Source organism: Saccopteryx bilineata, chromosome X (assembly GCF_036850765.1).
Source record: "Saccopteryx bilineata isolate mSacBil1 chromosome X, mSacBil1_pri_phased_curated, whole genome shotgun sequence".
Taxonomy (NCBI): Eukaryota; Metazoa; Chordata; class Mammalia; order Chiroptera; family Emballonuridae; genus Saccopteryx; species Saccopteryx bilineata.
Genome location: NC_089502.1, coordinates 58754645 through 58826733, shown reverse-complemented (window position 1 = coordinate 58826733; position 72089 = coordinate 58754645). Strand labels below are relative to the sequence as shown.

Sequence of the window (72089 nt, the reverse complement as noted above, 5' to 3'; positions counted from 1 at the left end):
TTTAACTGGATAGTTTACTCTATATACATTTAATTTTGGATATGGATTAACTTAATTCACTTTTTCTATTTGTTTTTTATATGTCATACCTTTTTAATTTTACCTCTGCTTTGCCATTACTTCCTTCCTTTGTTATAAACAGGTATTTTCTAGTGTGCCATTTTAATTACCTTGTTATTTCTTTTACCATATATCTTTCAAATTAATTTTTTTAGTGGTAGACCTTGGGATTACAATTATCATGTTAAAACAATCTAGTTCAGATTAATTTCAATACTATTCAGAATATTTGCTCCAATATAAGTCAATTCCTTCTCCATTCCTTTGAGCTATTATTGTCATAGAAATTATTTCTTTATACATTTTAATCCACTAGCACAGCTTTATAATTATTTCTTTATGCAACTGTATTTCAAAGTTGGAGAGAACAAAAGTAAAAAAAGAACATTTATACTATCTTTTATATTTACTACACAATTACATTTATTAATGTTCTTTATTCCTTTGTATAGGTTTGAGTTACTGTCTAGTCCTTTCCTTTCAGACTGAGGAACTCCCTTTAGTATTTCTTGTATGTCATATCTGCTAGTAAAAATATTTTCAGTTTCTATTCATCTGAAAAAGTCATAATTTTTCCTTCATTTTTGAGGAATAGTTTTGTCAAATATAGAGTATTTGGTTAACAATATTTTATTTTTAATACTTTGAGTATGCAATCCTTCTGCATTCTGGCTTCCATGGTTTCTGATGATAAGTCCACTGTTAACCTTATTGAAGTTCCCTTGTACATGATGGGCCACTTTCCTCTTGCTGCTTTCAAAAATCTTTTTTTGTCTGTCTTTCAACAGTTTGACTATGATGTGTGTCTGGATAATATATCTTCTCAGGTTTGTATTACCAGGAGTTTGTTGAGCTTTTTAGATGGATAGATTAAAGTTTTTAATAAAATTTAGGAATGTTTTAGGGCATTAGAGCATTATTTCTTCAAATATTATTTCTTCCCCCTTCTCTGCTCCCCCTCTCCTTCTGGAACTACCATTTTGTGTATAGTGGTATAGTGGTATGCTTAACAGTGTCTCACAGGTCTATGAGGCTCTGTTCAATTGTTTTTATTCTTTTTTACTCTCTGTTACTCAAAATAATTAATCATAACTGACCTATCTTTTGGTTTTCTGAATCTTTCTCCTGTCAGTTCAAATCTGCTGTTCAACCTTTCTAGTGAAGTTTTTATTTTAATTATTGAACTTTTCAACTACAGAATTTCTATTTGGATCTTTTAAAAATATTTCTCTTTTTGTTGATATCCTCTATTTGTTGAGGCACCATTGTCATACTTTTTTTCTTTAATTCTTTAGACATTTCCATGGTTCTTTGAACATATTTAACGAAGCTCTTCTGAAATCTTTGTCTTATAAGTCCAGTGTCTGAGTTTCCTTAGGGGCAATTTCTATTGATTCTTTTTTCCCACATATAGTATATGAGCCATATTTCCCTATTTCTCTATGAGTCTTTCATGGAAAACTGGACACTTTCAATAATATAATTTGGCAACTTTGGATCACATCCTTCCCCTCTCTAGGGGTGGTGGTTGTTGATATTTCATTAGAGTTTTTTTTTTTGTTGTTGTTGTTGTTTCTTTGTTTGTTTGCTATTATTTAGGGACTTTTCTGAACTAATTCTATTGTAGTGACTGTAGTTTATGGCCATGTAAATCTACTCACTTTAATGATTAGATAGTGATTTATCAGTTATCTCTTTAAATGTGTCAAGTCAAAAATTATATCCTTTGCCTAGGAGGGCAGGATAGGGGTGGGGCTTTGTGCTGTTTGGGACATACCTTCAACACTCAAGGCAGGCAGCTTACAACTCTGCCTTAGCTTTTACTTCTTTCTGGCTTGTATAGAGCCTTAAGGTAAGCCACATATAAGACATTGGTGTTTTCTCAGATATTTCTTGGGCATGTACACAGTCATGCACATTAATGCAGCTTACTAGATCCCCAAAAATATCAGAGCTCTTTAAAAAAAATATAGATATCTAATTCCCTAGGTCTTTCTTTTATGTTTTTGGCTAAGCTCTTGATTGTCCTACTGGTAGAGGTACCTCAGGCAGTTGTGTTAAACAATTGCTGCCAATTGCTTTCAAGGAATGATCTGAAGATACAGCTTTTCTTGTGGAGCAAGCACTGAGTCAGGTGAAATAATAAAAACACCATGAATGGGGCTTTCCAGAGAGCTATGAACCAGGCTAAATATCTGAGGATTAGATTAAAAAAAATTTTTTTTTTTTTTTTTTTTTTTTTGTATTTTTCTGAAGCTGGAAACCGGGAGAGACAGTCAGACAGACTCCCGCTTGCGCCCCGACCGGCATCCAACCAGCACGCCCACCAGGGGCGATGCTCTGCCCCTCCGGGGCGTAGCTCTGTTGAGACCAGAGACACTCTAGCGCCTGGGGCAGAGGCCAAGGAGCCATCCCCAGCGCCCGCCCGGGACATCCTTGCTCCAATGGAGCCCCGCTGCGGGAGGGGAAGAGAGAATCAGAGAGGAAGGAGAGGGGGAGGAGTGGAGAAGCAGATGGGCATTTCTCCTGTGTGCCCTGGCCGGGAATCGAACCAGGGACTTCTGCACGCCAGGCCGACGCTCTACCACTGAACCAATCGGCCAGGGCCAAAATTTTTTTTTCAATTACAGTTGACACACAATATTATATTAGTGTCAGGTGTATATCACAATGATTTGACAGTTATATAACTTGCAAAGTAATCACTCTGATAAATCTAGTACCAATTTGACACCATACATAGTTGGTATAATATTATTAATTATATTTCTTATGCTACACTTTACATCCTCATGACTTATTTATAACTGCCAATTTGTACTTATTAATTCCCTTCATATTTTTTCACAGGATGGGAGTTTTTGAAGAGTTCCAAACTCAGTCTGCTCCAGAATGTGTATACCAGTCATAATTTTCTGTTTCTTTATGAATCTGCTTCCTCTGGTGGCTGTAATGTCGCTCCTGCCACTGCTATTGTTGTTTTCTTTACAAACTATTAATACTTTGTTTGGGAGTCTGCTTATTTCCAAGGCTACTGTGGAACTGGGGAGAGAGACATGGGAGGAAGCCAACTTAAAAATGTCCTAAAGTGTTCTTAGAGAGGTTAAACAGTTTTACTTGATCAAATGTTCCCTAGATTGCTTTAGGACTCTGATTAACTTACAGATAGCTGAACAAGTTTATTTTAATATTTTGCCAGCATTTTTCTAGATTTTATGAAAGAATGGATGTACAGACGTCTTCACTCTGCCATTACAGAAACCCCATCTGGTTAAGTATCATTTGATTATAAAAGCTGCTTCCCAGCTTGCTATTTTTTTCTCATTTAACAATGAGTCTTGTAGATTTTTTTTTTTATAACAGGTCATGCAGATCTTCTGTATTGTTTGCAGAGTAGAAATGTGATACAATTTATTTAACCAGGTCTTATCATTGAACCATTTAATTTCTTCCCAGCACAATCAATGCAATGCATACTCTTCTGATTTGTTTTATTTATTTATTTATTCATTTATTTATATCCAAGTTAAAAAGTTATATCTTTAAGTTAAACTCTCAATTGTGGAATAGTCAGAGCACGTGTGGTTTTAATTTTGTTTCATATTGTCGTACTGCCTTCAAAATAACTGCACTAATTACACTCTCATTATTATTATATCTAAATGACTTTTTCTACATATACCTGCCAACACTGAGAATCTTCTTAACTTTTAGTAATTCAATAGTTCAGAAAATGGTGCCTCATTCCACTAATTCACTTGTTTATTTTTTCCTTAGTTTTAGTACCATAAATATGATCAGGCAGCTTAGTATAAGGCTGACTCTGTTTACCTCACACACACATACGTACAAGTTGAAAGGTCTGTTGGACCTAAGCTTTGTTACAATAAGCAAGAGGAGGAAAAAAAGCAGATGCTGATGTGGGAGCATTACAGAACATGCCTTATTGCCAAAGTGGTTTTTCCTATCGTTTGCAAAAGCAACTGAGAATAGAGCCATCATTCAAAACTTGCTATTGCCATTGTTTCATGAATTTGGATAACTTCACAAGATTAAGAATCATGGGAATTGTTGGAAAAATGGAGTCCTACACCCTAGAATTTGGCATGATGCCTCAGGATAATAAATGCAGCTCCCTCTCACAAATTGCCCTGGAGAACTGGTAAGCTCTAACTAAAACTTTTAGTTGCTCACAAACATTTTGGCTAGATACTAGTGACCTTTTTCTTTCGCAGTTGCAACTAGAAAGGATCACATATGCTTTGGGCTAACCAATTGTTTGAAAAAGGCATGAGAATAATATTATGTCCAGGCTGCCTTAAAAGTATTTTATGTGGGTGGTATAGAGAAGTGTGAATGAAAATGTGGTCCCATACGAAACTTGACAAACTCAAGGGAGGTGTGAATGGGAGGTGTTAAAGTAACTACACAGGATGGTCTGAACATTAAAATTCTTAACTAAAAGTGGGTCATGGTGGGTAGTCACATCCTAGACTGGTATATTCCTTGACAAAGGTCAGTCTTTACCTTAAGTGAGCCTGTCTATTGTCTTTTCGCGTTTAAGATAACATACCTTTGCAATGTCAGAGTAGTTTTCTTTTCCAGGCCCTTCAGGGCATCCTCACCATAACAGAACCCAAGATCACAGAACCCCTCATTGTCAGCTTGTTCCCCAAATACCATCTCTATGTGCTATAAATGTTATAAGCTATCCTGTATCTTCAAATGTAAAAAAAAAAAAAGTGTGTGTCTCTTCATTTTACTTTTTCTCCAAGCTCAGAGGTTTCCTTGCTTTACTTTTTCCCCACTCCTTAATCTGCCACCAATGGATTTCATCCTTACATCTTCTTTGAGTCTAATGTCTGAGATAACTGCAGAACTGCCATTTTCTGGAGCATTTTCTCAATTAGTTGAGATTTTGCTTCCTGGCAATTGTCATCAATTTGGTTGAAATAAACATAAAAATTCTTTACAGATTTGGTTATTTCTTATGTTAACAGAAGGAAATATTGATGTTTAAAGTGAGTTTAAGAAAGTTGGGAAAATCTGAGGTCTGCAATTGAAGACCTGATATACCTGAATGCCAAGTAAAGTTCAATGAGAGAAAGAGAGAGATTATGACTACTGTAAAGAAAACACCTCCCTTGTGTAGGCAGATGTCTTTAATTTTGTTAGTTGTCTTTTGAGCACTATCATGGTCTTTAAAAGCCATACCAGATTTGGACTTTGTGCTTAATACACAGCTTGTCTTTTTTTTTCTTAAGACTTTATTTATTCAATTATCAGAGAAGAGAGGGAGAGAGAGAGAAGGGGGAGGAGCAGAAAGCATATAAACTCCCATATGTGTTTTGACCAGGCAAGCCCAGGGTTTCGAACTGGCAACCTCAGTGTTCCAGGTTGACGCTTTATCCCACTGCGGGACCACAGGTCAGGACACAGCTTGTCCTTTTATATCCTCCATGCATGGCCATTCCCAAGCTATGGCTATTGTGCTGCTTAAATCAGGTCAGTATGTAAAGAAATCGAGTGAAGAGCGTGTAGTAATTAGGGGTGCAGAGAACAGAGCAGATCTTACTAAGGTGCACCATCATCTTTGTGAAGACCTTGGAAAATTTGCTTAATGTCTATTTTCACATTCCTTAAGTGAGGCAATGAATTAGCAGGGACCATGCAAAGCACTGTAAAAACAGAGTGGATATTACCGTGATCACATACTATTCAGAGAAATTGAACTTGATCTAGTAAAGCTCTGATAAAGGGCTATACTTTAAATCTTTTTTTTTCTCCTCACAGTAATTTTGTACTTTTGCCCCCTAGTGAGTAAAATAAAAGTAATATAATTGTAAAGAAAAAAAAGCTAGTACTTTCCCTTTTAAAAGGGATATAACATAGTGGTTAAATCCATGGGTTTTGGAGCCAGACTGCCTGCTTTCATATCCTGGCTCTTTCACTTACAGGGTATTTTGACCTTGGACAATGTCTCAGTTTCTTCATTTGTAAGACAAAAACAATAATAGTTTCTATGTCATCCATAAGATTAATAAGAAGATTAAATTAGTTAATAAAAGAAAAAGTCTTAGTACTGGACCAATAGAAAACAATGTTAACTAGTATTGTTGTTATTATTAATTAAAAATGTGCTCCTTTGTCCAGTCACCTAACAGAAGCCAATAAAACAGGTAGAGGCAGAAAGTAGGTACGTATTTATATAAAAGCCAGGAAACCAGAGGCTTTCCTCTAATCCCACCAAGGTGATCTTCATTCTGACGGCGCAGCTGACATACAATTCAGTCATTACTCTGACCATGTTGTAAGGGCGTTTATTTAAAAAAGTATTTATTTATTTTAGAGAAGGAAGAATAAGATAGAGCTAGAGTGAGAGAGAAGGGAAAGAGAAGTGGGAAGCATCAACTTCCATATGTGCCTTGACAAGGTAAGTCCAGGGTTTTGAACCAGCAACTTCAGTGTTCAAGGTTGATACTTTATCCACTGCGCCACCATAGGTCAGGCCTATAAGGGTGTTTTTAAAAAATTTATTTTTTTAAAGAATATGTCAATGTTATTTAAAATGTAATTCTTGAGCTACTCGCATTGAATCACCAGAGGAGGGGAGAATTAAAATCCAGGTTTCAGGGCTTCATCCTAAACCTACAGAATCAGATTTTTGGGGGCCTCAGATCTAAGACTCTACATTTAAAAAAAAAATTAACTTAGACAATTTTAACAGGGTGAAATTGATCAATTAGAGTACATAGATTCAGGGAAACATCTACAGGTCATTTTGACATTTGATTATGTTGTATACCCACCACCCAAAGTCAAATTGTCTTCCGTCACCTTCTATTTGGTTTTCTTTATGCCCCTCCCCTTCCTCACCCCTCCCTCTCTTCCCTTTCCCTCCCCCAGGTAACCACCATATTCTTGTCCATGTCCATGAGTCTCTACTTTGTTAAGACTGTACATTTTTAACAGGCACTCCAGGACCTTCTGATGCAGACTAAAGTATAAAAACTACTGAATCAAGCTATGTTCAGATATGGTTTGGTCAGAACATAGTAAGCAGCTAGTAGTACTGGCAATAATGTCAAATGGTCTAGTATATGAATCCATATTCAGCTTGACCCAGGAGCTGCTCTGATTTCATTTGCTTCTGCTTTCAGGCTAATGAGTACTTTTTTCTTGTAATATTTGAACTCAGTTTGCAAGATATTCTGTTCCTGGGCATAGTAAACAAAATTTTAATTCCTAGTTCTGTAAGGCTTTTGTCAAATAAAGTTTTAATACTAGCTGTAGCTCTTGATTTTACCAGTAGGGTGCACAGTCAGTCTATTGATATTAAGCTTTATATAACCAAGAAATCTGAAATGGTTTCTTCTCTATTTTAGTATGGAAATAGTTTCCTGGGGGTTGGATAATAAGAGACAAGAGCCACTTCTATGTGGGGTAGGAATGCGACCCTCAGGTGAGATTGCTCATTTTTCAAAGATGACACAGAATAAAAGTTTTAAATCTAAAACTTCTATATCTGAAAAATATGTTCTCATAGGTAAGCATGTCACTGTATAAAATGAAATAAAGGCCTTCTTTCATAAGTAACATGCTTTCTAATGATGTGAAATGTACAGAAACATATAAGAAAAATTATGAGATGTTGACTTATTCTATTTTTTAAAACAAAGCACTTTAACATGTAGACTTGAACCCCTGGAGAGAAACACTGGAATGTTTGAAGAATTATAAATTTCAATTTTCTGTGGTTTGAAGTGTTTTGCCCAGTTTCTATAGACCATTTAATTATCATCTAAATAAAATGGAAGGGTGGAGGTTTAGGGGGCTTTTTGGAAAAGCTAAAATATAGATAAACTTGCCCTCCTCTTCTCCCAACCCTCAAAGTCAAAATACTTGAGACCATGATAGCAATGCCTTCAAATGACAACCTTCCTCAGTGTTTTCTGTACAACTTTTCATAAACTCAAAGGAAAAATTAGTTTATTAATAAAATGTAGACACTAGAAACACAGAATTTAGAAAAAAATATTGGACTGAATATCAAGACAAGTAGAATTTCTGTAAAGAATTCTCTCAATAGTTGCAGTGGGCTTCATTTTTAAGATGCCTAAATATAACACTGGTCACAACACTGGGGAATATTGGCTAATATTTATTGAATGCTCACAATGAGTGTGCTGTAGGGAACAGTTTGTGTTGGTTGGCCTGAAGATTGTGAATATCTTTCAAACTAATAAATTTTTTCTTTATTTTTTTCTCTAGTGGCCTAAATAGTCATCGTTGTTTCTCTTTATATAAAAGCTCCTGGGACTGGTTTATAAATTGGTTACAGACTTTTATATAGCCAAAGACATATTCATTGGCATGATGGATGTGATCCATTGATGGTGCAAAAAAAATTTAAAGATTTAGAAAAATAAATGTGGCTTATGGCTACTTGAAAGAAAAGGGAAATTCCCTGAGTAACACTAAAATAGAACTTGTTTTTTTCTGACCTTGAATTTTCACATCTGCTGTGCGTATGGTGTGTTATAAAATATACACTGCTCTAGTAGACACATTTTTATTCCTCATAATGTAGAAGATGAACTTTCTCTAGTCAATTTAATTCTTTCAAAACTAAACCTCTTGATGAATAACATTCATTTTATAAAGGTCTTACTCCAAACACTGATGAGGATTTTTGACAACACAAACCTGTCCCATACTTTTCTTCAAAATGATGCTCTCTTTTGATTCCAAATTAAGAACAATATGTAGTTATTTGAATTTTTTTTAAATCTTCTCCCACACCTTTGTTGGTAAAAATTTAAAACAAATAAAAATTTTGAAAAATATAATAATAAATGGAATTATTTGCTTTGTGACATACTGTCTTTGGGTATAATCTACACTCTGTAGCAATTGTTACATCATTGTATCACCCTAGATATGTGGGGCTAGTCCTTAGTAAAATTGTGAAGTAAGCAAAATCATTTTTTAAAAATTTGTATTTAGGAAAATTAAATTTAACAGGGTGACATTGATCAATAAGAGTATGTAGGTTTCAGTAAACATTTCTATAGCATTTGGAGTGTTGGTTATGTTGTGTACCCATCACCCAAAGTCAGATCATTTTCTGGCACCATGTATTTGTCCATTTTTACTCTCCTTCCCCTCACCCCCTCCCTCACAACTCCCTCCTACTGGTAATCACTTCATTGTTATCTATGTCCATGAGTCTCAGTTTTATATCCCACTTATGTGTGAAGTCATACAGTTCTTAGCTTTTAATGACAAAATTGGTTTTGATTCTCTCCCCACTTTCAGTGTTTTGACCTATAGTGCCTTGACTTTACAGAATCCTGTGGATGCTTTCCTTTAGCATATTATTTCTTTCTTTCCCCATTAGTGTTATTGCTCCCTTTACTAAGGCAACGTTCTTCAGAGAAAAAGTTAATTTCCTAGACTGGTTTGTGATCATATGAGAATGGGTATTAATTTGTTTTACCACTATCCAAGTAATATATTTGCATTTAGCAGAGATTTTGAAAAGCAGCAACTTAATACAAGTGGGATGACTTTAATAAGAAGGATTCTAGAGTCTACAATAAAGTTTTTCCCCACTTTCTTTTATTTATAATTCATGGAAAAAATAAGGCATAGGGGGGTAAAGTGACATGTTCAAGTCATGCAAGAAATTAGTGGTAGATCCAAGGAAGGACTCTAGGCTCCTTGACCCCCCAAACACCCTGTGTTTAGCACCAAATACCACTCCCTGTCCAAACATGGCCAGACAAACCTCACAAAAATAAGAACTACAGATTTAAATAACTCTCTCTTTTGGGTTTCACCAATTTTCATCTGCTTTTAGTTTAGTATTATGTGCACTGAATTTAAGTATTGCAATTCAGTCTCTTAGTTGATACCTCAAAGAACAGCTAAAGGAAGATCTTTCAAAAATAATGAGCTGACATATAAAAAAATTGCCCACAATTAATTTAAATCATGGACAATGGGCAGAAATACTAAACTGTGTGTGGCCAATACGGGCAGTTGCCTCCCCCAGCATGACTTCTTGCTTTCTTCTTCAGTAATAGAATCCTGATTTCATCTGGTATAATAATACACCCAGAACAAAGACTATTACGAGTCTCCTTTGAAGCTACATTTGGCCATTTATCTAAGTTCAAGCTTATAAAATGTAAGCAAAAAATCTTTAAAGATAGAAAGTGCCCTTTTCCTGCCCAGCATTTTTTGTGTGATGACAATCTGGAATGTAACCATGATGACTAGAATTGGAATTAGCTTAGATCATGAGGTGACCTTGAGAATGGAAACCATATAGTGAGGATAGTGGAGCAGAAAGATAGATGTGTGGGTCATTTGAATGGACTCCCTGTATTACTTACTTCTACCTTGTTTAAGTCATGTTATTTGGGAAGTTTCTGGTATAAGCAGATGAACTTAATCCCAAGGAGACAGAAGAGACATACTTTTTGGAAATCAGGGCTTTGTGATATTTCTCATCAAAACTGATAAGTTAATTCTGAGAAAAGCATCACTGTTAACTTTTGAAAGAGAAGTTCTCCATCTCTGAGACCATATGGAAAATTCTTGATCTCTTGAATCCTTCTGAAAAAAATTCAGTCTCATACTTTCTTAATTGTTTAGATGGCATAGGTCTTATCATGTCAAATATATAGCAAATGACCAGATAACAAAGAAGATAAATGTTTTCTATTTGCCACAGTGTCTAGCAGAGTGGAATGCTGGGTTCTTCATATCTTGTTGATCATTAGTGTAATAGTTACCCTAGATTGACATGCTCTGGTAGGAAGATACTCTCAAAGAGAGAAATAGTTTGGAGTAATAGGAAATGTAAAAGGTCAACTACAAACAATTTTGATTTGAGTGTGATCTGATGTAGCATAACCAAAACATCAAAAGCTATTATTGGGAGCATGGGGGATTTATATCACAGTGGTGTACCAGATAGATACACATAGCTAGAGCAATACTGTTGTGAAGAAACAACCCCCAACCCAAGAAATGGATTTCAGTAGACACAGTGAGTTTGTGAGTGGCATACCCCATACAAAACAAACAAGCTCAAATTTGTTCTATTTGTAGCTAATCACACTACCATTTTTTTAAAAAAAAAAATCTGTTTCAGCAATTCAACCACAGCTGGGGCTTATATCTTAAATCCCTAACCTTTGGCAAGTGTTTTGTTCTTGGCTCACTGATGGTTAATACTGGGTGATTGATATGGGTATAAGCCTGAATTGAATTTTAGTAGCCAACATCTCTGTACATAGGCCCAGCATAAATACTGCTGTCAGTGGAAAATTCAGAATGACATATGATAGCATCAGTGGGGAAGGATAAATATAAGCAATATATTCATATCACTATCAGAGATCATCTCAACACTATGAAGCTGCTGAATTCTACTTTTATGTTTTGGTAGAGAGATTTATTGTTGGTTGGTCTGTTTCTCTTGCTTTAATTTGCATCTCTCTTTCTGAGCCCTTTTAGCAAAACCATAGGCCTGAATGTCCAATAAAGAAACCCAAATATCGAAGCAATAAGTATACAAATGACTAATTCACTCAATAGGCTATAAATACCAGAGGTGACTATTTATCTAAATTAATTATCAATGCAGTCCTTGAGTAAGTAGCTTTCATGAGAATTAATTAAAAATACTGGAGGAGACTAAGGAGCAGGACTATTTCTTGTGTGTACACTCACATGTGATTTTTAATACAAAGCCACTTTACTTTCTTGTTAGGGAACTTCATGTTGTCAGCAGAACTACGCCGTAAAGTGAAGCTTCTTCAAAAAAGGAAAACCAAAATGAAATAATTTTAAAGGTATAGATAAAATACCTATAGATCCATGCATTTCCTGACAGCTTGAATGAGAAAGTCCATATTTATCTCAGTAAGCTTTCAGTGTTAGACTTTAGAAGCCAAAGTGACAGTTTTGGGCTCAACCAGACAGTGAGCCTTAGATATAAAGACTCAAAATAGATTTCCTTTGCTCCTAGTCCTGCCAAAGAATCATTTTAGGTGTGCAGGAAAGGCACTGAGCACACTAATGCATAGTGTCCTTTTGCTGAGTGGAAACAATGGATGACTTTGCCCTGACTGACTTTTCTTGATTAGAATTTAGATTACCCAAAGAATCTGGAAGGTAATATATTTCTTATGATTTCACATAGATATGCTTTTTGCCTTTTTATACATAGAGTCATTGAAAATTGAGAAGAAAATGCAAAAAGTCTGCATTTGTATAATGAAAATAGATAATCAAGTTGTGGTCAATAATCTCTACTTTTGTTCATTCTGGAATTAGAGGAATTCTTCATACTTGTAAAAATGGACTGTGTCAAAAGATAAGGAATACCAAAATGGATTTAAATAAGATAGGAATTTTATCCCAAATTTCAACAGAACTCAAGGTAAACTTTTTTAATATTTTGAAAAGCCTTATGGCTGTGCTTTTATAACCACTTCTTTTTCCTCTACTTTCTTTCCTCTCTTCTTTCTTATTGTCTTTAATCAAAATAAATTAAGGGACACTTATACACATACTTTCAATACTGTGCTATGTTCTGGACAGAGCAAAATGAGAGTGTGTATGAGCTCTTTTATTATTTTTTAGAACTTGCAAGTAAACTCATTTAAATTGTTAAGTGCATTGAGTGATCTATTAACTCATATGGGCATATAATGAAGTAGAGAGGATTTAGGTGTCCTATTGGGTAAGAGAAAAATTGGATTTTTTAATCTCTTCAAATTAGTGAGAAGAAAACTCTGCACAAATAGAGTGTGAAGCTAACCCCTGAGATAAGCAAAGTGGGTGGGTAGGGTAATAAGAGGAGAGAAGGGATGTGAGATATTGTTAAAAGTGGTTTGAGAAAGTACTATTTGAATGCAGGTTAGGCCTGATCCTTAATAGAGCAAGTAGTTATAACAGACTTTCAGGAAAGGAGGTGACATCTATATAATCTCTGAGTAAAAAAATAAACTTTATGTAAAAACACTCTTTCTATTTTCAGTCTACAGTCTGAGAACTTCAGCAGTGAGAAGATTGTGAAAGCTGTGCTAAAAAATAACCTGTAGCCTGGACCATAAGAGTAGTTGAATGGTGGCCTAGGAGAACAAGTTGGAAGTATTTGGCATAAGACAAGTGGAGGACAGAGATACATTAAAATTACTATAAGGTCTCTGGCTTGGGATGTCAAAGTTACCTCAGTGTCACTCCTTGTGGTGAGGAAGCTTGATTTAGGGAAGGGTGGTGGAAGTAAGAGAGGAAGTTGTAGCTTCAGTGGGGGAGGCCTGAGGGAAATGCAAGGCATGATGTAAGGAGTCTGCACCGAACACCAAAGAGAGTAAAAAATTTACTACAGGAGAATAATATCAGACTTTTTCCAACTTGGCCTGGGCTTATATGAAGTCACAGACTACTGTGTTCAGGTTTGTTTGCTGTTTGAGGTGATTAGAAAGCTTTTTTTTTGTGACAAAGACAGAGAGAGTCAGAGAGAGAGACAGATAGGGATAGACAGACAGGAATGGAGAGAGATGAGAAGCATCAATTCTTTGTTTTGGCACCTTAGTTGTTCATTGATTGCTTTCTCATATGTGCCTTGACCGGAGGGCTACAGTAGACCGTATGACTTCTTGCTCAAGCCAGCGACCTTGGGCTCAAGTTGGTGAGCTTTGCTCAAACCAGATGAATCCGCGCTCAAGCTGGCGACCTTGGGGTCTTGAAACTGGGTCCTTCGCGTCCCAGTCCAACGGTCTATCCACTGCACCACTGCCTGGTCAAGCTGAAAGCTTTCAAAAGCATATTCTTGAATAGTATTTTCTTTAGAACTCTTGATCTGCCTCATTAGGGAGATCATACTTTCCCAATGCGAAATTATGTGATGACTGAGGAATCTCATTAGAACAAGTACTTCCTGAATTAAAATAATGTTACTAGGAACTCTTACCTAAAGTGTGACATGGAAACTTCTATAACCATGTGTATTTGTATACATATATAGCATTCCAACTAACTATAGTTAGTTGTTGTGTATAACTTTCTTCACTTGGGCTTATATAATTTGGGTGTTTTAATTTTTCTTTGGAAATAAGTGGTATACTTTCTGTTTCAATTTGTATCCCTCAAAGAACATATTATATATGGTATAATGTGGACTGCATAAAATTGAGCATCTCAGGAATTTAAAACTTTTGGATGATTTTAGAAACCAATGTTAAAATAAATAATTTATTAAAAAACAATGATAGAAAAACATAAATTCCATACAACCTCAAATTAATTTTACATTTTTCTATTTCAACTATAATCCATACTTTTTATGATCACTAAAGTACTCCAAAATTCTCAGATACCTTCTAAATCATTAATAAAAAATATTTTTGATGATATTGTATTATAAGGTATGTTTTATTGTATTCTCAGTCTGTGAAAATTGGTAATCCAACTATAGCATGTATGCTAGTTATTAATTCATGGTTGGCTAATTTTAACTCATTTTTGGGCAAATCTGGTTCTATTTGCTTTTTCTTATTTATATTATATTTTTTATAATAATATAATATAATATAATATAATATAATATAATATAATATAATATAATATAATATAATATAATATAATATTAGTTCTTCTAACTAAATAGGGAAAAATTACTCCTAGCCCAGAGGCACCTTGGTGAAGATTTTACTCTTTGAAAATGCTTTTCTTATAGAAATTGCCGGACAGATACTTTCATAACACAGTAACTTTGAAGTTGAGTGATGAAGCAGTTAACTTAAAATGAAACTGGAAGAGGTGACAGATTGGATGAACAGGAATTTTGAAATTAAAACTGACTGGGAAATCAAGGTTAACATTACCCTCTAGCCACTTATTTTCCTCTCTCCTTTCATCCTTTCCACTTTCCCAAGCAAAATATCAGGTGATCAGGAACTAGGCCTTTCCCTTCCTTTTAAGAAAGTGGCATACTGCTAGTTCCTCATGGTTTTAGAGAGAGAAAAGTCCCATTTGACTCCTCACCTTAGTAATTTCCTATGATGTCTACTTCTCTAATGATATTTATGGGTCCACCTTTTCCAGACAATTCCCTTGGAAAGTTAGATGATCAAATGCTAATCTAAAGGCAGGTCAGACTTAAAGGTATGAAGTGTTGAATTTGTCTAAAGTTGAGTGCTTGTTCACAGGAGGGAAGCCTGGGGTACTCCCCAACCTTTTTTTTCTCAGTAAGCATTCTTTTTGCTGAATCTGACTCACTGCCTGTCCAGTGGCTTAATAGATGCGTGAGTTCACAATATGTCTCTCACATAATTAAACATTGGGGCTTTGCACAAAAGGACACTTTTTAAAGCATTGGTTATGGGGATATTTTATCATCAATCTCTCATTTTCACTTTCTCAATAGAACAGAGTAAAATGTGATATTTGAGAATTCTTATGCTTTGCCTTTTCTTACCCCCCAAACTTGCAATGGAAATGCAAGTTTCCGTTGTTGCCATTCATGTTAAACAGATGTGCTCCATCTCAGTTGCAGGAAATATTCTTTGCAAGCACTTACCCAATGTATTCAGCAGCAATCAAGCCATTGATGATGATGTATAAGTTTATTAGAACATGAGAGAAGAATTACCAACAAGTAATTCCAGAGTACTGGCTACCAGGAGCCAAATGCCTCATAGGCAGAAATTCATTTAATAGCATGCATTTATTATATTTTGGCTGCCTGAAGCTTAAGCAATGAGCTCAAACTTGCTACTAAACCCTCCCCAGCATGCGGGCCACCCACCAATTGCAAGGCATGATGACACGACAGATAACCCGCCCTCCTTGGTAGCAGTAGGGATACGGGTAGTAACCTAGTAAAGGTTCACAGACGCGGCGGCAGTAGCGGTTGCCTCGACGGCAGTAAATACAACAATAACCTCTCTCATCCAGCATGGGGTCAAATTCTATTCCATTTTCAGTCTGTAAAAAGAAGAAGCCAGTGTTGAAAGGGAAGGTACACTAAGAAGAGGTCCACAATCAGGGGAGTACTAAAAGACTACCTAAGTTGGGGACTGGTAAGAAATTAAGTTGCTTAGCCTGATTGTGGAAATACCTCAATAGAGATCAAGGCTAATTGTGAATGAGCTTTCCGGGGATTTTAAGTTTCTTAAATATTTTTTGTTAAAACAATGATCACTCTCCTTTCAATGACTTTGATCAGAGGGATTGTGAGTTTGTGTTGTTTTTTTTTTTTTTGAGGGCTTTGTTGTTTTTCTTTTAACAAAGAAACAGGAACATTGCTCACATAGTCATTTATTGGAAGTTCTTCTTCACTTGTTTGCCTGGTGTGACGAGTTTTCTTCACCTTTACTTGAGGGATCACCCATTGCTCATTTTGTTCAATGCCCTTCTTTTCGGTGGTAGGAAAGTGAAGATCTTCACCATCTTCCTCAAACTCTTGTAACTCTGAAACTAAGGTAATAAACACAAAGTTAAGAAACTACTGCTTTGCAAAAGTTTCTGAAAGAAATGATTGGGAGAATAGCATTTGGGGGTAGAGATTTTCCTTGTATCTTCTAACTGCTATTATTTAGGCATGCATGTACCACTTTTCCAAGCTCTTTCGGCTGATATTTCAAGGAGATTTTCCAAAACAAATCTGACAATTCCCATGTAAGCAGACTTTTTCTTTGCTCATTTGGCATCAAACACTTACTATTTTGCCTCATTAACATATTAAATTTGAATCTGTGATCAAGGGACTTTCATGTTTTCCACAGTGATTTTACTCATGGTAAGCACTCAAATATTTTTATGTTGCCTGATTTGATTTGGTAACCTCTGTGATCTTCCCTCTTCCCTTCTTTTTCCTGTCTTAATTTTTAAAAACTTTTAAATTATAAATAATCTTAGATTCACAGAAGAGTTGCAAAGATAGTACAGAGTTTCCATATACCCTTCATCCAGTTTCCCCTAATGTTAATATCTTATATAACCAGAATATGATCAAAACTACAAAATTAGCATTGATATAATACTATTAACTAAACTACAGACTATTCAGAGTTCATCATTATTTCCACTAATGTCCTTTAGAAAAAAAGAATGCTGAAGCAGAAATTCTAGCATCCAATCCAGAATAACACATTGCATTTTGTTGCCTTTTTAAGGGCACAAGAGTACCAATAGATGCCTGTATTGATTAGAATGGCCCGTCTTGGGTATTATAGTAATCTATGCTATCCAGAATAAGGGAAGCCAAGTTCCATGTTATATGGGCAGAAAAATATGTCCAGAGACCTTGTCTTCTCAGTGGGATGACTGGAAGTTGAGAGCTGGACTCTTTTCTGGATATCTAGCCTTCAATTACTTTTATAGTGATTTCTGAAACAACCACAGAAACATTTGTATTGCAGTGACTGTCCTATCATCTGGGGAAAATGTCACCATTTGACATAGAGAATCCTTCTTGAGACAAAGAATTGTTTTTGGCATTTCTCTTCTCTAGTTTTGAGTTGAATACACAGTGGCTTGAGCAATAGTCTGGTATCCCAACTGTAATAAATATAGATGTGCAAAGAAAGACATAATAGCTTTTTGCTATCACGGGTCACATTAGGGTGATGTTACCTTTGCTGGAATATTTAAAAGCCTGTCAGCATTAATTTATCTGATTTATAACTTGGCTGTGAAATATTCCCTCCTCACTGGCAGTCAGTATATACAGTTTCATCTAAGAAGATAGAAGCAGATCATTTGATTTCTTAAAAATGTAGTCTTGAATGCTGGGAACATTAACCTGTTATTGGCTTTGGAAAGAGAAGAAAAAAGAGGAAGAGCAGGAGAAGGAAGAATAAGAAGAGGAGGAGAAGGACATACCTGCTATTAGAGTGGGATTGATCCAATACATGGTCACATTATTACAAATCTCCAGAATTTTGGAATTTTTAAGAAAGTCTCGATTTTCAATAGGCTTTTCTGCTGGGACCCAAATCACTGACTGTTCAAAGAAAGTTGTGGTAATTTCTTCATTCTGAGACAAGAAAGTAGTTCAGAGTGGGGATAGGCAGAAAAATTAATAAAATGAACGAGACATTATAAGATACTGAAAAAAAAAAGATCTTGTATTTTGAGTCTGAATAACAGTTTCAATCCCAGGGCTGCCAGTGAACTAGCTCTGTGCCTTGCCTACCATAGGTGCCCTTTGGAGAGTTAACAACCAACCCCTTTTTCTAACAGTAAGGTTGCTCACTGAAACAGGTGCCTTCTCTGCCACCATTTCATGTAAACTCAGAAAGGCTCTCCATCAATATCTGGACCTCCCGCTGGGTCTGGTATGTTTTAATTTGGGCTTCTACAAACCTTAGTGATTTATATTTGTTTTCTCCATTTTAAGTGATGTTGTGAGAGCCTGTCTTATTTTAGGTTTGCAACTAGGGTTGCAAACTGAAACCCCCCCACACACAAAAACTGCTATATTTAAACTGGTAAGATCAGTGAAATAGCAACCAAACCCAGTATTTTGATTTTACAAGATTTGCCTATAAATGGTATCTATATGGAGTGCAAAAGATGTCCTTTTGGTTTTAAAGTCAAGTGTCCAGGTTTTGGCTTGACTGACTTTATTACTACCCAATTCCGTTCATTCTACATACTTAGAATTTGTCTCATAGAGTGTTTTTCCTTTAGATAGCCTTTCTTATATTGTCAAGAAGGCTACCTTCTCCTCAGTTTCTAGCATTGGAAGTAGTTGTCTTGTATACTGTGAACAAAAAAAGGGCTACATATTAACCCCTTTTTTGAGAGCTCAGGGGAGGCCTTCATGGTTGTCTTACAAACTCGAAGACCTAAAGTAACCACATAGGATGGTTTAAAATTAAAACTTTCTAATTAAAGTCAGTTCATGGCAGGTAATCATGTCTTAGGCTGGTATATTCCTTGAGAAAAGTCATTCTTTAACTGAGCTTGTCTATTGTCTTTTTGCATCTATGATAACATACCTTTGTAATGTCATAGTAATTTCCTTTCTCCAGACCCCTCAGGGCACCATCTTCCAGGAGAGCACAAACCACAAAACCTCTAGTTGTTATTGTTAACACTTAACTATCCTATTCCCACCAATGTGAAAGAAGTATGAGTCTGTTCTTTTTACCTTTTATCCAATCACAGAGATTTTCTCACTTTGTTTCCTCCTGTGTCTCTAATCTACCACTAATAGATTTCATGTGACCCCCCTTACTCCTCCTCTTTTGATTATGATGTATTATATAAGGTGCAAAATTGTCATTCTCTGGAACATTTGTTCAATCTATTTTGATTTTGCTTTCTGGCAATTTTCATCATTTTGGCTCAAACAGAACTTTTTACAACTTTGGAATTTTTTTACATTGACAATATCTAATTCTTATTTCCCTTTTGGGCTTTGACATTCTAGTCTTAATAAGTCTTTTTCTTTTCTCTTTTGTTTCATTCTAGCTTTATGATTTCAGTGTTTTCATTTATTCTGTGAAATAAAGCTTTGTATAACTTTTTCTAGTCTTTTAAAATTCTGAGATCTTAGTTTCTTTTCTCTTGAGTCTATAAAGACCTTGGGAGGCATTGAAAGGTACTGTTTAAAATGAGGTTGGTTTGCTGACTAGTTTTGTTAGTAAAATCAAGGCTATTTTTATATCTGCTCTTGATGTTTAACATGCACAAACCATGGATACAGAGGTGAAGGAAATACAAAATAAGAGGATTTTTGTAATTTAGGAACAAAAACTTGTGTCATAAAAAAACCTGTAGTCTGAATATGAAAAAATAGTTTTTTTCTTGAAGATAAAATGATCTCTTTAACATGAGATGAATGCTTGTGCTATTTAAAAGACTCAGCAAAATTAACTAAAGAATAAATCTGGACTAAAACGAGACATTATATGTCTTTGCATTTTTTTTTCCAGAAAGACAAATCCCATTGTGTCAGTTTGGACTCTAATTTCTAGTTGGCTCTACTCAAAAGCTTAAATTATTTTCTGTAAAAAGAAGCATACAATATTTGGTATAGTAGCTTTTTTATCCTATTCATTCACCTTTTATCTTACCCTTGCCTCTTATATAATAATAAGACCGTGGAAGTTGTTCTGTTCCTCTGCTGCATCTAACTTATACTTATTTTTAAAAAAATCTCCGTGTTTTTTTTTTCTACCATAAATCTTAGAAAATCTTTTTTTTTTTCTTTCTTAGTTATTCTAGTTCTAAAGGTCTGTAAATTCTCTGGCAATGAGAAGACCAGTAACATGTCTATGAGAGCCAATGACAGCTCTGAGACTAGGGTAAAGGAAAGGAAAAGGTGCCTCCCACCCTATCTTATCCCACCAAAATAATAAAAAGAAAAGATAAATGAGTAGATGAGAACAAAGATGGAGAGAGTGGGTAGGAGAAAAGCGAAGAACAAGGAAGAGAGAGAAGAAAGAGAAAGAGATATTTACAGTATATAGAGAGGTCACTGTGGAATTGCCATAATCTCACTTTACATTTGCTAGTTAAACTCTAAAATGAAACCAACCAAACCAAACATTTGTTTCTTCCTGGAGATAAGGGAGTATGGTGTCACACTATGGCCTTAGCTAATGTTTCTCTTCTTCCTCCACTGCTAAAAACATATTATAGTTACAGACAGAATATGAAGAAAAATTAAGAGCTGAAAGGGATTTTTTGATGGCTATATTTTAGGCAATAATCCTTCATCTCCCACTAGGTTTTTAGAGGCCATTAAATAATTGCGCTAGTAACCTGGTCTAGCACTGTGTTTTCAGAGAAGTTGTATTATACCATAGTTCTCACCTTCTTTGCATTTGTCTTTCCTACTAAGTTAAATGTGGATTATTCCATTAGCAGCCTAGGATAAAATATTCAGGTGAATGAAGTGAAATCTTTAAAATAGGTGAAAAATCTTTAAAATAGGTGAATGTCATGGTGTGAGAAAAGTGGCAAGGATCCCCAGTGGCCTTGAAACTTTTCTTTTTAGCAATTTATCTTAAGCAGGATTGATTTTGTTCTACTGCTTACCCCTTTTAGAGGAAATATTTGGTTTGAGAGAAAAGGTACATAATGTTAAATGCTACACAGGTGTAAAAGTACAGTGTTGTATCTAAAAAATGTGAACTTATTTTTTGAAAGGCCTGAGTTCAAGATCCCAATCTGCTTCTCATTATTTGTGTGACCTTGGGCAAGTCACATTTCAGTTCTGAGTACCAGTTTCCTCATTTGAAAACTGTAGATAATCATAGTATCTATCTATAGGGTCCAAGTGAGAATCAAACAAGAGTAAAGCATTTAGTACAATGTCTGGCACATAGCACCCAATAGGAGATGGCTTTCACGGCTACTATTATTCTTACATACCTCATCTATTTCTTCCTCTGGTTCAGAAAATTCAGGAATTACTTTGATTTGAGTTTTGATGAAACATTTTTGAAGACCTACAAAGTAGATGCCAGTGTATCCCTGTAAAACAGGAGAAAAAACACCTTCTAAAATAGCCACAATTAATGAGTTCCATGGTTTGTCAGAGCCCACGGTTAGCAAAATTTGAATTTAAAGGCAAAACTGTGTCTAAATAAAGGCTACAAGCTACAGTACTTTTAACTAAACTAAAACGTTCTAATATATATATATTTGTATTTTTCCTAAGTTAGAAGCAGGGAGACAGAGAGACAGACTCTTGCATGTGCCTGACCGGATCCACCTGGCATGCCCACTAGGGGGTGATGCTCTGCCCATCTGGGACATTGTTCTGCTGCAACCAGAGCCATTCTAACACCTGAGGTGGAGGCCATGGAGTCGTCCTCAGCGCCTGGACCAACTTTGGTCCAGTGGAGCCTTGGCTGTGGGAGGAGAAGAGAGAGATAGAGATGAAGGAGAGGGGGAAGGGTGGAGAAGCAGATGAGCGCTTCTTCTGTGTGCCCTGACCAAGAATGGAACCTGAGACTTCCACACACCAGGCTGACACTCTACTGCTGAGCCAACTGGACAGGGCTCAACTTACATTTTTAAAGTCATGTACTTCCAATGTCTCATCAGTGCCATTTCCACTTCTGAATATTTCAGTTCTAGTCACAGGATCAATTTCCATGTAAATCTTCTTCTTTTCTCCATTGCTATAGAAAGTGTGTTCCATGTCATATGTCTGGAAAAACAAACAAACAAACAAACAAACAAACAAACAAAAAAAACAAGCTCTAAGATACTCAGTGTGTCCCTTCATATGACATTTTAATTGGGTAATATTTGGAATGCCTTTTCTTTTCAGAGTCTTTGTAGTAAGGTGTCATCTCAGCAGCTTCCTACTGGGAATTTTCTAAGACTCCAGATGAAAATGAGGTACTTTTTGGCGCTGAAGCTGCTGTAGGTATCCTTTCAAAGGCAGTATTTTATGTTCAAACTAAGTTGCTGAACTTATTACTAAGAATTCTAACAGACTAAATAGCAAATGGTATTTTGCAAAACAACCTATAAAATACTTCCCCTTTGTGTTGAGCAATCTCCTAAAACCTATGCTGTTACTTTAAACTACCAATTGTTTTATTTTTTAATATTTTTTTACAGGGACAGAGAGAGAGTCAGAGAGAGGGATAGATAGAGACAGACAGACAGGAATGATGAGAGATGAGAAGTATCAATCATTAGTTTTTCGTTGCAACAACTTAGTTATTCATTGATTGCTTTCTCATATGAGCCTTGACCATGGGGCTACAGCAGACCGAGTAACCCCTTGCTCAAGCCAGCGACCTTGGTCTCAATCTGGTGAGCTTTGCTCAAACCAGACGAGCCCTCACTCAAGTTGGCGACCTCGTAGTCTTGAACATGGGTCCTCTGCATCCCAGTCCAATGCTCTAGCCACTGCTCCACCGCCTGGTCAGGCCCAATTGCTTTTCTCTGTGTCCAGTGGTTACCCCATCACTACCCATTAAATTCATTAGGGCTGAAACAAATATATGAACACGTTTAGAATACTTATACATTGCTCTTTATCTGTTTTAGGTAATAATTCTTATCTTGGCCTCAATTGCTTCCATTTCCCCTTTAAACTTGAGGTAACATTTATTGCCTTCTCTTAACCTTGTATTTTATGGGCTAACCAACCTCCTCTCAGTTTATTCCTGGATTCTGTTTACCAAAGTTTATTTGGTTGGTTTCAAGTTCTCTATATTCTCCTCTATATAGAATTCACCACCTGTGTCAAGTTCTTTGCGCTAAGGAATATGGAGTCTCCTAAGGAGAGTGCCTTGGAAAGGCTGCTTGTCAGGTCATTCTTGAGTGGTTGCAATAAAACCCCAGACTCTCTCCTGCTCTCTAAAAGAGACAATTATCTTTCTTAGGACCAAGAGAACCAGTCTGACAGAGTGTCCCAGTTTAGGAGTAGGCCCATTACTTATAACTGAGGACATTTTTATAGCCAAAAGCAAGAAACAAATCTAAAGGAATTTTCTCTCTATCACAAACCAAGCCAGACCTGATGGTGCCATGTGGAAGTATCTTATTTGTGTTTTTAGGAGGCCTTCAGCTATCAAGGTTCTTTATGCTCATCTTTCCTTACAAAAAATTGTTTCTTTGGTAAACTAAGAGCCTGAAAAAGCAAGTAATCTACAGAGCCAATGTTGCTTTCTAATGATACAATTCTCAATGGCAGCTTTTTAGAGCTTGCACTACTTTAGCTTGCTTTTTAATGTCTGTCAGTGTCTGTGACTGAATGTTAGTTTAACCTGGTCAAATTGTCCCTAACTCAAGAAAAAAAAAACAACAACAAGTTGAAAGCGTTTGTAAAAATAATGTTACTTCAAGCATGAAAATGCCTGTGTAGTTGCTGAATAGGAGAATAACGGCCTTTACCTCGTAGTATACCTACAGTGCTGTAGTCATGACAAGAACTTAAGTATTTGTTGAATAAGTTTTTCTCATCAGTGGTAAGTTCTCATGTTCTTAAAGAGAGATTTTGAGCATTGGCAAGGTATTTTTAAAGGGAAAAGAAAACAGTATTTAGACCCTTCCAGCAGCTGCAGAGTTAAGTCAGGCCTGGTTTGGTGACAAGTAAAAAATTCCTTTAGGCCTGTTATTTGTTTCTAGTTATAAATATGTCTTCAGTTCCAGCTCTGCAGCAAGCTTCAGAAACTTGTACTTATGGCAACAAATTGAGCTCTCAGTTTGCCTGACCTAAGAAGAGAAGAGAGGCATCTACTTCAGTTCCAGTCTTGTCAGATCTCCCAACAGGGGAGAATTTCTTTAGAAATACTCTCCATTGTTGAGACAAATGTCGACACCACTAGTCATTGGGGGTGAAGTGCAGTGTTTGTTTCATCAGTAGCACCACTGATGGATTATTGCATGGAAAAATGAGGTTAGAGACTAGGGGATGTTGGAAGGCTGCCTACCTGGGCAAAAGAGAAAATACAGGCTGTATTTTCAATCACTCGTAGAAGACTATGGAACCATACTGGTGACATTTAGAATTTCAGAGTACTTTTGTGGAATGAGTTTTCCTGCATTGTTGGCAATGTGCTTCACTTGGACACCTTGCTAGATGAAAACTATTGGAAACTGCCAAGCTCAGCAGATCTTGATTATTTTCAACATTCCTTCAAAAAACTTAGTTTTGTTTTATTTTTGGTGGAGGAGGGGTCCATTCTTATTGTATTCATTAACCAGCTTGTTGACTTTTTGTTAGCAATGGTAGGTTGCTAAATAGAGTAGGATCAGAATGACTATTTATGTGTGAACCCTGGGTAGGGGGTGAAGTAGGGTGAGGAGCTATATATTCACCCAAATAGAATTCCACTGTCAAAGGTGTCCTTTTGGAACAGACTGTCTTTTGTCTAGGAAGATGATGCTGGTGTCTCATTTTGGACTGTTTGAGGATGAGTTTGAGCAAATCCAGACATACTGTCTAGCCTGGGTCCCTGTGGAACACATTGCATGGGTAATGGCTATGCAAGCTTCACTGGCCCATATGAAGACTGAGCTCATGCCTTTGGACTCAGAAGTAATTTTCTCTCTACTAAGCTCACTGGCTCAGGGGTTGAGGGTCTTTCTGGAGATGAAGGAGTAACTAACTGGTTTTGTCCTCTCCAGATGCAAACTAAAGCAGAGACAGAATGGCTGGCCTGATAGAGATGTGAGTAAGCTTCCAGTAGCTCGTCTCAGAGTGCCCTCAACTCAGTTTTATTTCAGGGAGAACAGAGCAAGGACAGAGTATGATGAATAATACACTTCTGCCAAATTAGCAGATTGAGAAGGTGTTTTTGGTTCCCTTTTCTATTGTTTTTATATCCTGTTCACTTTGTACCCTCCTAGTCTTTTCCCTTTTTCTTATTTTATTCTAGCCATTCGTCTCTGGTCTAGACTCTGGAATCTCGAGATGCTTCAAGTATCTTATGTCAAAGAAAAAAAAATCAATCTTACAAATGATTTCACACCAAGATGTTAGCTATGGGTATTTGTCTATTAAAATAATTGAGTTCAATTCTTAAAGGAATGAATTGCTAATGGTGAATTTTTAAACAATGGCACCATGAATAGGAGATATTTGAGGTGTAAAGTTGTCTCCCCAGCACCACTTGAATGGATTCTTACCCCACTCACACATAAGGCTGGTTTTAACTTTAAGGACCAGCGCACTGGAGTGGGACAGGGAAGTCAATGGAGTGAAATATCACTTAAATAAAATGAGATAGACACTTGGTTAAGCCCAGGCAGTGAAATATGCAAGAAGGCCACATTGACAAAAACATGGAGAGAACACAAACTCATTTCTCTTCCCTGCCCAGGAATTCTTTCCTTGGTGCAGTTAAATCCTGTACTCAAGCAGTAAATGAGCCCTAACATCAACCTTTCACAATTTGCCCTGTTTTCCTGCCTCAATTTCTGACAATCTCTGAGAACAGAAAAGAAAGCTTTTTATAAAGTGTAAAGCTGCCTCAGACCTCAGAATGATGGATCTGTTTGGGGTACAAGTAGGTTTTGCCTGTCCTAAAAGGGATTTGAAGGCATTTGGCTTAGGTTTGTTTTTTGAAGCCTGTGATTAATCTAGCTGCGCTTCTCTCCACCTTCATCCTTTACTGTCTGTTTATGAGGTCCATTCTCCAAAGGTGAAACACATGCTCAGAATAGTTGGCTAGCAGTTGTAAAACTAGAAGGAAAGTACAGGAATGCATTGTACCATATTATTACCAACCTAGCCTGTGGGATTTAAAGGGCCTCTGGATATTCTTTACCAACACAGAGCAGACAGATTGTTTCTTATGCAAAGTTGGACTTCTGTATCTTCAATCACTAGTTCTCTGCCCTGAAAAAAATTGGCATAAGCAGCACAGACATTCCTCTTTTTCAACAAGAAAAATACCATTTCTTTCATCTACAGATTCAAGCTGCCTGGGAAGTTTTCCCCTACTCACTCACTCCTCAACCTAACCATTATTCTTAAATGCAGCTGAAAATAATGGAAAAAATCCTCAGACCAGTTTCTAGTCCTATCCTCAACTCTGCCACTTACAAGCTGTGTGACTTTGAGCAAGTCATCAAATTTCTCTGGGAGCTCAGTTTTCACTCAGTTTTCATCTTTATCTCCCACTCCTTGCCAGATGAATGCTGAATAGCTGACAAAATCAGTTCTGCTTAGATTCGGGCTGATGCCCATCAGGTTGACCAGTAGACTGCCACAACCTGCTGATCACTTGGATTGCTTTCCCTTTACAGCTCCAATTCCACTCTCAGCCACTAAAGGACAGTTCCTTTTGAAGACCCAGGCTTTCCCTGCTGGTGCCACATAAGTTCCTTAGCAAATGGTACCTTGGGAGAATGAAGAGAATGAATAAGAATGTACCCATAGTAGCCAGTGTCCTGATCTATATATTCTGAGTGACTCTGAGGAATCCAAAACAAAAGCTGGTGTATTGAGAGTTCCTATTCAAAGATGGGTTTTCTCCCACAATGGTTTAGCAGGAAAATAAAATGAAGTGTTCTCTTTTAAAATGCTGACACGGCACCATCTGCTGAAGTTCAGTCACCCTGTTAAAGAGATTTGAGCTACCACTCTAACTTTTTCCTTGAGGGTATGAATGCTTCACCAGATCCACATTTCACCCACCAAACTGCTGTGTAGGAAAGCCCAGGGAACTTGAGGAGGAAAGTTGTATCTCCTTTGTGCCTCAAAACAGAGTGAAGAGAATTGGTCTTTGGCCAATGCTAGCATTAGAAAAATAGGCAGACCCACACTTAGACAGAAGGTGCTTTTTCTGAGCAAATTATTCTCAGCCTAGAATGATATTAGGCTCATAATCCCGAGTGAGACTGTTTTTTGTTTTTTTTTAAATTTATTTTATTTTTTATTCATTTTAGAAAGGAGAGAGAGGAGAGAGAGAGAGAAGGGGGGAGGAGCAGGAAGCATCAACTCCCATATGTGCCTTGACCAGGCAAGCCCAGGGTTTTGAACTGGCGACCTCAGCATTTCCAGGTCGACGCTTTATCCACTGCGCCACCACAGGTCAGGCCACCGAGTGAGACTGTTTTAATGGTTATCTGCATTTCAGGTTTCAGAGAGGGCAAAAGAATGCCCACCCATCCCTATCACTTCTCATCTCATGCTAGTAGTATGTAGAAGCTGAGAAGATATTCCGGGGAATTTATTGTTTGTTGTGTGGGCCTAAGAAGCTATGGTTTCCTAACAGCTCTAAAGTCACCAAGAAGTTCTTAGATATGGAAGGAAGAACAATATTTAATTTGTTATTTTTCTACCTCATTCTACAAAAGATTGAAGGGGACAGGCTACAAGGTCTGTGCTACATTTTAAAAAAAATTAGTTTCAGGACTGGGATTTTTCCGACTTGTTTTCTCCATGTCAGATTAATTAACTGGGGAGTTGGCTTTTAATTTTTTAAAGTTAAATGTGAAAATGTGCAGTACTGCAAATTTTTTATATATTTTTTTGTATTTTTCTTAAGTGAGAAGCAGGGAGGCAGTGAGAGACAGACTCCTGCATGAGCCCAACTGGTATCCACCCGGAAAACCCACTAGGGGGCGATGCTCTTCCAATCTGGGGTGTTGCTCTGTTGCAACCGGAGCCATTCTAGCACCTGAGGTAGAGGCCATGGTGCCATCCTCAGTGCCTGGACCAATATGCTCCAGTGGAGCCTTGGCTGTGGGAGGGGAAGAGAAAGGTAGAGAGAAAGGAGAGGGGGAATGGTGGAGAAGCAGATGGGCACTTCTCATGCATGCCCTAGCTGGGAATTGAACCCAGGACATCCACACGCTGGGCCAACACTCTACCACTAAGTCAACCGGCCAGGGCTAATACTGCTAGTTTTAAGCAAGAATGTTTCTCCAGTGAATCTGCTTCAAAATCCCTGTGCAGTCACTGTCTGGTAGTGAAGCTTCTTTGTAATGCTCTCAAAATTTCTGAGACTAAATACGTCTTCTTTGTTTGGTTAAGAAAGCTGATGCCCTGGCCAGTTGTTTCAGTGGTGGAGCATCATTCGGCCTGTGGATGTCCTGGGTGCTATTCCCCATCAGGGCACACAGGAGAAATGCCCATCTGTTTCCCCATCCCTACCCCTCTCGTTTCTCTCTCTCTCTCTCTCTCTCTCTCTCTGTCTGTCTCTCTCTTTACTCCTCCCCTTCTGCAGCCATGGCTTGATTGGAGTTAGTTGGCCCACAGCGCTGAGGATACCTCCATGTTGTCCACCTCACGAGCTAAAAATTGGCTTCAGTTGCAACAGAGTCAGGGCCCCTGATGGGCAGAGCATCACCCCCTAGTAGGCTTGCTAGGTAGATCCTGGTCGGGGTGCATGTGGGAGTCTGTCTCTGCATTCTCTCCTCTCACTAAATTAAAAAAGAAAAAAGAATGCTGAAAACAAGAGATCTATGGATTCGTTTTTATTCAGCTCAAGTGACTCCTATATGTGGCTGTGGTTTAGGGGGCCTATTAGCTTATAGGTTAGTACAATAGCACACCCACAATTATTCCTCCATGTTCCCCTTTATTTTTACCCCTTTCTCTCTCTGTCATTGTGTGTGTGTAAGTGTGCACACACACACGCACTTGTGCTCATGCCTGAAGTGTGTGAGGAGAGAGAGGGAGTCAGTATGGTTTATTTCTTATTTGGGATGAAGAATTTGGCTTTTTTTGTAAACACCAAGGTGGGAGATAATGGAAGAAGGGGTAGGACTCACTGGCATGGAAATGCCAACACTAGATGTGAGATGTTAAATAAATACTGTTTATAAACATATATTGAAAAACAAAATAAAAAGAAACTGTGGTGGAAGTTAAAAGAGCAAACACTAAGAGCTTGGACAAAGCCCCAGGACAGCAAATAAATCACTGCCAGCCATAAGCACAGTAGCATCAACAATTCTTTCCACCAAGGGCCTCATAGTCCCCATAGGTCCTATGGGTTTATAAAGGAATGTCCAGAAGAGCCTGGATTTTAATCTGCTAACTGGTGTTTTCTACTAGGCCATGATCTTAAGAGGAGGGGGCTTTAATTTGTACAAAATTCCCAGATTTTTTCCTTTGTAATTCTTCTAAAACTAATCTGACTGTTCTTTTCTTCCTAGGATTCATAAGACAACTTCAAGACAGGCCTTTTGACAGTATTAGCCATTAATTAGACCATATATATTATATCATAGACGGTCTTTTGGGCTCTTTATCTAGGCAATGAAGGCAGTTGTAGGCCAAATGAAGCTTCTGCAACTCCAGTTAGTTCCTTATGGTGCAATGAATCTAGACTGATCTTGTGGTGAAGGCCAAGACTTAAATACAATGTGTTACAACTCTCCATTGGGGAACAAAACAACGTTCATTCAAGATAAAAAATACTTGCCACAGGAGACATCTATTGTCTTTTATCAGATTACTTGTGTTCATTTTTGAGAATCTCTTTGTTGAAAGTTACATCCCAAGATGGATTACTCCACAAGAGATTTGATTCTTAGTAAACTTCATTCAGTAGCATACCCAACTTGTTCTGTGCACGTACTCACTAAGTTTTACTTTTGTTTTGAAGAGTCAAAGGATTGGTTATTATAATCTATCAGAAAAATAGAACTGGAGTGAGAAGCAAAGATGGTATAATATGGAAGCAGAAGGAGCAGTAGGCACTGTTAGTAAGTTAGGCACTTTGCAAGATAAAAGCAAGGTTTTTACCTAGTCACTTATAGTTGCATTGAGGCAAACAACATGGAAAAACAAACTCTTTCAGAATAGCATTGTCAATAACAATAGGTACAATAAAATAAGAAAAACCATTTGACCCCATGTTTATGTAGACATGTATGGATGGTCAAAAAGTCTAGCTACTTAACAAACCCAGTTAAGTATATGTGGACATGGATAATAAAAGGATTTATTGTCCTCTAATTCATCTGTAATTGTCAAGAGGATCTGAAATTCAATCTGTGAAGCAGCATATCTACTTGTGAACTAGCTAAGTGGTAACAGAAGTGGATTGGAATGTGTTTTGTTACTTTATTAATTTGTTATTTCCTTCCTGATCTCTGTTGCTTTGCTCATCTTGCTAGCCTGAATATAGGTGGCTTTTCTAGAATGATACATGAAAAGTAAATATTTAAGAAGCAAGGAACAGTCATTATTTATCTATCTATAGATCTGTCTATCTTTCATCTATCTATCTATCTATCTATCTATCTATCTATCTATCTATCTATCATCTATCTATCAATCATCTAAAGCTAATCATAAGTATCGAGTGATGTCTGAAATCTTTTCTGGAACAAAATAGAAATTAAAAGGCAAACAAAGTAGGCTGTTTCACTCTTCATTCTCCTTCTTAGTTAAAATAAGGTAGCTTCTGGGACTAAATTAAAGTGGGTGTTGTAGCACAGGGGAATAATCCAAGGTAGCTTTGGATTACTTCTCCGTTTTCTTCTGGATACTTGTCCAGTTGATTTTCTATTTTCTACCCCACTGACTTTCTTTCTGCACCAATCCATATTCTTTCTTCTCTGCTCCTATCAGTCCTTTGGCCCCTAATGGTCCATGCCAACTCATTTTCTTCTAGTCTCTCATCCTCCCTCCCATACTTGTGCCTTTTCCTCCATACATCTGCTGTCAAATAGAAATGAGCATCTCATGACAACAAATTAGTAACAACAGTAACAACAATAGCAACCCACACTCAGAAAGAAATATTTGGCAAAGCCGAAAACAATCTTGACACATTGTAGCTTATACAGTTCTTAGTTCTCTTTCAAGTGAAAATTGTTGGCACAAAGGGACTATAATTTTCTTTAAGTCACATCTAGACTTGTCCATTGCTTGTGAGCCCGGGAGTAACTGTAACACCAAGGTACACTAATAGCAACTACAATGGCTAAGCAAGCTTCACCAAATGACCTTAATATTGGGAGATTTCTGAGCTACCTGTGATTTATGACTTGGCATCACTTGTTTGTACCCTGTGACATTAACTACCCAGTGGACACTTGTGGCTGGTAAAAGCGGAAAATTCCTAGTTTATTTTTTAAATCATAAATAAATGTAAACTTAGGTATGAAAATTGCTCCTTCTGAAAGAGCGTTTGCTGCCTGTACTCACAGCAGATGCACTGAGTCAGAAACATGATCCCTGAGAATCCTTTGCTGCCATATCTGGTGGTTTTGTCTTATGTGGTGGCATAATTACTTTTCCATCAGTTTCTTCCCAGATAATTGAAAGAAAGATGGAAAATATTTCCTTCTTACAATAAAATTTTTGCTTCTTACAGTAAAAAATTTTGCTTCTAAGAAGTCTTAACTCCTTAAAGCCAAACATTACAAAAGAATGGGTAATTCTATAGCCTGTCGTTACTAACTGAAATACAGAAAACATATTTTTCTTTTACCAAAATAATTAGTCAAATAAAAGATAGCAAATCTTGATTCAGTTTTTCATACCACCAAAAAATAAATACAAAAGGGACTTAATGATTTTCATTTTTAAACAAATATACATGGCAATCAGTATTTAAATTCAATCAAACTCAAACCAGAAGGATTGATCCATAACGTACATTTACTTACTTTTTTAGATGTCTCTGGCCAGAAGTGCTTGCCCCCCCAAAACAAAATGATTAAAGTTAAAGTCAGGATACCAAACACCAATCCACAAATCTTAAGTGATTTACATATCTTCTTGGATTTAAAGGCTTCTGCCTAAGCAAAGAACAGAAAAAATAAAACAATACACAATAATCCTTAAAATAGCAAGCCATAATTCAAAATCACGTTTGCATTCACTTTCTAATGTTCACATTACAATACGATAAATCTGTAAAGCCATGCTTCTGCTCAAAAGGGAAAAATATGAATCAACTTACATTTAGAATGTGACAGTCCTCACAGTTCTCTGGAGGATTCTTGGCCATGGTCTCTCAGCACACAGTACTCTTTCCCAGCTTTGAGAGAACTGAGACCACTGCAGAGGTGGAGTTGCAAGTGAGTCGGCTAAGAGATGCCAGAGGAGAAGCTGAATTTATATGACTCAAATATGTCATACCAGAGCCTGAGGGAGCCCAGGGGGCTCCTGTGCTATGATTTGTTACATAGATTTACCCATATATGTATATAACTTCTGTGCACAGAATTCAATCCAGAATGGCAAAGACAGAAGGTTATAATGAAAACTATTGTCTTGGGAGATGGTTTGGAAGGGGACCAAGGCTTGAACACATTGAAATGATTTTTCACTATGAAGTTAAAATATCAGTGACAATACATACTGCACATTCCAGAATAAGCAAACAAAACAAGAAGAAGAATAACGTCCTGATTTCAATTCCATTTGATTTAACAAATATTTATTGCAGGGATATTAAATGTCAGGCACTGTGCTGGGCATTGGAGAGTCAGAAATAAATAAGGTATTGCCTCTTCCACTATTTTAAAGCTCTTTGAGGCCTGAGATCAATATGTGTTCAACTAATTATAATTAAAAACAGTATTAAAATGTTAAATATAAATTTTATCAGCCCTGGCTGGTTGGCTCAGTGGTAGAGCGTTGGCCTGGCGTGCAGAAGTCCTGGGTTCGATTCCTGGCCAGGGCACACAGGAGAAGTGCCCGTCTGCTTCTCCATCCCTCCCCCTTTCCTTCCTCTCTGTCTCTCTCTTCCCCTCCCACAGCCAAGGCTCCATTGGAGCAAAGATGGCCCGGGCGCTGGGGATGGCTCCTTGGCCTCTGCCCCAGGTGCTAGAGTGGCTCTGGTCGCAACAGAGCGACGCCCCGGAGGGGCAGAGCATCGACCCCTGGTGGGCAGTGCCAGGTGGATCCCGGTCGGGCGCATGCGGGAGTCTGTCTGACTGTCTCTCCCCATTTCCAGCTTCAGAAAAATACAAAAATAAATAAATAAATAAATTTTCTCTTTTTATCTTATTTCTCAGATTATTATTTTCCTATGTTCTCTTCCTTAATCTGTTCCTTAATTTTGATATTCCTTATGGTTCTCTCCTTGATGACCTTCTCACTCTATGTACACTCTTACAGTTTAAAATAATACCTATGCATCAATTATTTTCAAGTTTGTATTTACAAGTCCATTTAAGCTCTTGAATTTCAAAGCCGTATGAATATTTCTACCTGGATGTTCCTCAGAAATCTCAAATGCAACATGTTCTGCATCAAACTCTTCTTTTTTCAACAACCCTTTTTTCCACCTTACTTTCTTTTCTATATTTGTAATTTTGGTTGGTGGTTATATTAGTTTACTAGAGCTGCCATAATAAAATACCACAGACTAGGTAGTTTAAACAACAAAAATTTATGTTCTTACAGCTTCAAAGATTAGAAGTCCAAGATCAATTGGTTTCTTCTGAGGCTTCCCACCTCCTTGCCTTGTAGATGGCTTTTTGATTTTTACATGGAATTTTTCTTTTATGCATGTCTATGTCCTAATTCCTCTTCTTACAAGGAAACGTTATATTGGATTAGGATCCATTCATAAGACCTTATTTTTCCTTACTTACCTCTTTAAAGACTCTATCCCTAAATACAGTCATGTTCTAAGATAATGGATATTAAGATTTTAACATATAAAATTGGTGTGGGGGACACAACTCAGCCCATAACAGTGAAACCATCACCCACCCAGGTTCCAAAACAAGAAAAATGAGGTTTTCCTAGACTCCCTTCTTTTTTTCACATTTCCTTTATCAAATAAATCACCAAGTCTTATTGATTCAAAATTCTTACAGTTTTCAAATTTATTCTTTTTTCTCTATGTTGACTGCTAAAGCCTTAGTTTATGTTGCCATCTTCTGTGACAAGTCTTAAATCCATATCTCCAACCCACGCTGTTTTGTTAGGGCTCCAGACCCATGTGTTCATCTAACCTGCTGAACATATCCATTTAGAAAACCCACAAGCACCTCAAATACCAAACTGAATTAATTATCTGTCTTTTCAAACACACTCTTCCTTCTGTATAAGACACAATTAGTCTCTAGATTAGACACTTCCAAATGATCCTTGATTTCTTTCTTTGTTCACTCCCATGCCTAATCAATTATAAACTCTAGTCAATTTTGCTTCGAATTATCTCTCCAATCTTAATTGCCACTGCCTTAAAGATTTTCATAGAGCTACCTTTGTTATTGCATTAGAAGTCTCACTGACTTCTTTGTATTTGATCTGTTGCTTTCAAAGTGATCTTATTAAAACTCAAATGTAAGTATTATCTCTCTTTTGCTTAAAATCTTTCTGTGTCTATTAATGGTTTATAAAATCAAAGCTACTTATGGTAACATTATATCTACTTCATGATCTGTTCTCTCTTATCTCTCCAGACATGATTTTAGAAAATTTTCTCATTAGAGATGAAGCTAACTGGGACTTACACCTGGGCAGGGCTATGGAGCATGAACTTCTTCCATATTCTAATGTCTCGAAGGAAAATAATTTTCTAATTGTTGTAGACATGATCATAAATAAATTGATTATGCAAATTATGAGATATTATAAGTCATGGTTCTATTTGTTGTACAATTATTTAGCCAAGCTTTTTTTTTTAAAAAAAAAAAGAAAGAAAAGAGAGCAGTCTCATGGAAAAAGTTGTATATACTGTGTCAGGTGGTTCCTCGTCAACAATGTTACTCACACCATGCCCTTAATGTTTTCCTTACATTTTATTGATACTAAGCACCCTCTGCTTTTCCACATTAAGGTCATTTACACATGGTATACTCTGGATTCTCCTTCCTCCCCTTATCTACCTGGAAAATTAAATTTAGCTTTCAAAATGCTGCCTAGATCCGTGATGGCGAACCTATGACACATGTGTCAGCACTGACACGCGTAGCCATTTTCGATGACACGTGGCCTCATACCAGAGAAGTATGGGGCTGCATGCCGAGAAGGACATTTCGTCTTTGGCTCCTGCATGGCCAGGTGCAGTAGCCGAGGATAAAACATTTGCTGTAGTGTAGACACTCTGTGCCGGAGGTCTGTAGGCCAAAACAACAGAACTCCAGCACAGAGCATCTTGTTCTGGGACTTCTGGTTAGGCTGTTAGGGGATCTTTGACCTAGCTTCTGGCCGGCAGAGCAGGGAGCAGCAGAATGCCACAGGGGACGCATCTCTGGGGGCCCTGTGATCACCATTACCAGCAACCACATAACCACAGCAACCATCATCCAATCTACTGTTCTGGGGTGTCGTGGATTTCTAATTGACCATCATTACTGAAATAAGTGAGAGGGATGCTGGGAGAGGCCTGTGCGATGGGTGCCGTTTCCCGCCATTAGAAATAGTGGCAGCGGACGTCACGGAAATGGCGCCGTGAGAAGCACGTCCGACAGCTCTCCCCTAAATCACAACAAATTTATCAACTAGAAACAGAAAAATTTATCCTCGGAGCATTCCGGAGTTCCACACAAACTGATAGCGAAAGGACTGTTATCACTTGAATCTGAGAGACGAGGGTGTGGAGGAAGCTACCGCAGCGACGCTCATTCAAGCCGCCAGGGAGTGCGCCCGCGTGCTATCAATAAGACCACCCTCAGATGCCGATAAGAAAGAGGAAATCGAATATTATGGATACAAAAGAAAGAGAGGTAACACAAATAGATGTGGAAAAATCTATGGAGAAAAGACTTAACATATTGGAAGCCTTGGAGCTAAATGACAGAGAATTTAAAATAGAAATCTTAAAAATACTCAGAGATATACAAGAAAACACAGAAAGGCAATATAGGGAGATCAGAAAACAACTCAATGAACACAAAGAATATATTACCAAGGAAATTGAAACTATAAAAACAAATCGAACAGAAATGAAAAACTCAATTCACGAGCTGAAAAACGAGGTAACAAGCTTAGCTAACAGAACAGCCCAGATTGAAGATAGGATTAGTGAAATAGAAGACAAACAACTTGAGGCACAACAGAGAGAAGAAGAAAGAGACTCAAGAATAATAAAAAATGAGAAAGCCCTACAGGAATTGTCTGACTCCATCAGAAAGAATAACATAAGAATAATAGGTATATCAGAGGGAGAAGAGAAAGAAAATGGAATGGAGAATATACTCAAACAAATAATAGACGAGAACTTCCCAAGCCTATGGAAGGAACTAAAGTCTCAAATTCAAGAAGCAAACAGAACACCAAGTTTTCTTAACCCCAACAAACCCACTCCAAGGCACATCATAATAAAGATGACACAAACCAATGACAAAGAAAAAATTCTCAAGGCAGCCAGGGAAAAGAAGAGTACAACATATAAAGGAAGGCCTATTAGATTATCATCAGATTTCTCAGCAGAAACTCTACAAGCTAGAAGAGAGTGGACCCCAATATTTAAAGCCCTGAAAGAGAGGAACTTTCAGCCAAGAATACTATACCCATCAAAGCTATCCTTCAAGTATGAAGGAGATATAAAAACATTCACAAATACAGAAAAGATGAGAGAATTTATCAACAGAAAGCCCCCACTCCAGGAAATACTAAGGGGGGTTTTCCAACCAGATTCAAAGAACAAAAGAAAACAACACCACAAGTAACAGCTCCACCAAGAACACAATAAAACCAAACTTAAACTGTGACAACAAAGGAAAAAAAGGGGGGAGAGGATGGAGATTAACAGTAGCAAAGGATGATGAAGTGCAGAAATACTTATAAGATAGGGTACTACAATGAATATGGTAGGTACCCTTTTCATTACTTAATGGTAACCACCCTTAAAAAAACCACCACAAAAACACTTGACTTAAAAAAGGTAGTAACAGAGGAAAGAAGTATGGAACACAAACAAACAAAAACAAATGATAGAAAAACAAAAGAGAAGAATCAAACTAGATACAAAACTAACAGAAAGCAATTTATAAAATGGCAGTAGGGAACCCACAAGTGTCAATAATTACACTAAATGTAAATGGATTAAACTTACCAATAAAAAGACACAGAGTAGCAGAATGGATTAAAAAAGAAAATCCAACTATATGCTGCCTACAAGAAACACATCTAAGCAACAAGGATAAAAACAAATTCAAAGTGAAAGGCTGGAAAACAATACTCCAAGCAAACAACACCCAAAAAAAAGCAGGTGTACCAATACTCATATCTAATAATGCTGACTACAAGACAGAAAAAGTACTCAGAGACAAAAATGGTCATTTCATAATGATTAAGGGGAAGTTGAATCAAGAAGACATAACAATCCTTAATATATATGCACCAAACCAAGGAGCACCAAAATATATAAGACAGCTACTTATTGACCTTAAAACAAAAACTAACAAAAATACAATCATACTTGGAGACCTCAATACACCGCTGACGGCTCTAGATCGGTCATCCAAACAGAGAATCAATAAAGATATAGTGGCCTTAAACGAAATACTAGAACACCTGGATATGATAGACATCTACAGGACACTTCATCCCAAAGCGACAGAGTATACATTTTTCTCTAGTGTACATGGAACATTCTCAAGAATTGACCATATGTTGGGCCACAAAGACAATATCAGCAAATTTAGAAAAATTGAAATTGTACCAAGCATATTTTCTGATCATAAAGCCTTGAAACTAGAATTCAACTGCAAAAAAGAGGGAGAAAAACCCACAAAAATGTGGAAACTAAACAACATACTTCTAAAAAATGAATGGGTCAAAGAAGAAATAAGTGCAGAAATCAAAAGATATATACAGACAAATGAAAATGAAAATACGACATATCAGAATCTCTGGGATGCAGCAAAAGCAGTAATAAGAGGAAAGTTCATATCACTTCAGGCCTATATGAACAAACAAGAGAGAGCCGAAGTAAACCACTTAACTTCACACCTTAAGGAACTAGAAAAAGAAGAACAAAGACAACCCAAAACCAGCCGAAGAAAGGAGATAATAAAAATCAGAGCAGAAATAAATGAAATAGAGAACAGAAAAACTATAGAAAAAATCAATAAAACAAGGAGCTGGTTCTTTGAAAAGATCAACAAAATTGACAAACCCTTGGCAAGACTCACCAAGGAAAAAAGACACAGGACTCAAATAAATAAAATCCAAAATGAAAGAGGAGAGATCACCACAGACATCATAGAAATACAAAGAATTATTGTAGAATACTATGAAAAATTATATGCCACCAAATACAACAATCTAGAAGAAATGGATAAATTCCTAGAACAATACAACCTTCCTAGACTGAGTCATGAAGAAGCAGAAAGCCTAAACAGACCAATCAGCAGGGAGGAAATAGAAAAAACTATTAAAAATCTCCCCAAAAATAAAAGTCCAGGCCCAGACGGTTATACTAGTGAATTCTATCAAACATTCAAAGAAGACTTGGTTCCTATTCTACTGAAAGTCTTCCAAAAAATTGAAGAAGAAGCAATACTTCCAAACACATTTTATGAGGCCAACATAACCCTCATACCAAAACCTGGCAAGGATGGCACAAAGAAAGAAAACTACAGACCAATATCTCTAATGAATACAGATGCTAAAATACTAAACAAAATACTGGCAAACCGAATACAACAACATATTAAAAAAATAATACATCATGATCAAGTGGGATTCATCCCAGAATCTCAAGGATGGTTCAACATACGCAAAACGGTTAACGTAATACACCATATCAACAAAACAAAGAACAAAAACCACATGATCTTATCAATAGATGCAGAAAAGGCTTTTGATAAAATACAACACAATTTTATGTTTAAGACTCTCAACAAAATGGGTATAGAAGGAAAATATCTCAACATGATAAAGGCCATATATGATAAACCATCAGCCAACATCCTCTTAAACGGCATAAAACTGAGGACTTTCTACCTTAAATCAGGAACAAGACAGGGTTGTCCACTCTCTCCACTCTTATTCAACGTGGTGCTAGAAGTTCTGGCCAGAGCAATCAGACAAGACAAAGAAATAAAAGGCATCCATATCGGAAAAGAAGAAGTAAAGCTATCACTTTTTGCTGATGATATGATCCTATACATCGAAAACCCGAAGGACTCCACAAAAAGATTATTAGAAACAATAAACCAATACAGTAAGGTTGCAGGATACAAAATTAACATACAAAAGTCCATAGCCTTTCTATATGCCAACAATGAAATATTAGAAAACGAACTCAAAAAAATAATCCCCTTCACGATTGCAACAAAAAAAATAAAATACCTAGGAATAAACATAACAAAGAACGTAAAGGACCTATATAATGAAAATTACAAAGCATTGTTAAGGGAAATCAAAAAAGATACAATGAGATGGAAAAATATTCCTTGTTCTTGGATAGGAAGAATAAATATAATCAAAATGGCCATATTACCCAAAGCAATATACAAATTTAATGCAATTCCCATCAAAATCCCTATGAGATTTTTTAAAGAAATGGAACAAAAAATCATCAGATTTATATGGAACTATAAAAAACCCCGAATAGCCAAAACAATCCTAAGGAAAAAGAATGAAGCTGGGGGCATTACAATACCTGACTTTAAACTATATTATAGGGCCACGATAATCAAAACAGCATGGTATTGGCAGAAAAATAGACACTCAGACCAATGGAACAGAATAGAAAGCCCAGAAATAAAACCACATATATATGGTCAAATAATCTTTGATAAAGGGGCCAACAACACACAATGGAGAAAAGAAAGCCTCTTCAACAAATGGTGTTGGGAAAACTGGAAAGCCACATGCAAAAGAATGAAACTCGACTACAGCCTGTCCCCGTGTACTAAAATTAATTCAAAATGGATCAAAGACCTAAATATAAGACCTGAAACAATAAAGTACATAGAAGAAGACATAGGTACTAAAATCATGGACCTGGGTTTTAAAGAACATTTTATGAACTTGACTCCAATGGCAAGAGAAGTGAAGGCAAAGATAAATGAATGGGACTACATCAGAATTAAAAGTTTTTGCTCAGCAAGAGAAACTGATATCAAAATAAACAGACAGCCAACTATATGGGAACTGATATTTTCAAACGACAGCTCAGATAAGGGCCTAATATCCAAAATTTACAAAGAACTCATAAAACTCAACAACAAACAAACAAGCAATCCAATAAAAAAATGGGAAGAGGACATGAACAGACACTTCTCCCAGGAAGAGATACAAATGGCCAACAGATATATGAAAAGATGCTCAGCTTCATTAGTTATTAGAGAAATGCAAATCAAAACTACAATGAGATACCACCTCACCCCTGTTAGATTAGCTATTATCAACAAGACGGGTAATAGCAAATGTTGGAGAGGCTGTGGAGAAAAAGGAACCCTCATTCACTGTTGGTGGGACTGTAAAGTAGTACAACCATTATGGAGGAAAGTATGGTGGTTCCTCAAAAAACTGCAAATAGAACTACCTTATGACCCAGCAATCCCTCTACTGGGTATATACCCCAAAACCTCAGAAACATTGATACGTGAAGACACATGTAGCCCCATGTTCATTGCAGCACTGTTCACAGTGGCCAAGACATGGAAACAACCAAAAAGCCCTTCAATAGAAGACTGGATAAAGAAGATGTGGCACATATACACTATGGAATACTACTCAGCCATAAGAAATGATGACATCAGATCATTTACAGCAAAATGGTGGGATCTTGATAACATTATAAGGAGTGAAATAAGCAAATCAGAAAAAAACAAGAACTACATGATTCCATACATTGGTGGAACATAAAAATGAGACTAAGAGACATGGACAAGAGTGTGGTGGTTACCAAGGGTGGAGGGGGAGGGAGGACATGGGAGGGAGGGAGGGAGAGAGTTAGGGGGAGGGGGAGGGGCACAGAGAACTAGATAGAGGGTGATGGAGGACAATCTGACTTTGGGCAAGGGGTTTGCAACATAATTTGATGACAAAATAACCTAGACATGTTTTCTTTGAATATATGTACCCTGATTTATTAATGTCATCCCATTACCATTAATAAAAATTTATTAAAAAAAAAAAAAAAGAAAAGAAATAGTGGCAGCCATCTTAATTTACATAAGATGCAACTTGCAGAATTTCAAGACAGCATCTGGGCTCAGGTGTTTGTTGACTTGAGGTCAAAACTTGAGAATCTGGAAAGGTGCTGCTTGGAGAATCAAGAGGAGTGCCACTACGAACAGGAAATTTGGAGTGCCTGGAATCGATTACCAGACACTTTTAGCACCCTGAAAAATATAGCAATGGCTTTACTCAGTTTTTCCCTCTATGTACTTTTGTGAGACCTTATTCTCAGCATTAAATAATATCAAAACCAACAAAAGAAACAGATTGACAGATGAAGTTAGTAGCGCTTGCCTGGGCTTGAAGTGTACAAAATACCAACCTTCAATTGAAGATTTAGCCAATGAAATTCAGCAACAAAAAAGTCACTAATAGGCAGTTTAGTTAAAGAATTCCCCCTCACTTATCTTAGTTCACGGCACGCCACACAAGTTAAATAATATCAAGACCAACAAAAGAAACTGACTGGCAGATGAACAAAGAAGTCACTAAGCAGGTAAGTTAAATAATTAGTTTTTGGTTTATTAAATACAGTTATATATTACAGTTATACATTTTTTGTTATTTAAACTATAAATATCGCGAAATTATGGTTTTTTTTTTCTTGAAGTGACACACCACCCAAGTTATGCTCGGTTTTTTGATGAATTTTGACACACCAAGCTCAAAAGATTGCCCATCACTGGCCTAGATGTTACCAGTTCTTGAAACCCTTCCCTGATCTCATCTCTACCACTTCATTGAATTTATCACCTTTTCCCTTGTTCTATTTTTATATTTTGTTCATACTTCAAATGTTTCACTTATACCACATTATAATTAGTTTTATGTGTTTTCCTCTTGAAAAGACATTAAGATCCTTTTACACATGCCTTATTTGTTAAAAAGATTGAATTAAAACAGAGGTCAAAACAATGTACTCTATAAGCATAAAGGAAGGAGTGATTAATTCTGATTCAGGAGAGCAAAAAAAAAAATGGCACAAAGCACATGAAATTTTAGTAGACTGTTGTTCATTTTTTAGTATTGTTTATTCGGTGTTCTCTCTGTGGCAGACACTGATATAGGGGCTGGATACATATTTAGTAGTGGACAAGACAAACTCCATCCTTGACACTATAAAGCTCAGAGTCTAGTTGGAGAGATAGATGTTAAACTAAAAGGAGAAAATCCTGTAAATAAATACAAAATATAAATTATAAAACAAGAGAAAAAGGAAAAGTTTAAGGTGTATGAAAGTATCTAATTTGGATTGAGGGATCAAGGAAGTCTATGTGGGGAGATATCCCTTAAGCTTAGACCAGAATAATGAGTAGAATTTAGGCAGTGAAGAGTGGGCAAAAGATGATTCCAGGCAGAAAGAATAGCACATGGAAATGTTTTGAAGCAGAAAAAAAATTGTGTTTGAAGAGTAAAGGTATGGTTTTAATACAATGAATGAGTAGAAGAGTTGATTGAGATGAAACTGAAGAGCTGAGAAAGAACTATATCACATAGAGTTGTATCTATTAAGAATGGTTTAACTGCATGTGACAGAAAACAAATTATGGTGGTTTAACAAAATAAAGAGTTTATTTTCTTGACATAATGGAGCCTCAATGTCAGCACTCTAGGGCTCATGCAAGTTTCATCTTTTTGTTTTGTGATCTTTTGAGCATGGCTTCCTTCTTCATGCTTCTAAGATGGTTGTTACACTTCCAGGCAAGAATGCAAAGGGAGAGAATGCAAAGGGCAAAAGACATGTAATTACTGAGTCTGTCTCTTTCCATCAGGAAAGTTACAGTTGTCCTGGAAGCCCTATTTTATATATTTTGCTTATCTTATTGGCCAGAACTGGATTGGATGGCCACCTGTAGCTATAATGGAGGCTGAGAATGTTTTATTTTCAACTCTTCCTTTTACTAATTCTAAGAAAATCCTGATTTTGTTTTAGAAGGGGGAAACATTGAGTAGGAAACTCACAGTTTCTGTCACAAGGGCCTGGGAAAAGGCTTGAAGTTTATTCTAAGAACAATTGGAATTCACTGAAGGGTTTTAAGCAGGGAGGATATACAGTTTATTTTATATTTATTAGCATCCCTCTGGCTGTTGTAAGAAGAATAAATTGTAGAAATGTAGGAATTATGAAAGGTTGACAAGTTAAGAGCTAATTGCAAGATATGATGAAAGCTTAGCATGCGAAAGTGGTAGTGGAGATAGAGAGAAGTAGGCATATTTCAGATAAATTTTTGAAGTAGCATGTATTTGGTGATAGATTACATATACAGGGTGAGAGAAAGGGAGGAATAAAAAATGATTCATTGTTTCTGGTTTATGCATTAGAGTGGAGAATGGTACCATTGGTTGGGATTAGTAAACACAGGTGAAGACCAGTTTAGGGTGATGAGTATGGTTTTGTACATGTTGAATTTGAGGTGTATATGAAGAATACAAGAGGAGATGCCTTGTTGGCAGTTGAGCAGATGTGTCTGGAGCTAAGAAGAAAGGTATGGAGTGAAAACATACATTTCGGAGGCATTTGCTTATAAAGAGTATTCAAAGCTATGGTAGGTGATGACATAGTTTAGAGAGTGCAGAATAGAAAGAGAAAGAGGTGGAAGACTGAGTCTTGGGGAATCTTCATGGTTATTTATTTACAAACATACTTTTAGAATGACTTTCAGGTTTTTGTGGGGAAAAAAAGAGAGATACATACTCATTATAAAAAAACAAGCAGCCTGCCCTGGCCGGTTGGCTTAGTGGTAGAGCGTTGGCCTGGCGTGCAGGAGTCTTGGGTTCGATTCCTGGCCAGGGCACACAGGAGAAGCACCCATCTGCTTCTCCACCCCTCCCCCTCTTCTTCCTCTCTGTATCTCTCTTCCCCTCCCGCAGCCAAGGCTCCATTGGAGCAAAGTTGGCCCGGGCGCTGAAGATGGCTCTGTGGCCTCTGCCTCAGGCACTAGAATGGCTCTGGTCGCAACAGAACAACGCCCCAGATGGGCAGAGCATCGCCCCCTGGTGGGCAAGTCGGGTGGATCCCAGTCAGGCGCATGCAGGAGTCTGTCTGACTGCCTCCACATTTCCAACTTCAGAAAAATACAAAAAAAAAAAAAAAAAAAAGCAGCCTGACCTGGAGGTGGTGCAGTGCATAGAGCATCAGACTGGGATACGGAGGACTCAGGTTCGAGACCCCGAGGTCGCCAGCTTGAGCATGGGCTCATCTGGTTTGTGCAAAGCTCACCAGCTTGAACCCAAGGTTGCTGGCTCCAGCAAGGGGTAACATGGTCTGCTGTAGCCCACGGTCAAGGCACATATGAGAAAGCAATCAATGAACAACTAAGGTATCACAACAAAAAACTGATTGATGCTTCTCATTTCTCTTCATTCCTGTCTGTCCCTATCTATCCCTCTCTCTGTCTCTGTAAGAAAAATAAAAAAATAAAAAAAAATATATTAAAAAAACAAGCAATATAAAAAAATACAGAAAAAATGTGAAAAACTCTCCAAATCTTCACCAAAAGAGATAACCATTATTATTCCTCAGTTTTCTTATCTGAATAAATAAGAACAAAAATAGTACCCCTTTAGTGATAATTGTGATAACTTAATGGGATAATCCATTGGTTATCTTGCTACCTTGCAGAGAATAAACCCTTCATAAACATTACCTGCTAAGATTAAGAAATATTCTGGACATTACTTATATTATTCAGGATTACTAAGTGTATAGATAGAAAAAATTTAATAGTGATACTATATATACTATTTTAAAAAGTATAACATTTTTATTCAGTGAGAGGAGTGGAGGCAGAGATAAACTCCCACATGCACCTCAACCCGAGATCTACCCTGGCAAGCCCACTAGGGGGTGATGCTCTGCCTTTCTGGGACCATGCTCAGAACCACTGGAGGAGGAGACCTTGGAGCCAACCTCCGCTTCCAGAGCCAACTCGGTCCTATCGAGTCATGGCTGTAAGAAGGGAAGAGAGAAAGCGAGAAAGAGAGAGAGAGAGAGAGAGAGAGAGAGAGAGAGGAGTGAGAAGGAGCAGAGTGGAGAAGCAGGTGGGCCCTTCCTTGTGCCTTGACCGGGAAACGAACCAGAAGCATCCACATGCCGGGCCAATGCTTTACCACTGAACCAACTGGCCAGGGCCTAAGAAGTATAACATTTTAAATGATTGAATTAAAGTGAAGAAAAATCAAAGTGAAAGTAAAGAAATTTATATACTTCAGATGTTTTTTACCCCTCAAGAGATGTAGTCCTTGAAAGACTATTTTAAAGTTAAGATCAAAGATTTGTAAAAGAGATTGTAGGCATTATACTTTTATCTCTATGTTTCAATTTTTTATAGCACCGTTTGATTCGCTAAGTGGTTAGTTAACAACATGGGTCCTGGGGATAGCTTGCTTCAAATCAGTTCTATGACTTAGTAGCTATAAGATGGGTAAATTATTGAATTTCTGTGTTCCTTAGTTTTCTCATTTCTAGAATGAGGATGAATCCCCTTGTACTTTCCCTCTCATATCCTGATTTTTGTTAGCTATATTGTCATTTTACCTTCTCATATTCTATAACTTTGACTTTTTTTTCCACCTAGAATTCTCTAAGTTGTTTGGTCTTGGTTCTGTGTTTAAACGAATTCAATGCTTACTGTTATTAGTATTTTTATCACATTTTTTTCTGTTACAAAAGTGCATCTTCACTGGCTTTTTTCTTTGTTCCTTGAAGGCTGAGTTCTTTATTTTTCTATATCCCTTTCTTGTCTAGATTTTATCACCTACTAGTTTTTTTTTAAGTGAAGCACTTATAAGTTACATTTCTTGATCTTTTTTATGCTTGAGAATATCTGTCTGTTGAAGGGCAAAACATAGGATACAAAATTCTTGAGTCACACTTTGGTTCCTACAGGAGTTTGTTGATATTGCTCAATGGTTTTTTTGTCATTGTGGGTTATACTGATTTTTAAACTACGACCTCTCCTTTTATCCTTTGGATGGCCATATTTTATTGCAGAAATTCCAGCATTAGAAGTCAGATGATGAAGAATGAAGAGCTGGCAAATAAAATTTAAAATGGGAAGAAAACACTGAGGTGTCACAGAAGCCAAGAGAAGGGTGTGTTTAACAAAGAAAGCAGTGGTGAACTCTGTCAAAGCTTCTGCAAGGTTAAAAGGTTGTGGAAAGTAGGATTTGGATGGAGGAAATGTGGAAGAGCATTCTTGGCTGCAAGAATAAAATAAGCAAACCTATAGGTGTTTCAGTAAGTGTTTGGGATGTGGGAGTACTGAGTATTCCATTGTAGATGGAATATTGATTGCATGGGAGAGATGAAATTACAACAGATCAAGTTATTCAGATCTTTTTTCTTTCTTCATGCTGCCTTATTTTTTTCTTCTTTTCCCTTCTGTCTCTCCACCTAGCTCTTTGCTTTCTCCTTTAGTGTCATCCATAGTTCTCTATTTTTTCTTTGGAATAAAAGGAATTGGCTTCTTAGTGATGTTTTTTCCATAATTCAAGTAATAAATTCAATAAATATTGAACATTGAATGGAAATACTGGTGTATATAAAACAGTATAGTGGAAGAGACATGTAAGCCAAAGATCACAGCTCAATGTGGTAAGTGCTATTTCACAGTAAGTAGTACAGGGTGCTTGGGAGTACAAGAAAGGCACCTGATTTAGCTTTTCAAGTTTATAGGGAGGGAACGAGGACTCGGGATAGCTTCTGAGAGAAAGTGATGAAGAAATCAAGACTTGTAAGTTCAATATTCAGGCAAAAGTGTTGGCAGAGACAATGGTCCAAGCAGAGGAAAATCATAGACAAACTTTTGAAAATGTGAAAGAGAATGGAGTGGTTGAGCAATTGAAAGAATTTTAGTGTGGAAGGAATGTTTAAATATTTTTTCATTACAAAAGAAGTGTATTCCCACTGGTAAATAATCCATCGAAAATAAGAAGTAAGAAAATAAAAGTTTTTCCTCACTTCTACAAGTTTTCAGTATTAATTACTACTAACAGTTTTATGAGTATTATTTTATATTCTTTACAATTCAAGTGAAAATACACACTCACATATATATGTGTAGATTGTTAACCGTTTTTAAAATATACAATCTTATAAAACATTTATATGATTGTCTGCTGCTTGATCTTGCCACTTAAAAATGTCTTAGACATATTTTTTAAACATCCTTTCCTGTTATACAAGAACTCATTCTTTTTTTAATTGACTTGATTGTGGTGACACTAGTTAACAAATTTGTACAGGTTTCAGGTTCACAACTCTTCAGTACACCTTCTGTACACTGTATTGTGTGAAGAACTCATTTGCTATAGCTAAAAATAACATTATATATACTATAGAATGTATTGTAATTTAACTGGTTATCTATTGATTAATTTTGGTTATGTCTAGTTTTTTGATAGTATAAAGAATGCTGTATAAACTCATGAGTACATTAGAAATATTTTTGTCCACTTCTGCAAGCATTTCTGTAGAATAGACTCTTGATGAGATATATTAGTTTTCCAAGACTGCCATAAATAACGACAAACTTGGTGGCTTAAAACAAAAGAAATTTATTCTCTCACAGGTCTTCTTTGCCTTTTCCTAGCTTTTCATGGCTCTGAGTTATCCTTGGCATTTCTTGGTTTGTAGCTGTATCATTGCAATCTCTGCTTCTGTCTTTACATGGCCGTCTTCTTTCTGTGTGGATTTGTGTATCTCCAAATCTCTCTTATTTTATAACAGTCATTATATTTAGGCTTGAAAAAATTAAATCTCATTTTAACTGTAGTCCTGCTAGTATGTCTTCTGCAAATTGCTTGTTAGTGCCACTTGCCCAATTCTATTGTTCTTTTAATTTGATCCTTTTACTGAAATATAATTCACATACCATAAAAATACACAATTTAAAATTGTACAATTCAGTGAGTTTTAGTATATTCAAGAGTTGTAAAACCATCATCACTAATTCCAGAACAGCTTTATCACCCCCCAAAAGAAACCCAAAAGAATGGATAAAGCCATTACCAATCACATTCCGTTTGTCCCTTCTCACTGCTTCTGACAACCGCTTATTTACTTTTTGTCTTTATACATTGGCTTATTCTGGATGTTGTATATAAATGGGATTATATGTTAAGGAAAATTTTGCATTTTACTTCTTTTATTTAGCATAATGGTTTCAAGTTTCATCTACATTGCAATATGTATAAGCTTTCCATTCTTCTTTATAGCCTAACAATATTCTATTGCATGAAAATACTACATCATGTTTTATCATTCATCAGCAGATAGACATTTGGTTTATTTCCACTTTTTGGTTATTATGAATAATGTTGCTATGAGGACATTTATGTACAAGCTTTTGTGTGAACATCTATTTTAAAATTCCCAATAAATATATACCTGGGAGTGGATTTTCTGGGTCATTTGGTAACTCTATGTTTAACTTTTTGAGGAAAAACCAAACTGTTTTCCACAGTGGCCACATCATTTACATTCTCACCAGCAATGTATGAGGGTTTCAATTTCTCCATATCCTTGCCAAGAATTGTTATTGTTCTGTTTTTTAAATTACAGCCATCTTAGTGGGTATAAAGTGGTATACTACTGTGGTTTTGATTTGCATTTTCCTAATCATTATCAATGTTTTGCACTTTGTTCATGGGCTCGTTAGCCAGTTGTATATCTTTTTTAATGTCTATTTGAACCTTAATTATTAAATTGGGTTATTTGTGTTTTTATTAATGTGTTTTTAGTGATTTTTGTATATATTCTGGATACAGATTTTTTTGTTAAGCATATGATTCACAAATATTTTCTCCCATTCTATGGGTAGCCTTATTAATTCTTGATAGTATACTTTGATAAAAAATTTAATTTTGATGAATTCCAACTTATATATTGTTTGTTGTTTATACTTTTTGTGTCCTATGTAAAATTTTATTGCCAAATCCAAGGCCATGAAGATTTATTCCTCTATTTTCTTCTAAGAGTTTTATAATTTTAATTATTACATTTAAGCCTTTCATCTATTTTGAGTTAGTTTTGTATGTGGTGTGAAGTAAGGATCCAAATTCATTTTTTTGCATGTAGATATCCAGTTTTCACAGCACTCTTTATTAAAAAGGGTGTTTTTGCCCATTGAATTGACTAGGAACCCTTGTCAAAAATCAATTGACCATAAAAGTTTGGGTTTATTTCTGCACTCTTGGTTTCATTCCATTGGTCTATATGCTTATCTTTTTTATTTTTTAACTTAAATCCTTTTATTTATTAATTATTAGAAAGGAGAGAGAGAGAGAGAGAGAGAGAGAGAGAGAGAGAGGAGAAGCAGGAAGCAACAACTCATAGTAATTGCTTCCTGTATGTGCCTTGACCAGGAAAGCCCAGGGTTTCAACCTAGCGACCTCAGTGTTCCATATTGATGCTTTAACCACTGTGCCAGCACAGGTCAGGCTATATGCCTAGCCTTTATGCCAGTTTCACACTGTTTTTATTACTTAGCTTTATAGTAATTTTTAAAAGAATCAGAAAGTGTGAGTCCTCCAACTTTGTTCTTGTTTTCAAGGTTGTTTTGGCTATTATGGGTTTCTTACATTTTCATATAGATTTTAAGATCAGCCTTCAATATCTGCCACAGATGTAGATGGAACTTTGATGGGAATTTCTTTGAATCTGCAGATCAATGTGGGGAGTATTGCCTTCTTAATAGTAATTCTTCCAATTCATGAACATGCAATTATGTCTTTTCATTTATTTATTTAGGTCTTCTATAAAGTCTTCCAATTATGTTTTCTAGTTTCCAATGTACAATCTTACACTTCTTTTGTTAAATTTATTCCTAAGATTTTTTATGCTATTATAAATGGAATTGTTTTTTTTTTTTAAATTTCATTTTGGACCATTCATTGCTAGTATGTAGAAATATAAGTGATTTTTATATATTGATCTTATATCTTCAACCTTTGCTGATCTTGTTAATTAGATCCAATAAGTTTTAAATGAATTATTTAAATTTTTTCACTATTGAATATGTTATCTGCAAATAAAGTTTTAGTCTTTCTTTCTAATTCTGATTCCTTTTAATTTTATTTCTTTGCCTAATTTTCTTGGCTAGATCTTCTAGTAGAACTATTGGGTTTGTAAAATCAGTTTTAGACATGCTGAGTTAGATATGGTTGGGCACTACAGAAGTGGAGAAGTCAATAGGTGAATGACTATTCAGGTCAGAAAAGAACTATGGCCTGAAGATTGAGATTTAGTAGATGTGAATATAGAGATGTTAATTGAAGCCCCTTGAAAATATGACCTTGCCAAGAAAGAATGCTTGAAATGAGAAGAAGGGCTAGAACAGAGATGAATATTTCTTAAAGAATGGGAATAAGAAGATGAGATCAGAAAGTAAAATTGAGTAGCCACTGCCAGAAAATTGAGTTAAGTCATGAAAGCATGGTGTCATGGAAGTCAAGGGAAGAAAGTTTTAAAAAAGTGGAAGTGGCCTGACCAGGCAATGATGCAGTAGATAAAGCATCAGCCTGAGATACTGAAGACCCAAGTTTGAAACCCCAAGGTCACCAGCTTGAGCATGGGATCATAGACATAACCTTATTCCTGGGTTCAGTTTCTGGTCAGGGTATACAGAAACTACCATCTGCTTTGCCATTCCTATCCCCCTTTTCTCTCTCTCTCTCTCTCTCTCTCTCTCTCTCTCTCTGTCTTATCCCCTTCTGTAGCCATGTCTCAAATGAGCAAGTTGGCCCTGGGTGCTGAGGTTGGCTCCGTTGTCTTGCCTCTGGTGCTAAAAATAGCTTGGTTGCTGAGCAGCAGAGCAGTGACCCCAGTTAGGCAGAGAGCATCAGCCCCAGATGGAGGTAGCCAGGTGAATCCTGGTTGAGGTGTATGTAGGAGTCTGTGTCTCTGCCTCCCTGCTTCTCACTTGATAAAAAAGGAAGCAATCAATGAACAACTAAGGTGACACAACTATGAATTTATACTTCTTATCTTTCTCCTTTCTTGTCTGCCTTGTCTCTCTCTCTCACTAAAAAAACAAACTGAAGTGCTAATTAGTTTAGAGCATATTAAATGTTTCAAATTCTGCTGGAAAGCTTAGTAAAATAATGTCTAGGTCAGGGGTCCCCAAACTAAGGCCCGCAGGCCGCATGTGGCCCCCTGAGGCCATTTATCCAGCCCCCGCTGCACTTCCAGAAGGAGCACCTCTTTCATTGGTGGTCAGTGAGAGGAGCATAGTTCCCATTGAAATACTGGTCAGTTTGTTGATTTAAATTTACTTGTTCTTTATTTTAAATATTGTATTTGTTCCTGTTTTTTGTTTTTTTTTGTTTTTTTTTTTTACTTTAAAATAAGATATGTGCAGTGTTCATAGGGATTTGTTCATAGTTTTTTTTTATAGTCCGGCCCTCCAATTGTCTGAGGGACAGTGAACTGGCCCCCTGTGTAAAAAGTTTGGGGACCCCTGGTCTAGGTTATAACAGAGAACAGACCTACCCAAACGAGATTTTGGTTATAACAACATGAGTTTTTTTGATATCTTTGTGTACATGGGTATGTACCTTCATAGTAAGTTTACTAAATGTCAAACATTCTGTTATGTTACCAATGTTTGGCTGAGACAATGGTGCTTGTCTTCTGTAGGTTACTGCATGATGCTAAGGTGTTTCATTAGTTAGATTCCATCTTTCTATATGTTTCAGCCCCTGAAGTCAAGACTCCTTGCTTTCAGTCCATTCTATAACTCCTTTGATCAGTAACTACATCAATTTACAAAAAAAGAAAGCTGACAGGTAGAAACTGATCATCTAATCCAAGTTTCCAGGTTCTCTGTAAAATGACTGACCTGTATTAAACAATATCTAAACCCATTCTTAGGTAGCTAACTGCATTTCATACTTTTTAACTTTACGCTTCTTTCAGTTTTTCTTTGTGTGCTGTCTTCTGTCTTGACCAACCAGTTAGTCTCTTTTTTTACTTCTTTATTTATTTCATGTGCTAATTAACAGAGTGTGTTCTCTTCTATTGATCACAGGATCAAGAAAAGTTAGGACTAAAATGACCTTACAGATTTTCTGCTCAAATCTTTATTTTTACAGATAGGAAAACTGAAGTCCAGAGTTATGAAACTACTTGCTCAAAGTGACACAGCTAGTTAATGACCCATTTAGGATCAGCCCCTGGGCCTCCTGTTTTCTTTTGCAGGGCTCTGTCCATTATAACAGAAATAGTTATCCCCAGAGAAGATAAAGTAATAATTTTTCATATGTTCTTTAAGTAGGACCAAGTCTGGAGTGCAAAAGGAAGAACTGAAGGAAAATAGTGAGTTTCTTTTTAAGCTTAGTCTGTTAAAGAGATTTAACTTTCAACCACTATATTACTTTTCATTTTTTCCTCCTTCTTTGCCAGAAACAATAAAATGATTGCTGTGGCAATGAAACCAAGGGAAGGTATTATACTTAAATCGGAATTTAAATGATTTACAATTGAGTGAAAAGACTGTCTGGTGTACTGGGTTTACCAGGCTGTTTCTGTGACCCTCATCAGACCAATCGTGTGACCCTCATCAAATCGCAATGAGACTCTGTCCCTCAATTTCTTTATTTTACAGGGAGGACTCCACTCAGAATGTTTAGGCAGAGGCCAATGAGAAAGCAGTGGTTTAAGAAAAAAGAAGTGCCCTGGCTGGTTGGCTCAGTGGTAGAGCGTCGGCCTGGCGTGCAGAAGTCCTGGGTTCGATTCCCGGCCAGGGCACACAGAAGCGCCCATCTGCTTCTCCACCCCTCCCCCTCTCCTTCCTCTCTGTCTCTGTCTTCCCCTCCCACAGCCAGGGCTCCATTGGAGCAAAGTTGGCCTGGGCGCTGATGATGGCTCTATGGCCTCCGCTTCAGGCACTAGAATAGCTCTGGTTGCAACAGAGCGATGCCCCAGATGGGCAGAGCATCACCTCCTGCCTCCCGTTTCCAACTTCAGAAAAATACAAAAAAAAAAAAAAAAAAAAAAAGAAAGAAAGAATGAAAAAAGAAGTACTTATATTCAAGGGGTATTAAGTCTGGGCAACTTAATGACTATTTTTTATAAAGAATAAGGTGGAGTCATGGAAAGGTGACTGGACTCCTCACTGCCTCATACTATGACTTGATTAATATTAGCCTTTGAAAACAACAACAAAAATCTCCAAGATAAAGAGAATATCATAATTTAAAATGGAAGAAAATCTGGAAAAAGAGAAGATGTTTTTCATCCTACTGATTTTTTTTTCTAAATAAGCCTTTAGGATATTACCAAAAGAGTCATTAGAAAGTGAGCACAAAAAGCAGAGACAGGAAATGAAAGAAATCTTTCAAAGAGATTTGACAAAGGAGCAACAACTGTAGAGAGGGGGAAAAAACGCAGAAAGAGGTGGTAAAATCAAGCAATTTGGGTGAAAAGAACATGTGGTGCTGTGTAGTGGTAGGTGCCAAGGAGGATAGGTGGAAAATAGCATGTGCCTGGCCAAAGAACTTAAAAAAATTTTTTTTGAGAACAGTAAGAGATAAATGGGCAGTCTTCAAGGTGCTCTGGAAAATCAATCACAAACATCATCTAGAAGCAGTTGACTTAATTCATTCTATTTCTATTACAATAAATCTGACTGGCACATAAAATTTGTGTGCCTGGAAATACTAGCCTGAAAAATTATTTTTGGGCGTTTTTTGCTTGAATTTTACATGAATAAAGGAAACTAGGAAACCACCAAAAAACACAGAGGACCCAACTATTTCCTTCTCCAGAGAATATTTCAAGGCACAGATTCGGTTGCAGGCGTCCCCAAACTATGGCTCGTGGGCCGCATGTGGCCCCCTGAGGCCATTTATCCAGCCCCCCCACTGCACTTTCAGAAGGGGCATCTCTTTCATTGGTGGTCAGTGAGAGAAGCTCTGTATGTGGCAGCCCTCCAACGGTCTGAGGGTCAGTGAACTGGCGCTCTCTGTAAAAAGTTTAGGGACCCCTGGTAGAGTATGGATAGTAATCAACTGTAAAATAATTAGTAAGTTTTGATTATGCAAAATAAGAAGGATGCTTTTTATATATGAAGATACAGAACTTCCACTAGAATAAGTACTTGAAGTGGTTTTGTTTTTGTTTTTTTAAACATACTGTACTTTCTAATCCTGCCTCCCTCATGTTCTATGCTAAGAGGCTGGCCAGGGAACAGAATAAATTGAAAGACCCACCCAAAGATTGGGCCTATGACTAGTGCCTCATTAGCACCTTGGCTCAGTCAATTAATTTCAATAAAAGCTCCACTGAAGTGGCTGTGGTGGTTTTTAAGCCTTAAATTAGAACTACTGGAAAGAGCAATATCTTTCCCAAGCTTACTACAGACCAGCTTCTACTGATAATAAGCAAATCACTTCAGAGTGGTCAGTCTCTTTTTGGGCATTTGGTGGGCTCACCAAGCAGTCACTAATTACTCTAAGCACTTGTATCCCCTAATTCTGGAAAAGTTTCTTCCAGTATTCATTTTGTAATTTCATTCACTACATTGTCTATCTTTCTAAACTCCAGTTAGATGGATACTAGACCACCCTCACGCCAGATCAATCCTCAAATTTTCTTATCTTTTCTCTACCATTTATTATATTTAAAAAAAAAATTTAAAGTATATATAAAGACTTTTTTATTTTCGAGCAGTTTTATGTTCAGAGCAAAAGGAAGTGGAATGTGCAGAAAGTTTCCATATTCCCCTGCCTTCACAGATGCACAGTCTCCCCCACTCTCAAAATCCCACACCAGAGTGGTATATTTGTTGCAATTGATGAACCTACAAGACCATGTCAGAACTATCCGAAGTTCATAGTTTATAGTAGGGTATATGCTTGTTGTTGTAAATATTATGGGTTTGAACAAATATATGTATAGTGATATATATCCAACATTGTCATATCATACAGACTAGTTTCACTGCCTTAGCAATCTTCTCTGCTACATCTATTACTCTCTTTCCACTAAACCGTGACAACCATTGGTATTTTACTGTCTCCAGTTTTGCGTTTTTCAGAATGTCATATATTTGAAATCATATAATACATAGCATTTTCAGATTGGTTTCTTCACTTAATAATATGCATTTAAGATTCTTCCATGTCTTTATGCCTGTGTCTCGAGCCATCTCTTTCTAGAGAACAGAAACCCTGAATGTTATGTGGGTGCATCTTCCAGGTTCTGGTGCTCTGGGCTGGGGAACTGGGCTTGGAATTTAGGTCCCACACTTTGCAGGGAGAAGCTCACACGTTTTGCAGTTGAGATATCTCTTGGAAACTTCAGTCACCCATAAGAGCAGAGCTAGTTTTTTTCATGTCGCTGTACTTCCTACCAGTGTTGATGTGGTTTCTTCTGTAAATCTTTAGTTATAAGACTCCTCTTCAGTTAGTCTTCAGTTGGTTATTCAGGATGATTGATCTTTATTTTATTTTTTATTACTATTATTATTTTTGGTATTTTTTCTGAAATGAGAAGCAGGGAGGCAGAGAGACAGACTCCCACAAGCGCCTGACCGGGATCCACTCATCATGCCCACTAGGGGGCGATGCTGTGTCCATCTGAGGCATTGCTCTGTTGCAGCCAGAGCTATTCTAGTGCCTATGGCATAGGCCATAGAGCCGTCTTCAGCGCCTGGGCCAACTTGGCTCCAATGGAGCCTTGGCTGCAGGAAGGGAAGAGAGAGATAGAGAGAAAGGAGAAGGGGAAGGGTGGAGAAGCAGATGAGTGCTTCTCCTGTGTGCCCTGGCCAGGAATCAAACCTGGGACTTCACACATCAGGCCGATGCTGTACCACTGAGCCAAATGGCCAGGGCCCAGGATTATTGATCTTTAATTTAGTTGTACTTCCTGTTAGGTCTTGGGAGAAGGTGAGTGGTGTTGCTCTTACCTATTCTGACACTATCTTCAAAAATATGTTTTTCCATTTTTTAGCTATACTTCATCTTTCAATACTATTTTGTCATATGTTTTTGGCATTTTTTCTAAGTATTTTATCTTTTCTGTTGCTGTTATGAAAGTAATCTTTTATTCCATTGTATCTTCTATTGGATTGATTGCACACAGTAAAAATATTGATTTATTTATCTAAATTAAGTTTATATTCTACCATTCTACTGTATTCTCATTCTTCTCTCTTTTTCTCTAGGGAGTAAGTGATTATTTTGCAATGAAAAAGTCCTTTTAAAAGCTAAAATTAATATACTCATAGAATTAAAAAATATGGCATCCATAGAAGAGCAGGATTCTATAAAAAAGAATAATATCAAAAAGATACACTTGAAATTTAAAAAGAGCAAAATAAGGAGTTTAATCAAAATATAAGAAGATAAAATAGAGGAAAATATCCCCTTTGAAAAGCAAAACAATCAATAGGTGCACAAGTAAAATCTACCTATTTGACTAACTATATCTCTATTAAAGATATTAAACCAATAATTAATAACCTTCCCCAACCAAAGAACACTAAGCCCAGAAGAGTTCACTGGTGAATTCTACCAAATCTTAATAGATGAAATCACACCAGTTTTCTACAATCGTTTCTAGAAAACAGAAGAAGAAGGCATACATTTTAAATCACTATAAAAGACCAGCATCATCCAAATACAGATACCAGACAAAGACATTACAGGAAAAGAAAACACAGATCAATATCTCTTGTGAATATAGATGCAAAATCCTCAACAAAATATTTGCAAATCAAATCCAACCATGTATAAAAACGATTTTACACAATGTCCAAGTGAAATTTATCCCAGGTGTGTATGACTGGCTCAACATTCAAAAATCAGTTAATATACTTCATCACATTAACAGGCTAAAAAAGAAAAAAATCATATCAATAGATACGAATAATGCATTTGACAAAATTCCACAGCCATTCAGGATAAAAACTCTCATCAAACTAGGCATAGTGAATAACACAATAAAAAAGATTAAAAACCTACAGCCAACAACTTATTTAAAGGTGAGAAACTGCAATCATTTCCAATAAGATCAGAAACAAAGCAAGGATGTCCCCTCTTAACAATCCTTTTCAAAATTTTACTGGAATTTCTAGTTACTGCAATAAGACAAGAAAAGGGTATAAAAGGTACACTGATTGGGAAGAAAGAAATTAAGCTGTCATTGTTTGCAGATGACATGGCTATGTGGAAAATCCAAAAACTTGACCAAAAAAATCTTCTTGGAAATAACAAGCAGTGATAGCAAGAATGTGGGATATAAGGCAAATACACAAAATCAATCACTTTCTTATATTCCATAAATAAGCAAATGGAATTTGAGAAAGAAAATCAGTATCATATATATTGGCATCCAAAGAGTGAAATACTTAGGTATAAATCAAAATATGTACATTATGTATATTAGGAAAACTATAAAACATTGGATGGAAGAAATCAATGGAGAACTAAATAGGTGAAAAGCTAATCCATGTTTATGAATAGGAAGACTCAATATTGTCAAGTTAAAAGTTCTTCCTACCTTGATCTAAAGATTGAATGCAATCCAAATCAAAATTCCAGGATGTTATTTTGTGGATATTGACAAACTTATTTTAACATTTATGTGAAGATCCAAAAGACCCGAACTGTTCAACACAATATTGAAGGAGAAGAAAAAATCTGAAGGACTGACATTATCCAACCTCAAGCCTTACTATAAACCTACAGTAATCAAAACCATGAGCTATAGGCAAGAAAACAGCTTGATGGAACAGAAAATAGAGCTCATAAGTAGACAGATATAAATACTATCAACTGATCTTTGACAAGAGACAAAAAGCAATACAATGGAGCAAAGGTAGTTTCTTCAAAAAACAGTATTGGAACAGCTGGACATTCACATGCAAAAAAATAAATAAAAATAAATAAAAATAAAATAAAAAAAACATCTAGCCTGACCTGTGGTGGCTCAATGGATAAAGCATCAACCTGGAAATGCCGAGGTCACTGGTCCGAAACCCTGGGCTTGCCTGGTCAAGGCACATATGGGAGTTGGTGCTTTCAACTCCTCCCCTTTCTCTCTCTCTGTCTCTCCTCTCTTTCTGTCTTTCCCTCTCCTCTCTAAAATGAATAAATAAATTAAAAAAATGCAGTTCTAAAAAAAAAATCTATACACAGACCTTAAGCCTTTCACAAAAATTAATTCAAAATGTCATTTTTATTTGTCTGTATATATCTTTTCTTTCTGTTTTTATTTATTCTTTGACCCAGTTATTTTTTTAAAGTATATTGTTTAATTTCCACTTTTTTATGGGTTTCTTTACTTCCTTTTTGTAGTTGAATTTTAATTTCAAAGCCTTATGATCAGAAAATATGCTTGGTATAATTTCAATTTTCCCAAATTTGTTGATGTTAGTTTTGTGGCCCAACATATGATCTATCTTTGAGAATGTTCCATGCACACTGGAGAAGAATGTATAACCTGACATTTTGGGATGAAATGTCCTATAAGTGGCTATTATGTCCATTTGGTCCAGAATGTCTTTAAGGCCAATATTTCTTTATTGATTTTCTGTTTGGATGATCTATCTAAAATAATCTGTGGTGTGTTGAAATATCCAAGTATGATTATGTTTTTGTCTGCTTCTATTTTTAGATTAGTTAGTAGATGTCTTATATATTCTTTTGCTCCCTGTTTCAGGGCAGATATATTAAGAAGTGTTATGTCTTCTTGATACAATGTTCACTTTATCATTATGAAATGTCCATCATTGTCTCTGATTACCTTTGTTGTCTTTTTTTTTTTTTTTTTTTTTTTGCATTTTTCTGAAGCTGGAAACAGGGAGAGACAGTCTGACAGACTCCCGCATGCCCCCGACCAGGATCCACCTGGCACGCCCACCAGGGGGCGATGTTCTGCCCATCCTGGGGGTCGCCATGTTGCGACCAGAGCCACTCTAGCGCCTGAGGCAGAGGCCACAGAGCCATCCCCAGCGCCCGGGCCATTTTTGCTCCAATGGAGCCTTGGCTGCGGAAGGGGAAGAGAGAGACAGAGAGGAAAGCGCGGCGGAGGGGTGGAGAAGCAAATGGGCGCTTCTCCTGTGTGCCCTGGCCGGGAATCGAACCCGGGTCCTCCGCACGCTAGGCCGACGCTCTACCGCTGAGCCAACCGGCCAGGGCAGCACCTTTGTTGTCTTGAAGTCAGCATTGTCAGATATGAATATGGTTACACTTACATTTCTTTGGATATTATTTCCTTGGAGAATCATTTTCCAATCTTTCACTTTGAATCTACTTTTGTCCTTGCAACTTAGATATGTCTCTTGAAGGCAGCGTATGGTTGGGTTCTGTTTTTTGATCCAATATGCTATTCTATGCTTCTTTATTGGTGAGTTCAGTCCATTTACATTTAGGGTAATTATTGATACTTGAGGATTTCCTATAGCCATTTTATGTTTTGTTTTCTGATAGCTCTGTGTCTTGTTTAATTCCCTTTTTTGTTTCTGTCATTTGTATTTATTTGGAGGTATTCCATACCTCTTTCTCTGTTTCTTATTTTTTAAGCTGTGTGTTTCAGTAGTAGCTTTTTCATGCATGGTCATCATTTGGTTAAGGAAAAAATGTTCATATATACAAGAGTCCTTTGTCATATGAGTGCTTCTGTACTCCATCTTTCTTTGATACTGCAAATTTTTATCCTCTCCCCTTTTATGTTATTGTTGTCACAGATTATTCTTGTTTTTATTGTGATCTTGTCTGAGCTTTTACTTGTAGTTTTGATTTGTTTCTTTTTCTGTGTCAGGTCAAATAACCCCTTTGAGTATTTCCTGCAGTGAGGGTTTTCTGGTGATAAATTCCCTCAGCTTATGTATGTTTGTAAAAGTTTTTATTTCCCCTTTACATTTGAAGGGTAACTTTGATGGATATAGTACTTTTGGTTGGTAATTCTTCTTTTTCAGTATGTTTAATGTTTGGATGCATAATCTTTTGGCTTGAAGAGTTTCTGCTGAGAAGTCTGATGGTAACCTAATGGGCTTTCCTTTATATATTATGGTCTTCTTTTCCCTAGCTGCCTTAAGGATTCTTTCTTTTTCATTGATTTTTGACAATCTTATTACAATGTTCCTTGGAGTAGATCTGTTTGGGTTGCAGTAACTTGTCGTTCTGTTTACTTCTTGGATTCGAGGCTCTAATACTTTCCATAGGCTTGAGAAGGTCTCATCAATTCTTTGTTTAAATGGGCTCTCCATTCTCCCTCTCTTCCTTTTCTGATATGCCTGTTATTCTTATATTGCTCTTTCCAATGGAATAATGAAATTTTTGTAGAGTTCTCTCACTTTTTTAAATTCATGAGTTTCTCTCTTTGTTTCTCTTTAACATCTCTAGTTGCCTGCTTTCTACGTCACTGCTTCTTTTCTCTATCTGGTTTATCCTATTACTTAAACTTGCCATCTCAGTCTTCAATTCATACATTGAGTTTTCATCTCTGTTTTTAAAATTTCAATCTCCTAGGTGAGGTATTTATTTTGTTCATTAATTTGTTTTCTGAGCTCATTTAGTTGCCTGTTGATGTCTTCTTGCATTTTGTTGAGTATATTCAGAACTCAACTTTGAATTCTCTATCATTTAACTCCAAGGCTTCCATGTGATTGAGACTTTTTTCAGGAGATTTTTCATTTTCTTTCTGAAATAAATCTCTATCTTGTGTACCATGATAATTGAGTTCTTTTTTCTTGATGTCATTTGAGAGTGGTATTGTTAAGAACTCTAACAACAACAAAAAACAACAAACAACTAAAAAAATAGAAAAAAATTAAAGAGTATAAAAATATATAAATTAAAAAATATGACAAGAAAAAAAACACAGAAAAAAGATAAAAAGCAAACAAAAAAATAAAAAACAAAGCACACACAAAATAATAAAGAATATAAAAATTTTAAAAATCAACTTCAAGAATAAAAAAGAGAAAGAATAATAAGAAAAAAAGGAAAGAAAGGGGAGAAGGAAAAGTAAATTTTAGTTTTGAGAGGTTTCTTCCAGTAGATGTTGCTGTATTACAACTTTTAGCTCTCTGAAATTCCTGGGTTGTCTGCTGAGATGTTGCTGTCACAATGATGTAGGCGGGGCCATAGTCGCATTGGTGGGTGGGGCGTGTTGTTAGGTCTTTACAGCTTCAGTTTTATTGCTTCAGCTTTCTTGCTTTATGGTGTTGGCAATGGTGATCTCAGACTCTCAGGCACTCCTTCCCATGTCTCAGCAGACCTGGGTACTGGACATGGAGCACTTCTGTTCTTTAGGGGAGAGAGTAGCTTTGGAGAGCTAGATGTAAGGTTTGTCTCTGTCACTTTCTATACTGCAAGGTGAGGGAGTCAGGATCTAGGAGGCTGGGGGCTGCATTTAGCTTTCTCTGTCTCTGCTGAGTGTGGGCTGCAGGTAGGCCACGGGAGCACTGGTCAGGACTCCATGCTTTGACTACTTTGTTTTATCTCCCCCTTTGCCATTCTGTCTCACTGCTTTTTCTTGCAGGAGACCCAATCACTTCTAGTTTCCCTCAATACCCTTTCAACAAAATCCAGAGAACTCAAGCTTACCCCCTTCTCATAGTCCAGTAGAGAAAATAAAAGTAACTCTGGGTTTGTCTCCTCTCCTCTCCAAAGTCCACCACAATTGCATTTTATCTTCTGCCCCCCCCCTTTCAACCCATCCCACTTTTAGTCCATTTGGTGCATGTATCTTTCAGATGTGCCTGTAAGCCCAGCTGGAGTTCCTTCACTACATTATAGTTAGTTGTTCAATTGTTGAAATTTCAAGGATAGAGATCAGGAGTCTCTATCATGTTGCCATTACTCTAATATCATCCCTGACTTTCTTTCTTTGTTTTTTAAGTGAGAGGAGGTGAGATAGAGAGACATAGTCCTACATAGACTTTGACTGGGATCCACCAAGTAACCATCATCTGGGGCCAATTCTTGAATCAACTGAACTAACTATACTTAGTGCCTGAGTATAGTTAGTGCCTGAGGCCAACATTCAGACCAATTGAGCCATTGAGGGGGCTGCATGAAGGGAATAAAGAGAGAGAGAGAAGATGGAAAAGGAGGGGTGGAGAAATAGATGGGCACTTCTCATGTGTGCCTGCTGGGTTTTGAACCCAAGACATCCACATGCTTGGCTGATGCTCTATCACTGAACCAAACAGCCAGGGTCAATTCTGACTTTCTAGTTAGGTGAATAACATCTTAACCCCGGGGGGAAAAACAAGAATAAGTAAAACAAATCATAAATAGAATCAGAAATAAAATAGGCATAAGAAACTTCTCTTTGAAGAAATATTGTCTTCTGAGTGAAAGACTAGACCAAAAATAATAACCCTCATCAAATCCCCATTCCTAGCTCAAAACTACCTCTTTTGAAGTCTTTTATTTCCTCATCTAAAATTAATCTTCTCATATTCTTTGAATTAAAGAGATTTTTGTAACATTTATTATAGCAGCTGTTACATTCCCTTGTACTACAATAGTTTTTTTTTTAATATCCTCTATCAGATATGGTTTTTGCCTCCAAACAGCTTACAATTTGGTCCATGAGTTATTTCCAAAATGCATTCTTTACTTTTAAATTTATTTGTATTTTTTCTTTCATTTTTTTGTGTCTCTCACAGTTCTTCACAAGAAGTAGCTGCTCAGTAAATGTTTGTTGAATATAATTGGGCAAACTAAATGGAAATTAAAATATTCTTTCAAATTTGTACCATGTTTAAAATTTGTTAAAACTCTTTTGTATCAAAGACTTCATTTGATGTTTATAGCATCTTTGTAAACAAAGGAAGGTTAACTTCATTATATTAATCTTATTTGACAGATGACAAACCTGAGGCACAGAGACTATAGGTGAGTTAGTTCAAGTGTCACATGTTGTTAAGAATGTAAATCAATACAGTTTTTACATAAAATATTTTCAACATGTATATATTCTCCTTTCTTTCCTTCTTTTCTTCCTTTCTTCCTTCCTTTTTCCCTCTCTTATCTATTATTTTTAAAATGTTCTTTCTTTTGATTCAGTGAGTCCACTGATAGATATTTAGCCTAAGGAAGTAATCTGAAATAGTTTTGTGGGGAGATAGTCATCACAATGTGGAGGCAACTTAAAGTGCCCAACAAGAAGGAAGTAGTTAAATACATATGGTTTAGGTATACAGTAGACTCTTTTATTTTTAGTATTTTATGTATTTATATTCAGATTATTTTTATTCATATGTATATATGGTTAAAATGGTAATTCAGTGGTATGCTGGCATAGAATAGAGATATAGATCAATGGAATAGAATTGAGAGCCCAGAAATAGACCTTAATATTTCTGATCAATTGATTTTTGACAAAGAATCTGTGACAATTCTCTGGGTAAAGAAGATATTTTTCAACAAATAATGCTAAGACAACAATTGAATATGCACATATGAAAGAATGAATTTGGACTCCCTACATTACACCATACACAAAAGTAACTCTTAAGGGATCATAGACCTAAATGTAAGAGATAAAATTATTAAAAATTTACAATAAACATAGGAGTAAATCTTCATGATCTTGGGTTAGGCAATGTTTTCTTAGATTTGACATCAAGAACATTAGCCATTAAAATAAAAGACAACTCTCAGATTGAAAGAAAATATTTGCCAAGTTATATACAGGGTGGGGAAAAGTAAGTTTACAGTTGTTCATATGAAAAATAATACTTATAAAGATTCTTAAAATTCAAAAGTCATATCCACACAAAATTTTGCATGTGACTATTTATAATTGTACTATTTGAAATGGCCAAGAAATGAAAAATGTCTAATGTCAATCAACTGATGACTGGATAAACAAATCTGGTGTATTCATGCAGTCAGATATTATTCAGTCATAAAGGAATCAATTATGGATGATGAAAATGTTCTAATGTTAGATTATAGTGATGATTACACAGCTGTCTAAATATAGCAAAAATCATGACACTGTACAGTTTAAATGGGGGAACTTTATGGTATATAAATTATATTTCATCAAAGGAGTTAAAATAGCACTGTGCAATTCACGTTTTCTATAAATAATTTTATTTATCAATTTATTTATATTTATATTTATATTTTCTATAAATATATATTCACATTTTCTATAAATGATTTTATTTATCAATTTATTTATATTTATATTTATATTTTCTATAAATATATATTCACGTTTTCTATAAATGATTTTATTTATCAATTTATTTATATTTCATGCTATTCTTTTACAACATTTAAAATGTCTTTAATTCTTACTAATTACAGGAATAACACATGTTTTTTTGGACAAAAATCTCAAAAAATATAGAAATGTTTAGCATAGAAAATAAAGGCCTAACCAGGTGATGGCGCAGTGGATAGAGCAACAGACTTGGATGCAGAGGACCCATGTTCGAAATCCCGAGGTCATTAGCTTGAGAGCCTGCTCATCTGGTTTGAGCAAGGCACACCAAAGTCACTGGCTTGAGCAAGGGGTCACTCGGTCTGCTGTAGCCCCCCCCCCCCCCGCCAGTCAAGGCACATAAAAGAAAGCTATCAATGAACAATCAAGGTGCCACAACAAAGAATTGATGCTTCTCATCTCTCTCTCTTCTTGTCTGTCTGTCCTTGTTGTCCCTCTCTCTGTCTCTCTCTGTCCCTGTCACAAAAAGAGAAGTTTTTCTATAATCTCTTTATTTCCTCAGAATTCTATTAATAGTTAATACAACAGTATATTTAATGGCTGCTTAGTATTCTGTTGTATGCTAGTACCATGATTAACTTAGTTAATACCATATTATTTCTTATTTAGCAATAAATTGGGAACAATCTCTCATAAATCCCCCACTATGAACATCTTTGTGTATACATTGCAATGCAATTGCCCAATTATATTATTAAAATAAATTCCTACAGGGTATTGCTGATTAAAATGTATGTATATTTTTAATGTTTTAAAATTATATACTGGTGCCCTGGCCGGTTGGCTCAGTGGTAGAGCGTCAGTCTGGCGTGCGGGGGACCTGGGTTCGATTCCCGGCCAGGGCACACAGGAGAAGCGCCCATCTGCTTCTCCACCCCCCCTCCTTCCTCTCTGTCTCTCTCTTCCCCTCCCACAGCCGAAGCTCCATTGGAGCAAAGATGGCCTGGGCACTGGGGATGGCTTCTTGGCCTCTGCCCCAGGCGCTAGAGTGGCTCTGGTCGTGGCAGAGCCACACCCCGGAGGGGCAGAGCATCACCCCTGGTGGACGTGCCGGGTGGATCCCGGTAGGGCACATGCGGGAGTTTGTCTGACTGTCTCTCCCCGTTTCCAGCTTCAGAAAAATGCAAAAAAAAAAAAATTATATACTGGTAAATTCTATCCAAAAAATTTTACTAATGTCTGCTCTAATCAGAATGTTCACAGGCTATCTTTTCTCTTTATCTTTTTTACAACTTAGCTTATTTTTTTTTCCTTTTTTAGGCTTTTCTTAATTTTTTATTAAAATTTTTATTGAGTTTCTTGGGGTGACATTAATAAAATTATACAGGTTTCAGGTGCACAATTTTTTTTGAGCTTTTATTTTTATTTATTTATTTATTTATTTATAATAATTTTATTTTTTTAATGGGGTGACATCAATAAATCAGGTTACATATATTCAAAGATAACATGTCCAGGTTATCTTGTCGTTCAATTATGTTGCATACCCATCACCCAAAGTTAGATTGTCCTCTGTCACCTTCTATCTAGTATTCTTTGTGCCCTTCCCCCCTCCCCCTTTCCCTCTCCCTCTCCCCCAGGTGCACAATTTTACAGTGTATTATATATATTACATTGTGTTCACTACTCCAAGTCAAGCCTCCCTCCATCACTATCTATCTCCTCACCTACTCTCCTCAACCTCCCTCACTCCTTTTTCCCCTGCTATTCTCATGCTGTTGTCTGTGTCTACAAGTTTTTTCTCCTTTGCTTAATTCCTTCATCCAACCCCCAACCCTCCTCCCTTCTGTCAGCTGACAATTGGTTTTCTCTTGCCCTGTTTTAATTTAAAATTATTTTTAATTACTAGTTAAGTTGAACACATCTTTCATGCACTTTTGGTCATTTGTATCCTTTATGAATTTTCTGTTTAAACTCTTTGTTCATTTTAAAAATGGAAGTATTGGCCCTGGCCGGTTGGCTCAGCGGTGGAGCGTTGGCCTGGCGTGTGGGGGACCCGGGTTCGATTCCCGGCCGGGGTACATAGGAGAGGCGCCCATTTGCTTCTCCACCCCCACCCCCTCCTTCCTCTCTGTCTCTCTCTTCCTCTCCCGCAGCCAAGGCTCCATTGGAGCAAAGATGGCCTGGGCGCTGGTGATGGCTCCTTGGCCTCTGCCCCAGGTGCTGGAGTGGCTCTGGTCGCGGCACAGTGACGCCCCGGAGGGGCAGAGCATCGCCCCCTGGTGGGCAGAGCGTCGCCCCTGGTGGGCGTGCCGGTGGATCCCGGTCGGGTGCATGCGGGAGTCTGTCTGACTGTCTCTCCCCGTTTCCAGCTTCAGATATTAGAAGAAGAAAAAAAATAAATAAAAAAAATAAAAAAAATAAAAATGGAAGTGTTGTCTTTTTAAAATATTTATTTATTTATATTGATTTTACTAGGGTACAAGTCAGGTATAGTCTTCTTCAAGACTATATTTAATACAGTAACTAATATGAAGCCAATAAAAATGGAAGATTATTTAATGTTTATTTTTGATGTTAGCTAAAAAAAATACAAGGTAGACTATTATATCTATCCTATCAGCTCAACTATATAAAATATATTGTGCATTGGGAAATACTAAAAACATGCAGAGTAATCATCTCTAAATGGCAAGTTTCGATAGTTTTTCTTTTCTTTAAATTGTGTAGTTTCCCTGTTTTCTACGATGAGCCTATGTTACTTTTATAACAAAGCAAAACAAATTTTTTTTTTCAAAGCACAGAGCTCGATTATGGTAGAAACAGGACCAGACTCTGCAGTGCCTCGCTGCCCCTTTGTCTTATTCAGCTGTTATAAAGCTTGGTCAGAGGTAGAAAAGAACCAAGGAAGTGCAAGGAGAGCCAAGAGTTTTAAGAAGAACGTTATGGAACAATCTTATTCTTAGGAGATGCAAGCTGAATAATTTAGGGGTCAAGTGTAATAATATCTGTAACTTAGGAAATGTAGACTGAAGTATTTAGAATGGCACCATATCTGGACAGAGAGAGGGAAAGGGGGAGAGGGAGACGGGAGAATGTAAAGAGTGAGGGAGTGTGAAGAAGTACAATGAAGAAAATGCGGTAAAATGTTAATTGATGAAGCTAAGTGAAGAGTATGCAGCTGCTCATTGTAGCATTATTTCAAATTTTTATAGGTTTAAAAATTTCAAAATAAAGAAGTTGGAAAGTTTGTGAAAAAAAATACAGAAGAAGTGGCTAATCACCTTGCAAATGTTTTGGAGAAATGAATAAGGATGAGCCCTAAAAGGAGGCACTGAGTCGAAGTAACAGGAGTCTAATGGAAATCTTAATGATTTCAGAAGAGCCAGATAGGGATAGGGATAAAAAATCAAATTGCAAATTTGGATGGCAAGTGAATGGGAGGTGAGGCAGTGCAGTCAATGTTGTGGATGGCAATTTTGATCATTTGAGCAATAGAGAAAAGAGATATGAGAAACCGCCTTAAGAAGCAATAGAATTTTGAAAAACTCGTATTGTTATTGCTTTTCATCTCATTGTGTTCCTATTAATATAAAATTAATGTTTTATCCTTTATCTACTTTCCACATATATGCCTTTCCTAATCTATAAAATGATGAATTAGGAAACCAATAAAAAGAAGTAAAAGAATAATTTGTACAATGCTACCATCTAGAGTAACCACTGAAAATTACACCTAGTGTTGCCATTAATTCAGGTTTCTTGCTCTGAGAATAACATGCAGAGAATAGTTTAGGTTTCTTGCTCTGGGTTTATTATGTACGTGCTTGCTGCTTTGTGTAAGCCATGTAGTAGGTGAGCAATATTCTTGGTGCATCCTAGTATTTGGGGACTGATACACTGATTGGTGAGTAAAATATTTAAACTTTCCATGAATTCCTAAACTTTGATTTCAAACTAAGAGAGACATTTTCACAATGCTTTACCTCAGTAATGCTTTGGAAATGAAACAGAAACACTTAAAAAGATAAAGGAAGCTCAAAGACAACTCTAGTACAAGAATTAAAGGGTTATTGTGTTTATATTGGAGAAAGGTGAAATTATGCTTGAAGTTTCTTTTCTTTCTTTCTTTTTTTTTTGCTTTAGAAAACTTCATCAATATTTGTAGTTAGTCTGAAACCAAGTATTGCTGCATAATGGTGAAGATGCACATATGGGAATTCACACTCGACGAATGGTAGACAGAGTAATTTAGGGTAGGCAGGAGCTTGCTCTTGATGAGTGTGTAGGATTTCAACAATCAAAGATGGGAGTGGACAGCAAAATTTCTAAGAAGAAGACTTTATTTTTTTAAATTTTTATTTATTCATTTTAGAGAGGAGAGAGAGTTAGAATGAGAGAGAAAGAGAGAGAGAGAGAGAGAGAGAGAAAGAGAGAAAGGGGGGAGGAGCAGGAAGCATCAACTCCCATATATGCCTTGACCAGGCAAGCCCAGGGTTTTGAATCCGTGACCTCAGTGTTCCAGGTCAATACTTTATCCACCACAGGTCAGGCCATAAGAAGAAGACTTTAAGACTTTCAGACTTTGGGACTTGAGAACAAAGGCAGAAAACAGAAAAACACGGGACAATTTTGGAGATATTGAATTAGTACCCCTTATGGCTAGAGTGGAGTGTAAAATGCTTTAGGAGACAGTGTGGGAGAGATGGTGGGAAAGATGTATTGGCATCTATATGACTCTCTTTTCCCAACCAGAGAATTCACTCTTGAGAGTGCAGGGGAGGGGCTTGCGATTTGTTCCTCTCTAAGGGCCTGACATTTGTTTGGGTACATGGTAGGGGTTTAAATTTTGGTCAATTCGACCATTAGGTAATATTATTGTGAGCTTATATCTCCTAAGAGTTTAGCCATGAGAACTAAGAATGAGAGTGGATGCTGAGATTTCGCTACTAGAGGCATGATTCTGTTGCTTTGAAATCAGGCAAGTTGACCTCTCAGAGAAACACTTATCAGACTTGAATACAAATCTTTCTAACATTCAAATTCTGATTCCATATGGCTAGCTGGGGTGCAGCTTGTGAATCTGCATTTCTTTTTTTCTTTTTCTTTTTTTTTTTTCATTTTTCTGAAGCTGGAAACAGGGAGAGACAGTCAGACAGACTCCCGCATGCGCCCGACCGGGATCCACCCGGAACACCCACCATGGGGCGAAGCTCTGCTCACCAGGGGGCGATGCTCTGCCCCTGGGGGGGGCGTGGCTCTGCAGCGACCAGAGCCACTCTAGCGCCTGGGGCAGAGGCCAAGGAGCCATCCCCAGCGCCCGGGCCATCTTTGCTCCAGTGGAGCCTCCGCTGCAGGAGGGGGAAGAGAGAGACAGAGAGGAAGGCGTGGCGGAGGGGTGGAGAAACAAATGGGCGCTTCTCCTGTGTGCCCTGGCCGGGAATCAAACTGGGTCCTCCACACGCTAGGCCGACGCTCTACCGCTGAGCCAACTGGCCAGGGCCTGAATCTGCATTTCTAATAAGTTTCCAAGTGATGCCTAAGTTGCTAGACTGGAGACCAAACAGTGAGTAGCAAGGATCTAAAGCAGGGGTCCCCAAACTATGGCCCGCGGGCCACATGCGGCCCCCTGAGGCCATTTATCCGGCCCCTGCCGCATTTCTGGAAGGGGCACCTCTTTCATTGGTGGTCAGTGAGAGGAGCATAGTTCCCATTGATACTGGTCAGTTTGTTGATTTAAATTTACTTGTTCTTTATTTTAAATATTGTATTTGTTCCCGTTTTGTTTTTTTTACTTTAAAATAAGATATGTGCAGTGTGCATAGGGATTTGTTAATAGTATTTTTTATAGTCTGGCCCTCCAACGATCTGAGGGACAGTGAACTGGCCCCTTGTGTAAAAAGTTTGGGGACCTCTGATCTAAAGTCTCCTTTCTGCCCCCCCACCACTCCTTGACCTTTGCAGACTATAGACTCTTAAATGATTGGACACAACTAAGGGTTCCTCACTAAGTATAGCTGATGGAAAGGTTGAAATTTAAAATATCTCATGCAGATTTTCTGCTATTAGTTTAGATTTTCTGCTATTAGAATCTATACCATTAAAAGTGTTTCATAGATGAGTATAATTCTGTCTGGTTGGAATAAGCGTAATCTAGTTAATTTTAAAATAAGGTAAGCCCTTACTCTCGTAATATAGACCTATCTATTGGTCAAACATCCCTTCTGTCTAAATTTCATGCCTGTTTTTTCCTTAAAATGATAAACCTGTGTTTTTCAGGCTAATGGCTCACACAGGGGTGGAATCTAGTCACTGATATTCATGTCAGTTGCACTATAGGGAGAAAGTGCTGACTATATAATTATATCTTATCAAAGAAAGATGCTAATCTTTAAAGAAAAATTAGAGGTTTACTTTTCTCTCTCCTCCTAAGATATATTTATGACAAACATAGGTCCAAAAAATGAGATAGTTACACAGCTTGCATTTGGAGGCAAAGAAAGGCTTCCTACTTGACTGCCCACCTGAAGCCTGGCCTTTTCTCTTCTCTCAGTGTTTGGGACACTTATCTTCTCAAATGCTCAGTATGGCTTTACAAGGTCCCCCATCTTTATCTTTAGGTTTATCTTTAACCTCTGGGAATAGAAAAATCATTCAGCAAACTGACCCCTTGAGGAGGAATCCACTTTCATGTGTCATTAAGAGAAGAGGTTTTCTGCAGGTATATACATATATGTAGATGCATATATTAAAATCAAGAACACAAGAAGAAATGAAGGAATTTTGCTTTTGCATTTAAAGCAATTTTTCTTTCAAGGGCTAGAATAATCATCATGCCTTCTTTTCTACCTGAAGGGTGTGGGCAGTAGCGTGGGGAGGGGCAAGGGGGGTCTATCATGCCCCGGGCCCACTGGCAGAGGGGCGCCAAATGGTCTCCAAGACGAACAAGGAAAGCATAGTAGAAAGGGACAGGGGCGCCAATAAAGTGCCATGCCTCAGGCACCAGTTATGTTCGCTAAGCCACTGGGTGTGGGCTGCCTTAACCGTCAACACAGCAAACTAAAAACTCAACAGTTTTTTTGTGAGAAGAAACTGAGTTATTCACAAGAAGCTTCCTGCTCAATGTTTTAGAGTGCTTTCCCTATAAACTCAAATCAAGAGAAGGTCTACCAAAACAAGGGCCTTGAGATTCCTGGCTATTTTTCAAATGCGATTGCTTCTACTGGATTTGAGTGAAGATTCCAAGTGAATGTTAATCCTTGTTCCTTCTCCTCTTCCTTCCTTCCTTTCCTTTTCTTTGCTTCCAGAAACACATGTTTAAAAATTACTAGAAAACTATTATGTTGCAAAAAATTAAATATTACAGTAGTGAAG

At 37.0% G+C, this 72089-nt stretch overlaps 1 protein-coding gene across 1 annotated transcript; it reads right to left on the bottom strand.

The window, feature by feature from the left end:
* Positions 1–15858: 15858 nt before the first annotated feature.
* Positions 15859–32491, bottom strand: TNMD (tenomodulin). The gene is made up of 7 exons (XM_066249747.1): positions 32439–32491; positions 32143–32274; positions 22115–22255; positions 21472–21573; positions 17968–18121; positions 16394–16560; positions 15859–16068 (listed from the first exon to the last, which is right to left on the bottom strand). The coding sequence occupies exons 1-7, from the start codon at positions 32484–32486 to the stop codon at positions 15859–15861; spliced, it is 954 nt and encodes a 317-aa protein (XP_066105844.1). The 5' UTR covers positions 32487–32491.
* Positions 32492–72089: the final 39598 nt, after the last annotated feature.

Bases quoted from the DNA above. Each gene is read 5' to 3' on its own strand.
- TNMD (XM_066249747.1), bottom strand. From the start codon at position 32,486: ATGGCCAAGAATCCTCCAGAGAACTGTGAGGACTGTCACATTCTAAAT. The intron at 32,275-32,438 runs GTAAGTTGATTC...TTCTTTGCTTAG, and splicing joins AGGACTGTCACATTCTAAAT to GCAGAAGCCTTTAAATCCAA. The intron at 16,561-17,967 runs GTATGTCCTTCT...TTATTACCTTAG, and splicing joins CAATCCCACTCTAATAGCAG to TTTCAGAGTTACAAGAGTTT.